Source organism: Mauremys mutica, chromosome 3 (genome assembly GCF_020497125.1).
Source record: "Mauremys mutica isolate MM-2020 ecotype Southern chromosome 3, ASM2049712v1, whole genome shotgun sequence".
NCBI classification, from domain to species: Eukaryota; Metazoa; Chordata; order Testudines; family Geoemydidae; genus Mauremys; species Mauremys mutica.
In genome coordinates, this window is record NC_059074.1 from 167216719 (window position 1) to 167287254 (window position 70536).

Genomic DNA, 70536 nt, shown 5'->3' on the forward strand with positions numbered 1-70536 from the left:
AATGGGGAAGTGTATCCAGGAAAGCAGCGACTCTGAAAAGGATTTAGGGGCCATAGTGGAGAAGCCACTCAACATGAGCTCCCAGTGTGATGCTGCGGTGAACAGGGCTAAAGCCATCTTAGACATAGGAGCAGAGCCATGAGTAGGATAGGGAGATGGCACAGCATCAGTGAGACTGATATTGGAATACGGCATCCGGTTTTGGTGTCCTCATTTGAAAAAGATGTTGAGAAATTGGAGCTGGGGCATCAAAGAGCCACTAAATGTTCTGAGGGCTGGAGAAAAATGCCTTCTAGTGAGCTATTGAAAGAGCTCAACCTGTTTAGCTTATCAAAAGAAGATTGAAAGGTGACTTCATTGAAGTGTTGAAGTGCCTTAATGGAGAGTAAATATTGGGTATTAAAGGGCTCTTTAATCTAGCAGAGAAAGGCATAACAAGACCCAATGGCTGGAAGGTGAAAAGAGACAAATTCATACTAGAAATAAGGCACAAATATCCAACAGCGAGGATGATTCACCACAGGAACAAGCTACCAAGGAAAGTGGTGGATTCTCCATCTCTTGATGTCATTTAATGAAGACTAGATGCCTTTCTGGAATGAGTTTGCCCAAAAAGTAGCTATTGTGGTATACAGGAGGCCTGTGATATGCAGGGGGTCAGCTTAGATTCTCTAATCGTCTCTTCTGGCCATTAGAGATTTCTGAAAAACTGAGTGTAGCATTGGGAGCAGCCTCTGATGTTTTACGGTCTAGCCGGCTTGCTTCCTAGAATGAACACTCATTAAGTGGAGTGATCCACAGGGAGTAGCTCAAACCTCCAAAGTGTCTGGCCAGCAGCAGGACATTAGCACTTCAGGGGAGGGGTCGGTGTGGCAGTGACATCACAAAGTTCTTTTGCAGGACCTCAGCCTATTGGTCAAAGGTGGTGAGGAAGTGGTGACCTCACAGAGAGATGCTGACATCGGCCAGGCAGGACAGGGGAGCAGGGCCAGGGAAACCTCAGAGACTCCTGTGGCTTTGCTTCAGCAAGTCTCCTTCTCGAGGTCTCTCTTTGAGGACTGAGAGAGTATTATGGGTCACGTACGTGAGCACCAGGAGGAACCTCTTTCGAGTTTTCTCCTTTCCTTTGACTGATTTTACTAGAAAACAGATGTGCCTGTTTAGAAGGTAAGAGCCTCAGAGAGGTTTGGAACCTGTTCAATCTGATCCATCTGGTGCAGCTGAATTCTAGGCATGGAAAACACTAGCTTAAGGTGGCAGAATTTTATTTCCCACCAAGGATTTTGTCCCTTAGAATCACTGGGGACATTGGGGTTTGTCCATTTTGTTTTACCTTTTCCTCCATCCCTCCCACCTTTGTCTTCATCTCTTACTTCTTTTGTCCTTTCCCCTGTTTCTCTCCCACCACCACGAGGGAGGGAGGGAGGGTGTGTGTGTGTGTGTGTGTGGCAGGGGGTGCTCTGCAGCTCCCATTGTGGGAGGTCCACCTAAAAATGTGAGGCTGAAATAGTGCTCGGACAGTGATCCCCATTGGTGACCTGGGCCATCCTTTGGGCGGTCTGGTGAAAACCCTCAGCCACCTGCCCCTCAGCCTCTACCCTGATTGGCTGAGCAGGGTGTTATTGACAGGGAGGAGAGTCAGGTCCTTGTTGTTCTCTTTTAAGACCAAGTAAATAAGTCATAACCAGTCATATGTTTGACAAATTTTGCTGCTTCTCTGCATTAATTGTCTCTGAGCAGTTCATGATTGTCTCTAACATTCCAGTTCTCCTAAAATACTTGCTGAATAATTACTATGAACTGTTGTTGGTCTGGAGCTCATTTGAGAGCACTTTACTGAGGTCATTCAATGTATGAAATTCAAGAGCCAATGGTTAGTTTGAAAGTCGGGGCTCTTGGGTTCTATTCCCAACTCTGCCACTGACTGGCTGTGTGACCTAAAACAAGTCAATTCTCCTTTCTCAGCCTTAGCTTCTCCCTCTTTCAAGTAGGAATAACAATCTGCTCCTACCTACCTCACAGTGGGTGGAGGATGGGGATCCATTGGAGAGTGTCACTAAGAGCAGTGCATAATATGAGGTGTCCTGTCACGTTTACTCAGATCAGATTATGACATAATAGAATCGCTGAAATATTCTATTTTATTTGTATTGTATTATTTTGAAATTGTTACGAGCAGCAACTATTTAGCTCAGACTGAAACCTCTTATCTAATTTTCGAGATCTAAGTGTCTCCTCTCTGTGTGCGACGAGACAATTTAACACACTGTGACAAACAGGAGATGCTTTTGTTTTGCAACAAAATATTTTTGCAAATAATGTTCATCCCACTTGTTATGATTTCAAGAAACAAACCGGTTTAAACAAACTGAATGGGATTTTCTGACAGAAACTGTTTCAGTGAAATTTCCCCACCATCTCGATTCCTGGGCTCTATCCCTGCCTCTGGGGAGTTTGTTGTCTCTTAGAACAGGAGTCAGGATTGGTGGCTTCTCTTTCTGGCTCTGCTACCGCTTTGCTGTGTAGGCCCTTGGGTAGGTCACTTCCCTTCTCTGTACCTCAGGTTCCCCATCTGTCCAATGCAGGGCTGCCAGGGGGGGGCAATTTGCCCCAGGACCCGGGCCCTACAGTCCCCCCACGAGAGTTTTTCAGGGCCCCTGGAGTGAGGTCCTTTACTTGCTCCAGGGGCCCCGGAGCTTCTTCCGCTCTGGGTCTTCAGCGGCGATTCGGCGGCGGGGGGGTCCTTCTGCCCCGGGACCTGCCGCTGAAGTGCCCCAAAGACCCGCGGCAGGGGATCCTTCTGCCCCGGGACCTGCCGCCGAAGTGCTGGGTCTTCGGCAGCAATTCGGCGGCGGGGGGTCCTTTCACTCCGGGACCCACCGCCGAAGTGCCCCAAAGACCCACGGCAGGGGATCCTTCTGCCCCGGGACCTGCCGCCGAAGTGCCCCAAAGACCTGCGGCAGGGGATCCTTCTGCCCCGGGACCTGCCGCCAAAGTGCTGGGTCTTCGGCGGCAATTCGGCAACGGGAAGACCCCAGGCCCCCTGAATCCTCTGGGCTGCCCTGGTCCAATGGGAACAGGGACAATTCTTGAGCTCTGGGCAGCCATGAGCCTGGATGAGACAAGGGGCATTAAAGCCCTTTGTGAAGGAGAAAGGGGAGTTTCACGGTGTTTAGCACCAAGGAATTCTAAACTTTGCTAAAATGTCTAGTCTGTGGACACAAGAAATGGTCGGGGCCAAATTTTAATCATTGTCTTTTTTAAAGTCCATTCAGGGGTGTGAGTCCCACTCTTTTGGGTACCTGGGGTTCTTTGCCAGGAGGAGAGAAGAAGTTCCTGCCTCCATTTTTGTGGCAGTGCCCAGTGCCCCAGTTCTCGTCTGAGATCCCTGAAAAAGAACATCTTCCCATCCATTAACAAGACAGTACCTATCTTTAAAAGGGGAACAAAGAGAACCCTGGGACTTCACTTCCATATCTGGAAAGATCCTGGAACACATTATTAAACAATCAATTTGTCAGCACCTACAGGATAATTTGGTTCATAGGACTAGTGAGCATGGATTGGTCAAGAACAAATCATTCCAGACCAATCCTATTTCCTTCTTTGACAGGGTTACGGGCCTAGAGGAGGAGGGTAAACAGTAGATGCGATCTATCTGGGGGTTAATAAGGCTTTTGACACAGTTCCATAGGACATTCTCACAAGCAAATGAGGGAAATGTGGTCTAGATGCAATTAGTATAATGTAGGTGCACAGCTGATTGAAAGCCCACACTTCCAGGAGTCCTTCTCCATGTTTGGCTGTCCAACGGAGAGGGTGTACCTAGTGGGTCCGGCAGGGATAAGCCCAGAGTCCGGTACTATTCATTATTTTCATTAATGATTTGGAAAATGGAGTGGAGAGAATGCTTCTAAAATCTGCAGATGACACCAAGCACTTTGGAGCACAGGATTGGAATTCAAAATGCCCTTTACAAATTGAGAATTGGTCTTCTTGAGCCAAACTCTATGGCTGGGCCCCTCTCTATAGACTGGTCTGAAGTGAAACCCCAGAGCCAAACACTCCTTCTCCTGGGCAATGCACTCCGACCTTTCATGGTCAGATGCCGCTTAGCACTGCCAGAGCAGCTTTTGCTGGGGGATTCTCCCAGCACTTTCCAATAGTGGGAAAGTATGAAATCCTCATTTGCCTGCTGGGGACAGAGCCATAGAGAGGGGAGCAAGTTGCCCAAAGTCCCACAGGTCAATAGGAAAACCAGCAATGGAACCCAGGAGTCCTGACTCCCAATCCCCTGGTCCAGTCACTACAGCAGAGCACACGCAAAGGCAGGGGGACCGGACATGAGGGCCTCGTTGTAATTACCAGCTGTGGGAGGGAGTGTGCAGCAGTGGTTAGTGAAGGGGCCTGGAAATAAGGACTGCTGGGTCCCATCCATGGCTCTGACACTTGGTGTGACCCTGAGCCAGTAGCTTCCCCTCCCCAGGCCTGTTTCTCATCCCTAAAGCCCAGGGGGGTTGGGAGGCTCCAGGAAGGTGTATAAAGTGTCGGGATGTCAGGAGCTGGGAGGTGCTGTCACCCTCACATTAGGGAAGTGTTCTGCACCCCCTGCTGCTGGCTGAGTTTCTCCATCCCTTGACAATAAGACAGACTCTTGTTTTCACAGCTAGTCAATCCTCAGTGTCATCACCCTGCCCGCTGGCTGGGCAGGGTAACTCCTCAGGTCACCACCCTCTCCAGCCTGCCTTGGGCTTGCTGGCGACTCTGAACATCCGCCATCCATCGCTCCATCACCTAGAGCAAGTGAGTGGCATTAGGGTTCCCTGTCCGAATGGGGAGAGGCAGAAAGAGGGAGAGAATCTTTCCCAAAGGAGATTGGATTTGCAACCCACCCCCAGGAGCCCCTGGCTCTCAGACTGGGGAGGGGCTTCTCCAGAGCCATCTCCAGTGTGTTTGGAAAGGTCCCAGCAATGGGGCTCCCAGCCCTTCCCTTGTGGGATACTGTTCCCCAGGCTGAGAGTCTCTGAGCTGGGCCAGACCCCGTGAGCTGCTGAGCACGGAAATCAATGGGAAACAAGGGGGCCCTGGGCTTGCTATGCCTAGGGACTTTGATGTGGGGAATGGTTTCCCAGGAGAAGTCCAAACTCCTGGGTTCTGTTCCTTCTCTAGCCTTGTGGGGAGTGTGGCCTGGGACGGCAGGAGGGAGCTGCTTGTCCAATGTGACCGATGGTCTTTGTGACTGACCCCAGTGCTCGAAAAGGAGGAGACTCCTCAGGTCTTGCAGCACCAGAGGTGACGAGTTCAGATCATGCACTGAACTCCTGCCAGTGTATGGAGATTGCACTCCCTGCACTCCTGTGGGGAGAGGAGGAGCTGCTCTGGCTGGGGCAGGGATGGAGAGGGACCGAAAAGGCTGGTTAGTGAGACGCTGCCTTGACCCCAGACTCATGCCTGTTCCCGCTAGGTTCCAGGATGGGCAGGCTCCTGAGGATGTTCAGGTGGCTCCAGAGCCTGAGGGAAGCAGCTGCCATCTTCCCCAGGAGCAGAGTGGCCCCTCCGTCCCCGTTGGCGGGGAAGGAGCTCCCGACCAGGCTAGGAGGTGGAAGTGCCCAGCCTTCTGGCAGAGGAAACCCACTTCCGGAGCAGGCACCGAGGTGGGAGAGGCACTGGCCAGGCCGAAAAGGAGCTGGCCCAGGATGCGGTGAGGCAGGCAGGATCCAGCCCAGGAGGGAAGCTGGGCAGGGTGGCTCCGGGGCTTGTTGTGTGGGAAGCACCGGCCCCAGGAGCCCAGCACTGATTCCCAGCAGGAGGCATCACCCTGCCCGGTCACTGAGGATCTTCCAGCCTCCCCAGGGCAGGAGGTGGAGGATCCCTGTCCCAGCACCAGCAGCTCATCCCGCTCCCCATGGGACAGCAGCAGCGCCTGGGACTCGGGCAGCAGCGAGGCCGATGGGCGCCGCTGCTTTGTTCCAGGTGAGGAGCCAGGCTGGGCTCAGGGAAGGGTGAGGAGGGGACTGTGAACACCCCAGGCCCAGGCCCTCGACCAGTGCTATGGGGGCGGGTCCCCAGCCCAGGTGTCTGGCCTGAGCCACGGGAACCCCACTGACACTAGAGGCTGCCACTTTGGTCCTTGATCCTCCAGTTGGGGGAGGGGGGGCAGGCATCTCCCAGGGAATCCAGGACACTGTGGGGGTGTGTGTGTGTCTTTTTGCTATGGGCTCCTGAAGGAGTTGGGGGCTGAAGGCATCACTGAGAGCAGGGAGTGTGGGGCCCAATCTGCCCTGGGTCCCGGAGGTGGGAAGGGGGCACATTGCCCCACCATGCCCCTGTCCTTCCCCTGAGTGGCAGCAGGCATCACCCTGTCCCCTTCTCTCCCTGGTGCAGGGAGAGGACGAGGAGGAGGAATGGGTGGACGTGGCCACAGAGGAGGCTGCTTTCAAGAACATCCGAGAGCAGCTCCAGGGCTGAGAAAAGGTACGAACGTTCCTCAGCTTTTCTGGAACTGAGATTGTCCTGCCCCTTCCCAGCACCCTGACCCCCTGCAGAGGGTCTTGTCTCTGATGATCCACCAGCCCTAATGGGGACCTTTCTGCTCCATGATCTGGGACCCCCAAGATGGGGGGTGTTTGTCACACACCAGCTGGGGTCTCCTCGCCCCACAGTCATTGTCCCAGTTCCTGACCCTGCTTGTATAGGAGTCGTGGGTGATTTGGACAACGGTCGGGTCCCCGCTATCCTCCATTCAGGCCTGAGTCCTGCAGCTGGTGTGGGTGGGGCAGGGAGGTCCCTGGCTAACTGACTCTCTCTCCCCTAACCCCATTCCTGGTAGGTGCAGGATGAGGCCCAGCAGCTCATCTTCCTGCACACCATCCACCCCGCGTGTCTCGCTGCACAGCAGAGAGGGCAGGACACATTGGAGCTGCAGTGCTGCAAGGCGGCTGTGGTGGAGAGGATGGTGGTGAGCAAGCCCAGCAGCTGAGGACAGAGACATGGGAGGGGAAGGGGTCTTTCTGGGCCAATGGATGGGGGATGGCTGGTGCTGGAGGGGCAGCTGAGGGCAGGGATTGCTGGGGCTGAAGATTGGGGGAAGAGACGGAAGAAATTCTGAGATTGGTCACTAGTGGGCAGGAATCGGAGGAGCGGGAGGCAGGTGGGGGGATCCTGCCGGCTGTGTGGGGTGCTGGCTTGTAATCTCCTCACGGGGAAGTGTCAGTGAGGCCCCAATCTCACATGCACCTTTGTCTCCTTTGGGTCTCACAGGAGCTCATTGAGGAGCTGCCTGATAACTCTCTACCCGGCACCGTCCTCGCTAACTCCCTGATTGCTGTGGGCAACCTCAGGTACCGAGATACTTCTGCCCAGTTCCCCTAACCCCGGTGCTGCTCAGGCCCAGGGCTGAGAGTCACTGCCCCTCCCACCCCCAGGTCACCTCCCAAGAGTAGATCCTCTGGCAGAGGTGGTGGGAAGGTTCACTCTCTCCTGGCTGGGCTGTTCTTTTCACTCCAGTAACATTGCAATGGCTTTGGGGAGAGGCTCACTCCCAGGATCAGATACAGGAGGGGCAGCAGGGTCCAGGGAACAGTTGTTATTCCTGCCCTGCCACTGTGTGTCTGGGAAACCTTGGCCTTGTCATTCCCTGGCTCGGTGCCTCAGTTTCCATTCTCACCAGCCTGTGCCTATTTCCCTGCAGTTTCACATCCGTGTTGGTGCCAGTCCCACCCCGCACTGCACAGTCTAATACCGGCTCCTCTCTCTTGCCAGCACCATAACACCTGCCCTGGAGCCAGAGCTGGAGACCCACCTCCTTCGAGCTGCCCCGCATGCCATCCGTCTTCACCCTGGGCACGGAGAAGGACACCACCCAAGTCCAGGTAGATCATGCTAAAGTCATGGATTGAAGAGCCAGCTGTCATCCTGCCATGAATCCTTGCTAATTGTGTGCAGTGGGATGTGAATGAGAGAGGCCAGGATATGTGTTTGGGGGTCTCACCAGTGCTTCCCCAAACCCCTCTTCCCATCCTGTGGCAGATGTAGCCCCACTTTCCCTAACTCTGACCCATGGCTCTCCCTTGCTTTGCAGGATCTGCATAGGGTCTTGCCAGACCTCCTGGATGCCATGCTGGGGAACCTGCTGGCAGAGTCCCCAGACACCGACAGGCTCCACTACATCTTGGAGATGAGCTCGATGAGAGGGGTGGGGGAAATTTTACCTTAACTCTTAGATCCATTTTCCAGTCTGTTCTCCTAGCTGGGCCCCCAGTGGGCCGTCCTTGTTCAGGGCACTCAGTGCAATGCACTGTCAGGCCATTCCTCCTTGAAGGACAGAGGAAGGAGCTGGGACTTCAAGCCAGAGCTCTGCCTGGTTCTGTTGAGCACTAACCACAGGGCCCCTGGCTGGCTTGGGGAGTGAGAGTCTGAACCCCTCCTGTGAGATCCAGAAGATGGTCCTCAGAGAAGAGTCACAGGCTCCTTCCTAGAGAAACAGTCCTTCTCTCCGATGGGCTCTGAGATTCCTGGGGAGATTGTGCTCACACTCAATCCCTTCACCCGACCAAGGACTTGAGAGACAGGGAGTGGGGAGGGGTCTGTCTCCTTCCTGGTGAGCTTTTCAGGAATCAGGAGTTCAGGGAGGATGAGACCAGCCCCGACACTGAACATTGTCCCAATCTAGAGAGATAATGACATGTTGTGAGCTGCAGGATACAAGCATTGTCCTGGGGGCAACAATCCCCTTCTAAAGCTCTGCAATCAATGAATCAGATATTCCACCCTGCACACAATGTCATAGCCCCCGGGGGATGGGGAGGGGCTCATTAGCACAACATGTGCACCTGCCCATTGATCCTGAGCTGCCTCCTTTCCCCACAGCACATTAACTACTGGATCGTGTCCAGGGTGTCACGGGAGAGAGCCAGGGCCATTAGGAGCAGCACGGCCCTGCTCAGATCCACAATCACCCTCCCTGAGTTTGACGTAAGTGACCTCTGACCCCAGCTTCCTGACTCCAGGCATAGGTGGGCTGGCTCCAACGGGCTGTAGGATCTGCTGCTGCAGGGGCTGTGGATTAGGAGTGTTCCTCTTGGGGAGGCAGAGTCAGAGCAGAGAATGAGCTTGGCTTGAGTCAAGTTCTTCTTGTCCTGGTTAAGTGGTGACTCTGGGCTTTTAAGGGGACCATGCTCCAGGTTCATCCTGGAGCAGCTGGGGAAGCAAGTCCTCATGGAGGGCCCTGACCACATCCCTGTGCTCCAGGCTCCCTTGGGGGCAGGGAAAATTAAGGGTCCAGCTCTAGGTCCTGTCCTCTAGCATCTCCTGCAGAGGAGCTGAGGGGAAGGAGAGTCCTGGCACAGGGTGGGACTGGGCCTGGCAGGAAAATGCTGATGGAGTCCCCTCTCTCCCTCCCTTCCATTAGAACTCAGCAGAATTCCCCAGGATGGGTCACCGTGTGGCACAGCTGGCTCTGTTCATCGGTGACCCAGACAAGGACCTCAGCCAGCAGACCAGGGAGGGGGTTTACCGGCTCTACCAGCTGCTGCTGCACCAGAGGGGTAAGGAACCCAGCTGGGAAATGGCACCCAATAGAAGAGTGAGACTGGGACCCCAGCCAATTTCTCTCAGACTGACCCCGGCTGGAGGATGAGTCTCTGTGTGTCTCTGTCTCTGTTCTTCACCACGCCCTGTAATTCTGTTTGGCAAGGCACGCAGGGAGGACTCTGCCCACTGTGCAGCCACCAATGGGATTGGAAGGACACAAGCACTGCAACCAGAATGAGAAATGTGTGTGTGTTTCTCTTTCCCAGGGCTGACCATCCATGAGGCGAAGACCTGTGGTGCTGGGACTGGCACCAGGACAGCAGGCTCCTGGGCTACAGGAACACAGGCAGGGTGGGGGAGGTAAGGACACTCTGCCAGGGCATGACACAGCTCAGGGAGTGGAGGTGGCCTAGTGTTCGTGTCACCTGAGCCACCATCCAGAGTTGCTCCCATCACTGGCAGCCTGGGAGGCCAAGGACTGACAGGTGATGGTGACTGACCAGGCAGGGCTGAGGCACATAGGCGGGGGAAGCTTGTCCTGCTGCTGGCAGGGCTGGACCCGCTGTAGAGAGAATGGGAGGATTCAGTCAGCAGGGGCTGCTGATCTGCCCCATTCACCAGGGCTGCCATCCTGCGGCTTCAGCAATAGTGGCTGGGATGACTTGAGGAAAGGTCTCAACCTTCCCCATCCCAATTCACTGCTGCCAGAATCCATCCTGCCCCCCTGCTAGAGCCCCCTCCCTGCCCAACCTGGGTGGGGTTGGGGGTGGGGGTGGAGGGTTCTAAGAACTTGAGCTGTGGATTGGAGGTGAAACAGCTGTCAGGGGCATTGAGGGGGAGGTGGCAGGAGCTCACCCTACAAGGAGGGGGGTTGGCACTGGAGGTCACTAGAAAGGACAACAAGACTCCATTCTGGGGATCAGGAGGGTGAATCCATCCCTCAGAGGTGGGCAGGTGCTGGGTGGAAATGCTGCTGGTTCCAGGTGCCCTTAATCCCCCTGATTCTTCAGGGGCGTCTGAGTCTCTGGCAGGTTCTCATTCCCTTACAGCAGGAGGACGTCACAGCAACATGATGCACCAGCTCCACATCATCCGGCACTTGCGCCAGGTGCCCGAGGCATTGCAGGGGCTGTGCCTCTGAGGCCACCAGCAGCTCCCGCTCCCTGCTGCAGGTACTGCTCTGGCTCACTGTAAATGGGGGGCTCATGGAAGGGAAAATGGAGCCCCCTGGCACTCACAGAAACTCTCTCCCCTCTCTGTGGAGCAGGGTCCTTCCCTCTGCCCCCCAAATTCCTTCATCTGGGGCAGGAGCTCTTTCCCTCACACCCATTCCCCTCCCCCCTTTCCTCGGTCTATCCCCGTTCCATTCCCCCTGCTCCCAGGCAGAGCTCTTCATGCCCCATATGGTGCAGAAGGGCAGTTGTGTCAGGGCCACAGCGGCTAGCCCCACTGAAGCTCGGAAAGCTCCACTTTTGAGGCGGTGAGGGTGGGACAGAGGCTCAGGGCTAGCTTCACCTCCTGCCCTTTATTCTCCCCTTGGCCCTTCTATGGGATGTCTGGCTGTGAAATGAATAGGAGCCTCCTTCCTATCAGGCCCTGGGATCTGGCACAGCCTCCCAGATGGGCGGAGCCTGCAGCTGAGCCACCTCCAGGAGCAGTGGGGACAGGTCACCTCGTCCCATCAAACCAAGCCGTGCTGGGTCTCAAAGAGGCTTAGATGGAAGACCCCACTCCCTCATGGAGGTAAGAGCCATTTACTCCTTGGGGCATGTGGGTCTCTTGGGGGAGAAATGGGATCCCTGATGCATAGCTTGGCTGGGAGCTTCCCCCGTCCCTGGCTCCCAGCTCTGAGATAGAGACGTCTCCATCATCGTACCACCCTGGTTTTGTTCCTAGGAAGGGGCTCCTCAGAGAAGTCCTCGAACCTGGACTCCGGAGAGCATTTCCAGCAGGAGGCTCCTGCCCCTCGGGCATCAGATAGTCTAGCTCACATGACATCTCCGGTCTCCAGCTCCACTTGCCGCAGCAGGGCAAACAAACCCATCAGCTCCCAGAATGCCAACTCTCTGACCTCCTTCCACTCCACAGTGGGGTTTCTCCAGCCCCCTCACCACACCTTTCAGCCTCTGAATGATGAAGGGCCTGAATGTCAGAGTCACCAGAACAAGCAAACTCCAGTTCCAGGCCTGTGTGTACTCAGCCTCTCTGGAAACCAGGTCTGATATGGGGAGCAAGGACCCCAGACCAGTAACAGTAGGAGTGGGCAGAGCAGGCCTGTAATAGGGTGCTTTACCCTGGGCTGCACAATCTGGGGCTTAGTCAAGCTGCTTACAGAATGAGCCCTAACTGAGAGGCACCATGTACCTCCCCCTAAAGAGCCAGACATCAGTGGTGATATAGCCCAGCTGGTGTATCAACAGGAACGAGAACAAGGTAGGAAGTTCAGTGCAGCAAGGAAAGCCTAGAGGGGAACTTGAGAAGAGAGGTAGGAAGTGCCCAGGGAAAAGTGCAGCAAAGAGAAAGGAGCAGACCTAGCTGTTGGGCACAGGACCCTGGGCTGCTACCGATGTCAGGGTGGGACTGGGTTCCCCTACTGGCTCCAAAGAAGGGGGCGTAAATGCTCCTGGAGAGGGTTACCAGGCCCAGCAAGAGAGCTACAGGCTAAGCAAGAGCCCCAGCAATGGCAGAAGGACTTCTTTCTGTGGAAAGACCTCTTTGGACATTTAGTGTGAGACAAGCTGGGCCCCAGAAGGGTGGACTAAAGGTCCTGGCCAGAGGACTGAGTTACCAGGCAGAGAAACTGCCATGGTGCTGGAGTAACCATGATGGGGGACGCTAGCCCAGAGAGAGGGCTGTGATGCCATGCCTGGCCGCCAGGGGGACACGTAACGATGAGTAGATTCGTTTACGATTGGCATAGTCAGGAGGATTGAATTCCCCCTGTGATCGGTGAGGGCTGATGGAAGTCTTGGTGCTGAAGGAAGGTCTGTCCTCCCAAGCGGGTGTACTGAGGGACCAAGCTGGTCACTGGATTTCCCACTTCAGTTTCAGGGACTGGTTAAGCAGCCAAAGCAGGTCTAGCGGTTTCTCCAGTAGCTCCCAGAAAACCAACAGAAGCAGAAGGAAGTGCAGGAGAAGTTACAGACACTGCAGCAGCAGCAATACCTGTGAGAGATCCTGCAAAGGGAAATCAGCCCAGGGTTTGCTATGCCCATGGACAAAAAGAGCAGCCCAGGAGAGCATGCCTGGGCTGTGCTGAGAGTTAGCCCAGGAGAGCAGGGCATGAGAAAGTGTACAAGCATGGCCTAATGGCAAGATGGGGACAAGAGTTCTTTGTTTTGGGTGCAGAGAAGCACAAAAGACACCGCCTGCTTAGGAAATTGCTGAGTGGCAATACGAGGGGCCGGGGCCCCAAGAAGGTAGAAAGAAAGGAGAAGGTGTCCTCTGACACAAACCCACATGAGGCAGGCAACGTGGAGGTGGCAGGGATGGCCGTGGACCTTGCAGTCCCTCCACCAACACACCCTGTTGGGTGCTGCAGGGAGGTGAAGGACAAAATGGTTGGCACAGAGATGAAGCAGACTGAAGTAGGGACAAACACAAGGGTGGAGCAGTCCACGGTGGGTTCTCAGACCCTGACGGAAAAGGTTTTGGCGTATGCAGCGGCAGTAACAGAAAGACTATAGAAGAAGCTAAAGGCTTCAGAACAGGCTCTGCAAGCAGTTGTTAATGAGAATGAGTGGCTGCAGGAAGAGCGAGCTGGCAGTGGAGCTGGAGACACTGTGTGCGTAGGCTGTACAAGTGCACAACCGGTGACAGCGACGAGATGACGAGGGATGAAGCTTGGACAAAAATAGAACTTCCCCCTGTGTGGGCCAGGTTCTAAGGAGGAGAGTATATAACAGGGGGGCTTGGCCTGTGGGCTATAAAGCCTGGAGCTAGGCCAAATGGATTACAGAGTGAGATCCACCTGAGGGGAAAGCCAGGGAAAACCTCAGCAAAGGTACAGGAGCAGGCCTAGCTGTTCGGTACAGGGCTTTGGGGCAGAGCCTAGAATCCAGGGTAGGATTGGTTCTCCCATGGTCTCTAAGAAAGGGGACGTAGAAGGCCATAGAAAGAGTTACCAAGGCCAGCAAGGGCAGGCCGAGCCAAAGTCAGGCTGAGCAAGAGCCCCCAAAGGGACGGAAGACCTTGTTTCTGTTAAAGACATTTTTGGACTTTTCGTTTGGGATGAGCGTGACCCAGGAAGGAGTGGACTAAAAGACAGTCACCTGGCTGAAGGGCTGAGTTCCCAGCCAAAAAGCTGCCAGAATGCCCTAGCGACTATCGGCGGGGGTGCTTGCCCAGCAAAAAAGCTGTGACACCAGGCCTTGCCAGGAAGGGGCACCTGTCGGTGAGTGAACTCTGTTACAAGCCTGCCTCCATTATGGAAACAGCCCGGTATTGGAGAGTGGTGAGGATGGCCTATGGGAGAGGATGGCTGGAGGGGTCATACAGGAAGGGCAGCAGGGTCCAGTGATGAGAGCAGGGAATGGGTTGTACTGCAGCCCTGCCACTGAGTGGTAACATGATCCTGGTCAGGTCACTCTCCCACCTGGTGTCTCACTTTCTCTATCTTTGAAATGGAGATCATCCTGACCCACATTAAAAAAGTGTTCGATCCTCTGTTCTTGCTTCCCAAATCCCTGCCCTCCTTGCCCCACACAGGCCTCTGCCCTCTGTTCTCTTTTTTGACTGCCGCTGCACATTGAGTGAATGCTTTCAGAAAACTATCCACAATGACTCCAAGATCTCTTTCTTGAGTGGTAACAGCTAATTTAGACCCCAGCATTTTATACGTAGAGTTGGTTCCCATGCATGGGCACCAACTTATATGGGCTCCTGGGGCTTTAGCCCCAGGAATATTCACAGACAGGGGCTCTGCTTCAGCAATATTTGGAGCTAGGTTTCTCCCCTGCTTTGCGCTGCCGGCAGCCCAGAGCCCTTTAAATCTCAGCCGCGGCTGGGATTTAAAAGGCTCTGAGCTCCCCGCCGCAGCGGGCAGCCCAGAGCCCTCTGATTCCCGGCCGCGGCTGGGATTTAAAAGGCTCTGAGCTCCCCGCCGCAGCGGGCAGCCCAGAGCCCTCTGATTCCCGGCTGCGGCTGGGATTTAAAAGGCTCTGGGCTCCCCGCCGCAGCGGGCAGCCCAGAGCCCTCTGACTCCCGGCCGGGGCTGGGATTTAAAGGGCTCTGGGATCCCCGCGGCTGCCAGCAGCCCAGATCCCTTTGAATCCCAGCCCCTGGCCGCTGATTGCCCCCTCCCCAGACCCCTGCCCCAACTGCCCCCCAGGACCTCCACCCCCTATCTAAGCACCACTGGTCCTTGTTCCCCGATTACCTCCTCCCGAGACCCCTGCCCCTAACTGCCCCTTGGGACCTCAGCCCCTATCTAAGCCTCCCTTCTCCTTGTCCCCAACTGCCCCCTCCTGAGACCCCACCCAACTTCCCCCCCAGGACCGCACCCCCTACCTGTCCCCTGATAAACCTCCTGGACTCCCATGCCTATCCAATTGCTGCCTGTCCCCTGACTGCCCCTTCGAACCTCTGCCCCATCCAACCCCCCCTGCTCCTTGTCCCTTGACTGCCCCCCGGAATCCCCTACCCCTTCTCCAACCCCCAAACCGCTTACTGTGCCACTCAGACCAGCGTGTCTGGCTCCGTGCAGCTCCAGACAGTTGCTGCCATGCTCCCCCATGGAGCCCACAGCCCTCTCCCACCCGCAGAACCTGCCTGCCAGATTTGAACACCTCAAAATTCAGGAGTGCTCAAGCTCGGTTTGGGCAGCTTTTACTTCATTTCTCCCAAATCAGTTTCCCCTGCAAGGTGCCAACTGAAGGTGTTGGAGAACAGAGAGATCGGGCGGCCTCCTAATGCCTGGAAAAGAGACAAAGGCTGGAGGAGGGAGTGTCAGTGCCTGTGCGGACTTCTGGGAAGTGCACGGTGTGGAAGGGGATGCTGTGATGCTTTGGAACAACTCCATACAAAGCCAGTCAGGACTCTGGGGGAGCCTCCTCTCTCGGAGCATACTGTCTCCAGGGCAAGAAGCTTACACCTTCCTGGGTCTGACCTCGGAGCATTCAGCATGCCCTTCCACGTCATGCACTTTCCAAAGTGAGTCTGCCCAGGCTGGTCCTGGGGCAACCAGAGGGCCCTGCACCCCAACTCCGCAGTCAGATGTGACTCTCAGCCAGACAGTAAAACAGAAGGTTTATTAGATGACAGGAACACAGTTTAAACAGAGCTTGTTGGTACAGAAAACAGAACCCATCTGTCAGGTCCATCTTGGGGGGTGGGGAGCCCAGAACCAAGTTCTGGGTCTCTCCCCATTTCCCCAGCCAGCTCCAAACTGACACTCCCTCCTCTGGCCTCTGTGTCTCTTCCGGACAAGGAGGCCACCTGATCTCTTTGTCCCCAACACCTTCAGTTGGCATCTTGCAGGGGAAACTGAGGCACCCACACAGTGTTCAGAGAAAATATTAAGAACATTCCCACTTCATCACAACAGGTGCAACAAAATATAATACTGTATATTGAAGTAGGCAAGTGCTGCTTATGACTTTCCACTTTTAATTGACCCTTGTAATCTTGTGGCACTGACGCGTTGTAGCTTCATTTTATATCTGCTTACAGGGCGGGAGGGGGGGCACCACCATTTTGGGCCCCACCAAAAATTATACAAACCTGCCGCCTATGTTCCCATGTGCGTTACTTTTGCATTTATCAACACTGAATTTTGAACATTGAACATTGCCATTTTGTTGCCCAGTCACCCAGTTTGCTGAGATCCTTTTGTAGCTCTTGGCAGTCTGCTTGGGACTTAACTATCCTGAGTAGTTTTTTTATCATCTGCAAATTTTGCCACCTCATTGTTTACTCCTTTTTCCAGATCATTTATGAATATGTTGAACAGCACTGGTCTCAGTGCAAACCCCTGGGGATACCACCATTTACCTCTCTCCATTCTGAAAACTGCCCATTTATTCCTACCCTTTGTTTCCTATCTTTTAACCAGTTACCAAACCATGAGAGGACCTTATGATGTACCTGTATGGCACAATAATTCTGCATTGAATCAGTTGATTCAATTGCTTATTCTTTGGGGTTCAGACCCTCTGTTCTCCTCCTGGGATGACAGAACCCTCATTGTCACACCTGTCTTTCAGGCTCCCAAAGTCCAAATTGCCTGCTATTCAAGGGCTGAGGGGTAGTGCTTGTATTGCCACCACCCCAACTGCTTTCCCTATGGGAATCTCCCTAGAGCAGAGGAGAAATCTGCTCCTCTCTTAGGATCAGTCCTAGCAGTAATTCCACCCATCTTGGCCTCAGCTCAGCTACTTTGTTTACCTGGGATCAGGGACCACTTTTGAAGGCCTTAGTGTGTTGGTGGAGGTGGGAGCTAAGGCTGAAGCTCCAGCAGTTTCCACCAAAGAACACCGCCCTGTCTTTCTGTGGTCTGACTAGGGCTCACCATCCATCTTGGAGCTGAACACCAGATGGGAGCTGATAGATTGTCCTTGGTGGGCCATGTTCTTGTGTGTGATGGAGTTGTGTGGCAGAGAGGGCCAGGAGCAGATGCACTGCGCTTGGCCAGGACCAGGCTAAACAGCCTGTAATGCTAGGTGAGTCAAATCATGGCCACATATAGACACTTGGGCATCCATGGGGACTGAATCTGGGTGCTTCGCTGCCAAGAGCACAACTCACTCCAACTTGAGGTCATTACGGTAGTGACCCCTGCCAGCCCCTCTGAGGGAGGTCAGTATTAACTCTGTTAGCTGGTGCACAGGGATGGAAAGCAACTGGCTGCAAAGTCACACACAACGTCATTGACAGAGGCAGGAAGGAAGCATGGTACTGATACCAGTCCAGCTCCAACCACTAGACTCCACCCACTTCCAAAGTCAGAGAACCCAGGAGCCCTGACTCTGACAGCTAGGCCTTAAATGACAAGACCAAACTCCCTCCCACTCAGGAAGCCATAGAAGGGATCATCCGCTGAGCTCCCCTTTGCAATGCCACTGTCAGAGACCATTGCTAGTGGGTGCCAAGTGACTGAGCAGGGAACTCCTTGAGAGACTCCTAGGGACTCGCAGGTGTTTCTCTGTGACCCTCTGGGAGCTGTGGAAAGAGACCTGCATTGAAGAGACTCTCCTGCTCTAACAAAGGGTTTCCGTTCTCCTAGATCAGGGGTCGGCAACCGGTGGCTCGCGGCTCGCCAGGGTGAGCACCCTGGCGGGCCGGCCCGGTTTGTTTATCTGCCGCGTCGGCAAGTTCGGCCGATCGCGGCTCCCACTGGCCGCGGTTCGCGGTCCCAGGCCAATGCGGGAGGCAGGAAGCCGTGGCCAGAACATCCCTCGGCTCGCGCCGCTTCCTGCCTCCCGCATTGGCCTGGGACCGCGAACCGCGGCCAGTGGGAGCCGCGATCGGCCGAACTTGCCGACGTGGCAGATAAACAAACCGGGCTGGCCCGCCAGGGTGCTTACCCTGGCGAGCCGCGAGCCACCGGTTGCCAACCCCTGTCCTAGATAGTTAGCCAGTGAGGCCAGTTTGCAGAATGTGGAATGTAGAGATAACGAGGTTTTTCCAGAGTCTCCTTCCCATGGGTCCAGATGATGAAGATGTCATCGATGTAGCGTAGGTAGAGAAGAAGGTCACCAATGCCAGACGTTTCTTCTGGGCTGAGTGTGTGGTTGGATAGATTGACGATATTGCTGGGTGGGTTAGGGGTACCACGGTTGTGGCCCCATGTGGCAGGTAGGAGTTTAGACAGCTTACAGTCCTTTTTCCTTTGTAGAGAGGTGAAGTGAGTAATGTAGATCTCCTGTCATCCCGGACACACCACAAGATCCATTGTCTACAGCCAAGCACTGAGGTACAATCGTATCTGCTCTAACTACCCCATCCTGGACAATGATCCCACACTTTCACAGGCCTTGGGTGGCAGACCAGTTCTCGCCCACAGACAACCTGCCAACCTGAAGCATATTCTCACCAGCAACTGCACACCGCACCATAGTAACTCTAGCTCAGGAACCAATCCATGCAACAAACCTCGATGCCAACTCTGCCCACATATCTACACCAGCAACACAATCACAGCCAATTACAGAACCAGTTTCTCCTCCCTTGGTTTTCACACCTCAACTGCTAGAACAGGGCCTCATCCACCCTGATTGATCTAACCTCGTTATCTCTAGCTTGCTTCTTGCTTGCTTATATATACCTGCCCCAGGAAATTTCCACCACTTGCATCTGAAGAAGTGGGTATTCACCCACGAAAGCTCATGCTGCAAAACGTCTGTTAGTCTATAAGGTGCCACAGGATTCTTTGCTGCTTCTACAGAACCAGACTAACACGGCTACCCCTCTGATATGTGGCTATTGCATGCTTCTACCAGCTGATCTCAACCCAACAAATCCCTGAGGCGGTAGCAGTAGTGAGCTCTTGTCCTCTTTTTCTGGACTAGAAAAAGGACACTATACATGTGGCCAAGGAAATAGAGAGGCATGGGGGTCACTTGCAGTGTTGCCTGTTAATATGGCTTTTGTGAGGGAGCCTGGCAGGTTACTTTGGACTAGATAGGAGCCACATGTCTCCAAACCAGGGGCGGCTGTAGGCACCAGCACGCCAAGCATGTGCCTGGGGTGGCAAGCCCCAGGGAGCGCTCTGCCGGTCGCTGCGAGGGCGGCAGGCAGGCTGCCTTTGGCGGCATGCCTGCGGAGGGTCCGCTGGTCCCGCTGCTTTGGCGGACCTCCCGCAGGCTGCTGCCGAATCCGCGGGACCGGGGAACTCCCGCAGGCAAGCCGCCGAAGGCAACCTGCCTGATGTGTTTGGGGTGGCAAAATACCTAGAGCTGCCCCTGCTCCAAACCTGCACATCCCGAGGCTCCAGAGACCTCTCTCCAGATCCCAGAGCTTCCTCAGAGTCCTAAGGAGCCAGATGGAATCTGGCTTCTCTCCCCCCACCTCAGCAGTCCAGGAGAAGCTGTTTGTAGACATGTTATGTGTCCTCTCCTGCCACACTCACCTGTTGGTGACTAATGCAGTCACAGAGTCCAGGCTCAGTGTCATGCATTCCTCTGGGCTGTGACAAGCAGGACTTGAGCTGCAATGGATTCTCCTGTGCATAGGCTGAGTGGGCAACCTCTCTACTGCCTTATCTGGGTCCCAGCCCACATGCACTAAGGAGGAGGTGATGGAATTACCCCAAAGGTGGGTGTGGGAAGAAGCAGAGTGAAGGGGTGATCAGAGAACCATCCCATAGCATTCCTCCTAGAGTCACTCCAACAACCACCTGGCTCCTTCCTGCCATAGGCCGCAGCCCCTAGGTTCCATAGGGAATTTCTGAACTAACCCTCTAGAAAGCTGCCTCTGGCTCTCTACAAACTCTCACAGCCCTGTCACGAGAGGTAAGGAATAAGGTCCTGCCTCCCCCAACTGCTCAGGGGAATCCTCTCAGAGAAATCAGTGCAGGGCTTTCTGTATCTCTACAAACAGATCACAGTTTGCGTGGTGTTGTCAAGAACCTGCACACCCCTTGGCAGCTCTTTTTAGAGCAACATTAACTCACACAGGGATTTCTGCTCTAAATGCTCCAGGCCTGAGGGAAGGATTCTGTGGAAAACAGGCCTTTCCCTTGCTCCAATCCAGGCTCTGCTGTTCTGATGCTGCAGAGCTGATAGGGAAGGCTTGAGGGTTCCTGGTGAGCATGCTGCAAGGCCAGCAATATCATGCTGCAACGCCAGCAATCCCATTCTGCCTCAGCCCTGGGGATACATTCTCTTTCTCCCCTGGGACCTTCCAATGGAGGGAAGAAAGGGACACGTGAGATGGAGTCTCTCCCTGGCTTACAGATAACCCGTCCTGCAGTAACACAAGTGTGGATGCAGGGGAATGCTGTGTTGCAGTGTATGTGCCCTGCAAGATATCACTTGTGAAGGGAAGCAACACTGCTCTTAGCACTGTCATCTGGGCAATAACGAAGAGGAGTTTGAAATTCTCCCTGGGGAGCGGACATGGGGAAACCCAGTGGGACAATGTAGCTGGTTACAACCCACTGAGGTAGGAGAGAGAGGGTAAAAAAAGTGGTAAGCAGGGTGGTACTTTACATTAGACCAGTGGTTCTCAAACTGTGGGTCAGGACCCCAAAGTGGGTTGCAACCTCATTTTAATGGGGTCACCAGGACTGACTTAGACTTGCTGGGGCCAGGGACGAAAACTGAAGCCTGAGCCCCACTGCCTGAGGCTGAAGCCAAAGCCTGAGGGCTTCAGCCTTGGGCAGTCAAGCTCAGGTTGCAAGCCCCCTGTCTGGGGCTGAAGCCCTTGGGCTTCGATTTTGGCCTCCCCAGGCAGGGTGGTGGGGCTCAGGCTTTGGCTTTCCCACCCACCACCTGGAGCTGTGGGGCTTGGGAGGGCTCAGCCTTTGGTCCCCATTCCTGGGGTCATGTAGTAATTTTTGTTGTCAGAAGGGGGTCGGAGTGCAATGAAGTTTGAGAACCCCTGCATCAGACACATCATTACCTGTTTTATGTTCTTGGTCATTGAGAACCCCAGGACCTCGAATGGACAGGGATCAATCTGCTAATAACACAGCCCAGCAGGGGAACTGGTGGGGGGCTGGCACAGTTCACTGACTCCAAACCAGCAAGCAGGAAATGTTTCTCCTTTTGCACCTGTCTGTGACTTGTGGGAAGAAATGAGGTTAGCACGGGGGACTTCCTATTGGGAGACAGATGGGGGAGGTCTCATGTAGCCAGGAGTAGATCATCCTTGGAGATTTTGAAAAATTATAGATACTTTTCTAATACAAAGTTTTGTACCCAACTAGGGGGGCTCTATTGTGGGCCTCCTTGTAGTGGATAAAGATGAACTGATCACTGGACTGGATGTTTGTGGTTGCTCTGGGGCCACTGATCATGACTTGACTGTATTCAGTAAGGACCAGTAAGGAGGTTTTGGAACAAATTGATAAATTAAACAGCATTAAGTCACTAGGAGAAGATGGTATTCACCCAAGAGTTCTGAAGAAACTCAAATGTGAAATTGCAGTACTACTAACTAACTGTGGTATGTAACCTATCCTTTAAATCAGCTTCCGTACCAGATGACTGGAGGATAGCTAATATGACACCAATGTTTAAAAATGGCTCCAGAGACGTTCCTGGCAATTACAGGCCACTAAGGCTAACTTCAGTACCAGGCAAATTGGGTGAAATTATAGTAAAGAGCAGAATTATTAGACATAGATAAACACAGTTTGTTGGGGAAGAGTGAACGTGGTTTTTGTAAAGGAAAATCATGCCTCATGAATCTACTAGAATTCTTTGAGGGGGTCAATAAGCATGTAGATAAAGTTAAAAATTACTTAGACAAGTTAGATGGCTTCAAGTCACCAGGGTCTGATGAAATGTGTCCTAGAATACTTAAGGAGCTGACTGAGGAGATATCTGAGCCATTAGCAATTATCTTTGAAAAGTCATGGAAGACGGGAGAGATTGCACAAGACTGTAAAAGGGCAATTATAGTGCCAATCTATAAAAAGGGAAATAAGGACAACCTGGGGAATTACAGACCAGTCAGCTTAACTTGTGTACCCAGAAAGATAAGGGAGCAAATAATTAAGCAATCAGATTGCAAACATCTAGAAGAAAATAAGGTGATAAGTAACAGTCAGCATGGATTTGTCAAGAACAAATAGTGTCAAACCAACCTGATCGCTTTCTTTGACAGAGTAACAAGCCTTATGGATGGGGGGGGGGAAGTGGTAGATGTGGTATATCTTGACTTCAGTAAAGTTTTTGATACTGTCTTGCATGACCTTCTCATAAACCAGGGGTCGGCAACCTTTCAGAAGTGGTGTGCCGAGTCTTCATTTATTCACTCTAATTTAAGGTTTCGCTCGCCGGTAATACATTTTAACGTTTTTAGAAGGTCTCTTTCTATAAGTCTATATTATATAAACTAAACTATTGTATGTAAAGTAAACAAGGTTTTCAAAATGTTTAAGAAGCATCATTTAAAATTAAATTAAAATGTTGATCTTACGCCGCCAGCCTGCTCAGCTCACTGCCAGCCTGGGGTTCTGTTCACCTAGGCTGGCAGCGGGCTGAGCAGAGCCTGCGGCCAGGACCCCGGGACCTGGGGGCGGTTCAGGGATCAGGGCAGAGGGCTGGGGGAGGGGGTTCAGGGCAGAAGGCTGGGGTGGGGATTCAGGGATCAGGGCAGAGGTCTGGGGTGGCAGGGTGTAGGGCAGAAGGCTGGGTGTGTGGGGGGGTTCAGGGCAGAGGGATGGGACTGTGGGGATGCAGGGCAGAAGTCTGTGTGTGTGGGGGGGTTCAAGGGTCAGGGCAGAGGGCTGGAGGGTATAGAGGTGCAGGGCAGAATGCTGAGTGTGGGGGGGGTCAGGGCAGAGGGCTGGGGGGTATGGGGGTGTAGGGCAGAAGGCTGAGTGTGTGTGTGGGGTCAGGGCAGAGGGCTGGGGTGCTCGGCTCGTGGTGGTGCTCCCAGCCCCCTGCCCTGAGTGGCTCATGGCAGGGAGCTGGAAGGGATAGGCCCTGTTCCACCCCCTTCCCCAAGGCCCCGTCCCTACCTCTCTCTGCGTCCTGTACGGAGCTGCCTGCACACTGCCGCTCTTCTCCCTCCCCTTCACAAGGGCCATCAACTGATTGGCTCAGGGAAGGAGAGGGAGCAGGGCAGGAAAGCACCACACTGGGGGAAGAAGCAGGGGATGGGGAAGCTTGGCTGCTGCAGAACCAAGCTTCTGCCTCCTGCCCCCGCAGGGGAGAGCGGTGGGCGGGGGGGTCTGAGTTAGGCTGGGGGCCGGGACCATGGCAGGCAGCTGCGTGCCGCTCAAAATCAGCTTGCGTGCCATGTTTGGCACCCGTGCCGTAGGTTGCCAACCCCTGTAATAAACAAACTAGGGAAATGCAACCTAGATGGAGCTACAATAAGGTGGGTGCAAAACTGATTGGAAAACCATCCCCAGAGAGTAGTTATCACTCCACAGTCATGCTGGAAGGGCATAACAAGTGGGGTCCTGCAGGGATCAGTTCTAGGTCTGGTTCTGTTCAATATTTTTACCAATGATTTAGATAATGGCATAGAGAGCACACTTAAAATGTTTGCAGATGATACCAAGCTGGGAGGGGTTGCAAGTGCTTTGGAGGATAGGATTAAAATTCAAAATGATCTGGACAAAGTGGAGAAATGGTCTGAAGTAAATAGGATGAAATTCAATAAGGACAAATGCTAAGTACTCTACTTAGGAAGGAATAATCAATTTCACACATACAAAATGGGAAATGACTTCCTAGGAAGGAGTAATGCAGAAAGGGATCTGGGGGTCATAGTGGATCACAAGCCACTAAGAGTCAACAGTGTAACTCTGCTACAAAAAAGCAAACGTCATGCTGGGATGTATTAGCAGAAGTGTTGTAAGCAAGACATGAGAGTAATTCTTCTGCTCTATTCCATGCTGATTAGGCCTCAACTGGAGTATTGTGTCCAGTTCTGGGTGCCACATTTCAGGAAAGATGTGGACAAATTAGAGAAGGTCCAGAGAAGAGCAACAAAAATGATTAAAGATCTAGAAATCATGACTGGTGAGGGAGAATTAAAACATGAAAGTACACAAAGGTTGTTATAAGGAGGAGGGAGAAAAACTGTTCTTCTTAACATCTGAGGATAGGACAAGAAGCAAAAGGCTTAAATTGCAGCAAGTGAGATTTATGTTGGACATTAGGAAAAACTTCCTGTCAGGGTAGCAAAACACTGGAGTAAATTGTCTGAGGTGGTGGAATCTCCATCACTGGCGATTTTTAAGAGCAGGTTAGAGAAACACCTGTCAGGGATTGTTCAGATAATACTTGGCCCTGCCCTGAGCGCTGGGGCCAGCACAGGAGCGCCGGGGGCAGACCGCCAGCCGTAGGCATTTGCTACATCAGGTAGCAGTTTTTTACAATAGCAGCGTATCAGTAACTGCTCCAGGTAGCACATTGGTACAGGCAGCAGCTTCCTACGTTGCGGTCAAAGGGAGGGGTCACAGCCGCGAAGCCGCTGGTGGATGGGAAGCGTCCGCCCGCTCCGGAGGGGGGGGGAGTCCCAGGCGGAGCGACGCCAAAAGGGGGTGGAGCTAAGTCTCCTGAGCCTTCCTCGCGCCGCCGTGGTTGCCAAGCGGTGATAACGGCCGTTATGTGGCGTATATTGTTTACAGGACAGTAGCCAATGGGAGGGCGGATGGTGGCGGGTGGGGCTTCGGCGCCGGGCCAATGGGCGGCGGGGGCGGCGCGTTTAAACGACGACGGCGACAGGTAGCTGCGTGGTCGCGGTTCCGTTGGCCGCGCTGCGAGGTGCTGCGGCGCCATGCCGAGCCGGCCCGAGGACTACGAGGTGCTGCTCACCATCGGCGCCGGCTCCTACGGCAAGTGCCAGAAGGTGCGGCGCCGGGCGGACGGCAAGGTGAGCGCGGCGGGGTGGGGCCCGTGCGTGTCCCGGCGCCTCTCTGCTGCCCCGGGGGGGAGCGGGTGTTCTCGCCTCGTCAGCGGCTCCGGCTGGTCGCGGTGCGACGGCGCGTCAGTCCCCTCCCGCCGCTCGCCCCCGGGCGGGCTGGGCTGCGCTGCGCTCCCCGAGCTCGGCCCCTGCGGGTTCGGTGTCTCGCTGGAGCCGCGGCGCCTCCAGGGTGAGGCGGATCTGCTGGGGCGGGGACGCGCAGCGCCCCGCGGGCCGGCTCGTGGCAGGTGAGTGGAGGCGGCTGCTCGGCAACGCGTAAAGCTGCACGTGGCTCGGCCGGGCTCCGGGCGCTCTCCGCCGGCGCCTCCAGCCCAGCCAGCTCGTGACTTGGCTTTCCAAGCGGCTCCCAACGGGAGCGTTCGTGTTTGTCCGCTAGCCACGGGGGGGAAACTGTCTTCCAGGTCTTGGTTTGGAAAGAGCTCGACTATGGCTCCATGACAGAAGCCGAGAAACAAATGCTTGTTTCGGAAGTGAATTTACTCCGGGAGCTGAGACACCCCAACATCGTCCGGTATTATGATCGCATCATTGACAGAACCAACACAACCCTGTACATCGTGATGGAGTATTGTGAAGGCGGTGACCTGGCTAGTCTCATTGCAAGATGTACAAAGGAAAGGCACGTGAAATCCGTTCATGGGGGGGTGTGTCTCCTGCTCTCCCGCTCTCCCATCTAAACCTGAGCACTTACCAGAATTAAGCTAAATCAAAATGCATCTCTTTGTAATCCATTAGAAACTTGGGTTGAGACATTTAATCACCTCAGACTTCTAAATTCTCTCAAGTCTCTCCTTAAGGTATAGAAAGGTTGTTTGGGTTTTTTTTTAAAGGTATATTTTAGTGGCAGTTGTGTTAAACTGACTTCTATTGATAAGAAAAACTGAAGTACCTGACACACACACACACACTCGCTATTGCATTCCCTTGTGTGAGGCGAAAGCCTGTGAGCTCTGGTCTAGATACCCTGCTATGACCACTAGAGACCCAACTATCAGGACTTGTGGGTTCTATTTACTCCACTACTGACTTGCAGTGTGATCTTATTAAATCTTTGAACCTGTGTGTTTTAGGTTGCCCATCTGTAAAATGAATATTACTTAACCTTTCAGGAGTATCATCATTCAATTCTTTTTGAGTGAAGAATGTTATAAATGTTATATGGATCAAAGCTATATTGGAAAAGCAACCCTTGTACAAAATGTTTACATTCAAAGCTATTGCAAGGATTTAAAGTAAAACTAAAAAGAAATTTGGTAAATGGTCTCAGTTAAAAGCAAGTTCAAATATTAAACCTGCCTCAGTCTCTTTCCTGTCATGTGAGTTTTAGAATTGTGCTAAAGTTTTCTTCTTTTTTTTCCCCTCTTGAGTTCACTTGCCCCTAGATGTGAAAACTATCTACATGAGAAATGGTGAAACTGTACTACCAGAGCTCACTGCTTCAGCTCAAACAGAGTTCTAATAGAATTTTGTCTGGCATGGCTCTAACCATATAAATCTCAGTGCACTTTAGGGTGGGTGATCTTGACAGCTCCTCCATGCTGTCTGTTGTATGTCCCAGAATGCAAAACTAAAATCACAAGTTGAGACTGAATTGAGATAAATCACTTGAATTATTCTGCATAACAATGCTCTGGGCCCATTATCTTCTAGGTTTTACTGTCTGATACTTACAAAAGGGGGAGAAAGGAATGGACTTCCTGAAACAAAAATGGGATGGCTGTGGGGCACACTTCCATAGGGGATTAGGTGAACCCAGCATCTGACCCTCTATGGGAAATGCTGCCCAACTCTCATCATTGAAAAGGCCTTTCCACCATAAGAATAGCTATCAACACTGATTCTCTTATATCTAGTATACACCACCACAAAAGGAAATGAATGCCTTAAAACAAAAACCCCTGTACACTGCGTGGCATTTTTAATTTCAGAAAGGTGCCAAAACTCCAAGTCCACTAGGTGCTCTGAGTATAATCCCCAAGGCCAATATTTTGGTGCTACTGAAGCCTTCAAAACCCCTATTTGGCTGCTGCCTAAAGCCCTGAGACGTCTAAGTATTTCTGCCAGGGAGCATGCTCACAGTTGTATTGTTCTAAGGAATAAGACAGGTGTATAAGTGCCAAGCCCTGAGGCATTGCCATGCATATCTTGTCTGCAGCACCTAATTGATAAGGGTGCTCTGAGGTTGCTTGAACTCCCACATAATAGTTGAGAGGTGGCCTCCCTTATCCCAAGGATGAGATCTGGGTTCAATTTCCCCTCTGCCTGATGTGGAGAAGGGATTTGAACTTGGGTTTCCAACCTCTTGCGGGGGGGGGGGGGGCGGCGCGGCGCGGCGGAGTGCCCTCACTGCTGAACTAGTCATTCTCTCTGACCCAATGAATATTTAATTGTTTATACACTGTGGACTGCTTCAGTAGGAGAGAGAGAGAGACCCACACCAGCATAGTCCAGGGGTTTGGACACTCACCTGAGAAGTGGGAGTTTTTAAATTTCCTCTTCACATAATGCAAGGTCTCCCACATCCCAGGTGAATACTCTAACCAGTGGGCTAAATACTATAAGGGAAGTTCTCTTGCATTCCCCTGCCCCCCCCTCCAAAAAAAACCCCCACAACTTGGGCACCCAACTCCAGGAGAGAGCTCACTGCTAAGAATCCCAAGCAGAGAAGTCAATTTCCCTCTAGGCTGGAGTTAAGCCACTCCCCTCAAAGGGATTTAGGTGTCTAAGACCCAACCTCAGCATTACCTGTTGGAACTGCATACGCTATCCCTGCCTACTGTGCTGGCTTTTTTTGTAGATCCTATTCTTAGGTATCTAACTCTCTCTCCGTGCAGTGGGAGACTAGGTGCCTAAGTTGTGGATTCCACTGGATGGGAATGTACCTAAAAGTTAGCACTGTCGCAACACTCCCATTGCTTTGTGGCTCTAGCCCTCTGTTACTGCTATTTACTTTTCATGGTAGATATTTGGATACTATAGCCATGTGTGGTAGTACAAAACCCTAAGATGGGAACAAATAATTGGAGGGTGATTTATATACTTACTGTGTTTACAAGATCTATATTACACTGTTAAATAACTTATTATTCTTTCATAGACACTATTTAGAGGAAGACTTTGTTCTCCGCATGTTGACTCAGTTGACCCTGGCCTTGAAGGAATGTCACAGACGGAGTGATGGTGGCCACACTGTGTTGCACCGTGACCTAAAACCAGCAAATATCTTTCTAGATAGCAAGCACAATGTGAAACTTGGAGACTTTGGATTGGCTAGAATATTGCACCATGATACCAGTTTTGCTAAAACATTTGTTGGCACTCCATATTACATGTCTCCAGTAAGTGTTCCAAGATCCTGGTTTCTTCTGCAACACCTTGCTTTTTAACAAAATTCCTCAACATCTTTAAGTTTTAGTTAATGAAACCTATAACTAAAACTTGGTTCCTGTAGCCAACTCCTTTTTAACAAGGGACAGACCTTTAAAACTTGTGTTTGCAGGGGGGAAGCTTGCTTGCAACAATTTTGCATCATATATCAAATGGTCTTGTTAAGATAGTTAAGACCAAAGCAGACTGAAGAACTTCAAAAAGAGCTCACAAAACTAAGTGATTGGGCAACAAAATGGCAAATGAAATTTCATGTGGATAAATGTAAAGTAATGCACATTGGGGGGGAAAAATAACCCCAACTATACATCCGATATGATGGGGGCTAATTTAGCTACAATGAGTCAGGAAAAAGATCTTGGAGTCGTCATGGACAGTTCTCTGAAGATGTCCATGCAGTGTGCAGAGGTGGTCAAAAAAGTAAACAGGACGTTAGGAATCATTAAAAAGGGGATGGAGAATAAGACTGAGAATATATTATTGCCCTTATATAAATCCATGGTACGCCCACATCTCGAATACTGTGTACAGATGTGGTCTCCTCACCTCAAAAAAGATATTCTAGCACTAGAAAAGGTTCAGAAAAGGGCAACTAAAATGATTAGGTGTTTGGAGAGGGTCCCATATGAAGAAAGATTAAAGTGGCTAGGACTATTCAGCTTGGAAAAGAGGAGACTAAGGGGCGATATGATAGAGGTATATAAAATCATGAGTGGTGTGGAGAAAGTGGATAAGGAAAAGTTACTTACTTATTCCCATAATACAAGAACTAGAGGTCATCAAATTAAATTAATAGGCAGCAGGTTTAAAACAAATAAAAGGAAGAAGTTCTTCACGCAGCACACAGTCAACTTGTGGAACTCCTTACCTGAGGAGGTTGTGAAGGCTAGGACTATAACAGTTTAAAAGAGAACTGGATAAATTCATGGTGGCCAAGTCCATAAATGGCTATTAGCCAGGATGGGTAAGGAATGGTGTCCCTAGCCTCTGTTTGTCAGAGGATGGAGATGGATGGCAGGAGAGAGAGCACTTGATCATTTCCTGTTAGGTTCACTCCCTCTGGGGCAAGATGGACCTTTGGTCTGACCCGGTATGGCCGTTCTTATGTCTTGTATATGACTCTCTTTAAAGGCTTAAGTCATATCAAACTTGAAAGTTTTTTGGACTGTAAATTTTCATAAACTAGTACTGTGCTGTACTGTTTCTGGTGTTAATTAGCTATAGCATGGGCCCTCAACCTGGGGTTGTGGACTCTTTTTTTTTTTTTCTCCTCTCCTCCTCCCTCCCCCGCCCCCCCCCATCCACTTGCCATCTCAACTGGGTTGCAAATATGCTCAGGGGTTTGATCCCCCTCATTCCTTATGGTGAGATGTGTAGGGAGGATAGTGATGGGGAGTTCCAAAACTTTTCTTTTTCTTTTACATGGAGTCACAGTATAGAACAAGTTGAGGACCACTGCCATCAGACTATTGTGCATACTTAATAAATCCACACCTTTTCTCAAATCCATGTCTTCAAAGAACATCTGTAGAATTCTGATTCCTATTTCTTGATCTCTGCTTCTGAATGAGGCTGGAATAGCTCCCTTGGCTCTTGATATTTTACTTCTGAAGGCTGCTGTTGATGAGCACAGCACAAATTAGAACTGTGCACTGGTCATCGCTCATCATCCTAAGTAGATCCTTTCTAAGGCAGCATTCTTAGCTCTTGACTACAGTTGATGATGTGAAGCTCCCTCAAGGACCTCCATCATGACTACTGCTCTAGCTCTTCTCTCTGGAAGAACAGACTTCTTATGAGGTATCCTTTGTTAGTACCATCCTTGTCATCTTGTGTAGGTCTACTCCCTGCAAGTCACATTTCTGAAGTATCTTCCTTGGTATCTTGGCACTGACTTTCATGTGATTCTTGTCTTGTCACATCTGCACAGTAGTGTCAGTGCTGCTGCAGTGATGGAGTGGGGTATTCTACCTTCTTCAAATAATTGATCTACATGGGTTCTTGTCCTCCAGAGCATAGACTTTGGGACTGAAAATCCTGCAAGGTCATGTCAAAGCTCACTCATTCTGAAGTAAGGCAGATATAAGGAAAAGTACTTTTCCTTTGCTTCTGTGCTCTATGTGCAGACTCTAATGAAGTTTTGTTTTCCCTATATAATACATGTCTTGCATTTGTACTGATCAAAAAAACTGATGCAGTTTGAACAAAGCTTTACTCCAGCTCAGTTATTGTTGCTGTAATATCTTCTATACTCTGAATTATACTAGGTTGAAGTAGCTATTGTGAATTAAACTGCAAACTCATCAGTGATAATTTAGTAGGTTGCACAAATATTAGCTGATCCTTCATGGAGAACTTGGTTCAGCTGCATTACTGTAAATGAATTGCTGTACACTGTCCTGATAACACATTTTAAATAAAGGCTTCTCTCTCTTAGGAACAAATGAACCGCATGTCGTATAATGAAAAATCAGACATCTGGTCTCTAGGATGTTTGCTGTATGAGCTATGTGCACTCTCGTAAGTATAAAGATAAATGCTGAGAGACTACGTACACTTTTTATAGTATGATGTGACTAAAGTATAAACAAGTCAAGACCAAAGTTTGTGTCTAAACTAAATCTTAATCCAACAAACGGTTGTCTTGTTTTCAAAATATTTTAAAAGTTAAAGCCAAGCTCTCTTCTAGACACTAGAAGAACCTTGACTGAAGTGGTAAACGTAGATTTTCCTCAAACACAATGAAAACCCTTTAACGCTTTTCCAGTTAAACAGTGAAAAGAGCCTTTAAGAAAATAAACACTCTTCTTCAGGCCTCCGTTTACAGCTTATAACCAAAAGGAGTTGGCAGAGAAGATAAAGGAAGGGAAGTTCAGACGAATACCATATCGATATTCAGATCAGTTGAATGAACTTCTTAAAAAGATGCTGAATTTAAAGGTAGGAATTGATTGCTGTTTTCACTAATACTTCAATCTGATACTTACAGCATTTCAGACCTTTAATTTTTAAAGTAGGATGGAACTTGTACAGATTTGCCTCCATTAAGGTGGGAATTGGTGTTCTAAATTTGTCACACTTTCCCTGGCTTGTTTCTTTTAAGGACTACTGTCGACCCTCTGTTGAAGAAATTCTACAGAACCCCTTGATAGCTGACTTGGTGGTAGAAGAGCAAAGAAACAACTCTGAGAGGAGAGGACGAAGATCAACAGAGCCAGAAAGGCTGCAGCATTCAGGCACTGCAGTAAATGAGCTGAAACTGAAAGAACAACAGTTGCAGGAGAGAGAACGAGCCATAAAAGAGAGAGAGCAACAACTGGAACGTATGAAATTCCATTCCGGGAGTGGGGAAGTCCGAATTAGACTCTGCTCTGAAAGAGCCTGTGAGGGGGTAGTCCAGATTGCAGATGCAGCCTGTCAAATTTTTTAAAACTACTTTCTCTCTTTAATTAAATAAAAAAAAAAAACTTTACCTGGTAGTCTAATCCAGGAGTAGAAACCTGGATTGGGATTGTGGGGGATGGAGAAGGCTGTTCATAATAAGCAAAGGTTAACAAAACCTATAGGATGTGGGGCCTGAATCTGTCATCCTGCACAATGTGTAGCCATATAGGGTAAAGTATGTGGAATGCTACCAAATCAGAATGGTAGCATTTTACTCGCTCTGCACTAGGGCAACTGCCTATTCACAGTACAGGGCAACAGATTTGGGTCCTTACTCTATGCAAAATTAGTGCGTTAGCTACAATCTATGAAAATTATTGGAGGCTGTGACATGGCACAATTTAAAAAGGGGAGTGTGGGCTGCTACTTTGGAGACTGTCCATTGGTGTAAGATCCAAAACTGTTACAAAAAAGCAATTGTCAATAGAGCTCATTAGCAGTGAAGCTATATGCCCAGTTCTTTAACTAATTAATTGGGGTTATGTAATGGATAACTTAACTTAACTGCATGCAACTGAAGATGGCAAGTACAACTTATCTTGTGCCACGATTGGAATATCTATTTTGAAAATCAGGCCCTGCATGTGGCACAGCTAAATAAAGTGTATGTGCAAAATGGCAGGACTGAACACTAGTATAGCTTCAGCCAACCATGCATGATAGATTAGAAAACAAGACTCTCTCAGGGCATGATTGGTATTTTAAAGCAGTATGAGGATTCCATGATGGAAGAATGGTATGCACCCCTTCATGTCCAGTCACTGCCATATCCCAGGAAGTGCATGGGCTGAGAGAACCTGACTCTCGACACAGCAAATGAACTACTTTGCTACCTAAAGCACCAAAGCAGAAATTTAGGGCTTGACACTTCAGTGACTATCTGCTTTTCTGCAGGAAAATATCTTGGGACTAAGCCTCTCCTGTTTGGAAAACACCAGAAATCTAATGTTAATAACTTTCTTCATATGCTTACTTCCAGAGAGGGAGCGGGAGCTATGTGTTCGCGAGAGACTGGCAGAAGATAAACTTGCTAGGTATTACCGTGTAACCTAGGTTAAACTTAGTTTAAGATTTTGTTTGCTGTAGAAATAATTTATCTCATTTCATAACAGGGCTGAAAACTTGATGAAAAACTACAACCTATTCAAGGAACAGAGGATATTAGCAGGTGCAAAAAGCCCAGGTATGAGAATAAACAGGAAGCCACTTGAACTAGTAAACACAGATTGGCAGAGCCATGAGGATGCCCTTGACATTCTGCATGCCATGAAAAGTCCCATCTTACCAAACAAACTACAGAAACTTTTATAATGGCTTTGACAGAAAGTTGACCCATTTTTTTGTCACATGGAATGAAGAAAAACGGCTCTAGAAGGGGATCACGTTTGCTGCTGTCAATATTTATTCGGCCTCAACATCAAAAATGATGTTGAGAAGGGGAGGGTGTCAATATGAATTGCTGGAAAGTTATGAATTTACTTTCTCTAGCTAGTTCTAGGTTTCAGAACATAAATCAGTCAGTTTTGGAACAGATTGTGAAGTCAGATCTATGTAATATGATCTAGTTTTAAAATGTTAGTTTTCAATAAAACATAAGGCATGTCTCATGACCACTCAGCCTTCATCTCATGGATGGCTTTAAAAGAAAAGGCAGATTTATACTTTTTTTTTTTCCTTTCCTTTCATTGACCTTAAGGGTTATTCATATCTCAGATATTCTAACAGTCTGAACTTGCAACTAAAGGAGTCAAACTATACAAGGTAGAAACCTCAGGTGATTTAGAGTAAGGAGCAGCAATTTTTAAAATCCAAAGGTGGGAGATTTGGGGTGGGGCAAAATACAATCTAAAAACCAGACATGGTACAATACCTTGCATAACAATTTAGACCTAGATGCTGGAATTTAGGCACCTAAATCAATTTCTGAATCAGGCACTATTGTGGCCTGCACGCACACGCCCCACACATGCCAATCTCCCTCTTCATTCTGTAGGCACCTAAATTTTTGCAGTAAAAGTTCCCTAGGTGCCTATGTTCTGTCTCTGGGCATGTGCTCTGCAGCAGCATGCCAGGTATCTGGATGCTTCAGCTCCAGTGTGGTACACAAACCAGGAAAAGATAGGCAGGCATTCTTCCACCTAAGTCACCTGTGCAGGGTCTGAGCAGCTAAGCACAGTTCATTTGCTCTCTAGATCGGGTCCCCATAAGCAAGCTTACAGAAAATAGCTGGTGGGGGGGGGGGGAGGCATGTGAGGAAGGGGCAGGAGGAGGATCACCTTTCTCTCAAACTCCTAGTCAACTTGTTAAGAGTATTCATGTGGGATTTAGGAAACACTGATCCAATGCCCACACCACTACCATTCCAAGTGGCATAGTCTTCTACAAGCCTGGTTCTAGCTGTCATATGCTGCTTCTGCTTAATCACTCAAAATAGCATTGTTTCAATGTCTAATTGTCAGCCTACTAATCCCCTGCCTCTTGCAATATTACTGCTTTCTGATGTTCTTCCTTCCCTAGCATAACTGTGGAAGTGGTCTGCAAGAGGGGTCCTGCATTTTTTTCCTCAAGCTTCTATCCTCATCTTTGTAATATTCAGGCTTACTTAGTTATGCTATAACCTGACAAAATCATAATTTACTATCCCCTGCATCTTTCATGATTTTTAACTTCCTCTTATATGAAGAGTTTTTGCTTACTGTACAACAGACCTAGCTCGAAGTTAGCACCCAGGTCTCTACCATCCCCATCTCACTAAGCTCACTCTTATTAATCTTTTTTTTTTTAAAAGGGCCTGGGTTTACTGTGATTTTCTGTGATTGATGTAACACTGAAATGCTGTTCCAGTTACTTCACACTACCAGATAAATCAATTTTATTTTTTTTGGTCCTCCCCTCGTGTACCTTAAAGTTAAAAGCCATACAAGTTAATAGTTAAGAAAAACACTTAACTAGGAGTTTTTTCCCCCTGTTAAGCCCCCTAGTATTTTCTTTCAGGACTATGTTCAATTGTTGCTACTACCAATAGGTTTCTGCAGTGGCAGAGGCTCCCTTCAGAATCATCATGTTTAGGCAGGTTGCTTACTAAGAGCTTCTCAGCCCCTGTGGTTTGAGAATCAAACAAGTTTTCTGCAAAACAGCACAGAGAGCTGGGACTTAATAAAATTTTATTATGGCAGCAGGGCTGAGCAAAATGAAAGTGAGTTCTTGAATCACTGCGTTAAAACGAAACTGCTGCTAGTGTAAAATGGTCAAGTGTGAACCCTGTGCCCTTGTTCTCAGTAGGGCTGCAAGCTATGCTATTGCTGAAAGACAAAAAATGTGTACAGGTACACATGGCTTACCTGCACCTAGACCAGGGAAAAAACATCCCTTGTTTTTTCAGAAGCTACTGATTAAACTCCTCAGTGATTTTTCTGAAATTGCATGTGTCACTTGTCCTGGCATGAACTGTAGTTAGTGTTCTCCGTACATTGATGTTGAATTGGGACTAGTCAATTGCATTGTCTGTACATACCGTTGTTTAACAGAACAGGCCTCTGCGTTCTGTAACTGTTTCTCCTATACTTCACTGCAGCACTTCAAGCCCAGCAAGAGTTGCTATAGTTGAGTGCTGTACTTGGTGACTAAACATATTTCACTATCCAGCAGTCTGCACCTTTATTTTGACTCAATGTATCACTGCTATCTATCCTTGCTCTTCTACAAAATAAAGGTAGTCTCCTCTTCCTGTGTGCTCTCTGACAAAAGATGACTAAAACAAACTTTATTTAATAAACAAAACCAAGTCTCTACAGCCCTTTCTACCTTAAGTCTTCTGAAAGTAAAATTACTATAAGCTCCAGTAACCTATAGCACTGGCATGTTAAACAGGGCTTTGGTATCCTATATAACTGTCCTCTAAATGAGCAAGATTGGGGGGAGAGGAAGGAGGGCATTAGTTGGAAACTGTAACGGGTGAATTACATATGAACAGCATTTGTATGACTCTATTGATTCAAATAAAGCTGTTGTCCCTGTTGGAGGTTATTCTGTTGAATACTCATGTTAGCTTAGATCCAGATTAGTTTCCCCTCTGCAAAGGAGTGACTGGCACTGATGTGAATGAATAAACTAATATTGAGGAACACTCACTCATTCAATAAAACTCAAAAGCCCTTTTCTTCACTGTTTCTGTCTTTAAGATGAAGTGCTACTCCCCTCTTCAACAAGAAAGAAGAAGGTTCACTTTGGTGCAAGTAAAGAGAATGCTATATCCAATGATAATTTGGAGAATTATCCTCTCTCAAAAGAGAAATCTTCTGAGCTGAAGAAACGCCTTTATGCTGCTAACCTGCGGGCTCAAGCACTGTGTGAACTAGAAAAAAATTATCAACTAAAAAGCAGGCAAATTCTGGGCATGCGCTGAAACTATGTATAGTATTTAACATTTTAATGTCACTTAAAAATTTATTGGTACAACTATTGTGCTCCTTCTGTCTTGATTTTTTTTTTACCATCATTTGAATCCTGTTTTGTTTTTAGCAGAGATGCTACCATTTTAACTTAATGTTTTACATAACTTTTTATGTATATGTTTCCGTTTTCTATTAATTTTCCATCATACTGTCCATGCTTGAAAGGACACTTCAGTGGAACAGAAGGATAGCTTTGATAAATAGTCAAACATGAAAAGGCTTGTTTGATTTAGAGAGAGAGTGGCTATCTTTTTCCTCAAATCTATGTGCTAAATTGAGAGAATGAAGGATTATCTATAAATTAAGAATTAACATTTGTTAATTCTGAAAAACTACATAAGTGATGTAGGTAGCTTTTTTAATTTAAAGAAGTGTCTTGATGTGAGAAATAGATGTATTTTTCTTTCAGTTGAAAAGTCCTATGAAAACCTTTTAAAAAAATTAGTGTGTAAATTTACCTGTTGTACAATTATTTTAGATCAAAGAAATCTTGTATCCTTTTGTTGCCACCTTATACTTTTATTTTAAAAGTGGTGTTTTCTGCAATATTGTAAACATACAAGTGGTTGTAGCTATTCTTGTTTCATGACAGCAAGAGCAAAAATGTGAAAAGGTTGCTATTCCACCCCCTTTCACCAATTAACTGACCTACCCATAACTGAAGGTGGACATAATGTACTAAAATAAAAGTCTATTTTCCAGCATCTATTTGCAGGTTTCTAATAATGGAGCTGTGTGTTCTCTCTTGTGTGGCTGAATCATCTCAAATCTGTTGGGGTGGGCAAGAAGGGGTAGTAGGTAGATATCCATATATTTACCAAAGATCCACAATTCCAAACTACAGATTTAAAGCTGTGCAGGTGTAACAGCTATTTATAACTTGACAGTGGTGAGGTATAAGGAAAGGCCTAATAGTTTGAGTTAAATATAATTAAATTCCACTTATTTTTAATTAATACTATAGGTGTGATTTTTTTCGGGAGGGGAGTAGATTCTAAGCCTAAAATAGGTTAGGCCCACAATCTGACCTCCCTTAACATTGTTGATAACTAAGGAAGTACCTCTTATCAGGATGGATAAAAATCAGTGAAATTAGATTTTTTTGATAAAATGCTTTTTGAGGGAAAAACCTATATAAAGATAACTCATCATGGAATAGGGATTATTAATTTATAGTATGAGACAATATATTCATGTAATGTTTAAGAAAAGTTTTGAAATAAGTTTCCAATAGTTCATGGATGAGGGACCCAATCTTATAGTGTTCCAGGGGCTTCTGTATAGATTATTTAGGTTAATCTTTCTATCTACCCACTGGGACTCAGTCCTCGGTCTAAAAGATACCATCAGAGATGCTTAGTTTTGCAGTTCTCAAACTGGATTTGTGTGTCTAGAGGTAACATGCTTGTTAACAGCAAATATGTTTTAAATAAATAATATATAGAGGTGAGAAATAACAGACCTCAACTCTTTTGTCTCTCTTCAAATTTGTGACAGAGTCAATCCCTTACCTCTCTCTAAAAGTGCAAAGTTTCAAAAAACTAATTGAATAGAAGATTGTTGGGGGTGGAAGAGATCTGGACAAGAAGTCGAGATAAATGTGAGAAGGGAGGGACAGGCAGTAGAAAAACAAGTGGAACTTTGAGCAGCATATTCCAGAAGTCTTGAGGTCTTTCTGAGTGTAGCCTTCATTGATTTGAGATCTACCATACCATTTTCTCACTAGAAGGGAAAACCTATAATGACAGGCATGCATGCAAACAATGCAACAAAGAAATGCAAGGCCTGGTTGCCTGAATGAAACCATCATGAGAAGCGTTCCTTCTCAGGAGGCAGCTGCATTGAAGATGATGAAAGAAACATGTCTGAATATACAGGAACTTCAGGTTGGTAAACTTTGATTTCATATTTCTTTCTTAAGGACTGCCTGTCTTCCTTCTGGACTATTCTTAAATTCTGTTTGACATCCTCTGCTCATTGGTTCCTGCCAGGGTGGCCCTACCTGTTCATGAAGGGGTTTCCAAAATTACTAATGCCCTGTGGCAGACCCCTTCTTCCCTGGCCCCTATCTCTAAGAGGGCTGAATGCAAGTGTAAGCAAGGGAATGGTCCCTGTCATAAACAGATAGTTAAGGGTTAAGGTCTGTTTTACCTGTAAAGGGTTAACATGTAGTACCTGGTGACCACCTGACCAGAGGACCAATCAGAGATAAGATTTTTTCAAATCTCTGTGGAGGGAAGCCTTTGTCTGTGTGAGAACTCTTTTGAATCTAGAAGAGACCAGTCATGTCTCCAAGTTCTCCTGGAGTAGTTTCTACTAATTAATAGTGAGTATTAATTAGAAAGGCGAATTAGTCTTATGATTTGATTTCTATATTTGCAATTGTGTGTTTGCTAAAGGAAATGCTTTATTCCTGTTTGCTGATATTGCTTTTACTGAGAAAAGGGGGAGAGGGGATTCTCTCCAGAGATTGATAAGGTTATACCCTATGAGTGTCCAGCTTGGGCTCATAGAGATTCTGTATTTTCTTTTTGTTCTCTTAATAAATTCTTTTCTTTTCTTTGGACTTGGTTAATTCCTTCTTCTGTGGAAATTCAGGGGAAGGTGAGGGGGGAAGAGACAGTTCCTCCTGGGTTTAATTCAAGCAGTTTGAATCAGGTATCTCTCTCCTAGGAAAAGGGAGGGGGGAGGAAGCAGGGGGAATGGTTTGTTTCTCCTGGGTGTAAGAACTCCATGGATTTGGGGCTCTTGGAATCCCCTAGGATTTTGGGGAAGGACTGTGTCTCAATTCACATTTCCTAATTGAGTGGTGGCAGCTTACTAGATCTAAACTAGAATTTTAGTTTAGAGGGAAACCAAGTCAGGTCCCCACATTGGAACCCAACAGTTCCAAGTGGGGGTGAGACCTTTGACATGGTGGCATGCGGGTCCTCACCTTGAAACCCCCCAGTTTCAAGTGAGGGTAGACCCATGACAGTCCCACTATTGTGGGGAACTTTCCTGGCTTCTGCACTACCCCGGTGAAGTGGGCTAGCGAAAGGATCTGAGTCCTCGCTCCCACTTCCTTTACCCAGAGGCCTCCCTGCCCTTGAGGACTCCCCTTCCACTCCTGTCTGGCAGAGTTCTTGTAACCCTGACAGGGCTGGGCCCAGGATTCCTGGGGGGCTCGACCCCCAACCCTGCTGTGGTCACTCAGGACAGGGGCTGGGGTGTCCCCACTCCAGGGTACTCTCTCTGCACTGGGCACCTTCCTGACCCATTGATCATTTCATACAATTTAAAGCAAATACAAGTTGTTTAACAATTAAAAAAAAATAAGGAAAAATGGGAAAGGTTAAAGGAAAAAACATCACGCTGCTCTGTGGCAGGGAACATCACAAACATTGTCTCTGGACATCAGGGCAGTTCACAGTCTGTTCCTTGTAGGTCCCAGCCTCCTTCTCAGGCCCTGGTTGTGCTGTAGAGAAGCTGCGGGTCAGATACTTGCTCTGGCGGTAGCCCCACACTGTCAGGCTCTAGGTGGCAGGACCCTTCTTCCCAGCATCGCTCCTGCCCTATCAGGGTTACGATCCCCCCGAAGTCTGGCCTGCAGAGCCTCTTGGCTGAGGCGTCTCCCTGCGCTGGGCCCACTGCCCAGGGTCCCCCCTCGCACTCTCCGGCTGCTCACTGCACCCTGCTCCAGCCCCATCTCCAGCTCCACACTGCCTCAGCACAGCTGCTGCTGCTGCTCTGCCTTCAGCTCCCTGGGCTGCTTCTCCAGCCCCTCTGGCTCTGGTTGCTACAGCTCTGCTCCCAGGACAGGTCTGCTCTGCAGGCTGCTTCTGTGACTCTGCTCCCAGCTCTGACCTGCTTCCTGGGCTGCTTGTCTGATCCCTCTGGCTCTGGTTGCTGCAGCTCTCCTCCCAGGGCAGGTCTGCTCTGTCTGGGCTGTGCTCTGCTTCCAGCCGCTTAGCTTGGGCCCCTGCTCTCTCCTTAGCTCGGCCCCACTCTGTCTGACTCAGGCAATTCCAGCTCACAAGGAGGACGGGACCCTCCTGACTCCCCGATTAGCCTGCCTGCTCTGTTAATCAAGCTGATCTGGAGCATTGGCCTCTCCCCAATGTTCCTGGGGACTGTCAGTCTCAGGCTTCTGATTTCCCATCGACCCTTCCCCTTTTAGTGCTGGGAGCTTGCCAACCAAAACACCCCCACTGAATGTTAGTAAGAGGGCAACAGTTCCCTTACACAAGTTCTGTTTGCCAACCAAGGGGCCATGCGTACTTATACTCCCATTCCCTTGTAGTCGAGGTGGTTAAGCACAAGGAGAGGCAAGGGCAACCCAGGGCCACCCCCAAAAAATAAAGACTTGAGGAGCCTGGATCTCTTTGGACATAAGATTTATTTGTCTTCCAGCCTTCAGCTGAGAGTGGCAACCACTAATCCCTTCTTGGCTGGCATGACTTCAATATGTGGCAAGCCATGGCCAAGTTTGAAGGGTTGCTCCCCGAGTAAAAGTCACAGACGGGTCATGGGCAAAAAAGAAAAATTCCCAGCAGCTGTGACCTGTCTGACTTTTACTAAAAATATCTGTGACAAAATGGGGATCTGTGGGTTATTTTAAGATGAGGAAAGAAATTCTTTAAGGAGTCTGCTGAGCTCCATCTCAAGCCGGGGATGGTTGAGAAGGAACTGAGGGAACTGGCCGCGCATGCTCACTAGAGGTATACTCAGAGCGGGGGGCAGGCTCTGAGCATGCGTGGCCGGGTACTGCTGCAGAAATCTCCGATCAAAGGCGCCGGGACGCACTGTCACCTAGAGTGGAGCACCCACAGGGACGCTCATCTCGAAGAACGTCAGTTACTGCACAAGGTGAGTAACCTCCTCTTCCCCACGCCAGCGGAAACAGGGCAGCTCTGCAGGGGCTAGGAGCTGCCTGCAGCAGCTGGGGGCTGTGGGGGTACTCCTGGTGCCTGCAGCTCTAGGGGTCCCCTGCTGTCCGTGGGGGCCAAGAGCTGTGGGCTGCCCCCACCTCCTGTGTCAGCTGGGAGCTGCAGGGTACTACTGCAGACAGAAGACATGGAGGTTGCTGGAACTCATAGATTTCATGACTTCAGTGACCTCCATGACATAAATGTAGCTTTAAGTATAGAATATACAAAACATTCCACAATTCTGAAAAGACCCACAGGATGTGAATGAAAAGGGAGAATTTTGCCAGATACCACCAATGCAGACTCTGAGCACTAATTAATCAAAGGAAGAAATCAGGAAATTACAAATAAAAAAAAAAAATTAGAAATCAGAAGAACCCACCAAGAACTGTACTGAAAAGGGACAGTTGTTTATAAATGTGTGTTTTAACCAAGGCCAAAATAAGAACACAGACGGACAATCAGTTTTCTCTTGGAATACAGAGATAAAAACAAATCTCTCTTTGCAGTCAAAGATAAAATGTCATTGGTTTGTAGTCCAAATCAAATTTTTACCCATTTATTTAATTCTCTGATGGCCTCAAGATGGTGCTGCTGTTCTTTGAGTGCTGTTAATTCTCTCGGTATTGCTATTTGCTAATAAATACAAAGTTCAAGAGTTGGTTAAACTGTATCTTTTCTTTCTCATGTATCCGTTTAGAAAAGCATAAACACATATTGTTGCAACTTGCTAGTTTTATTTTTCTAGGATACAGATCCCATAGAAATCAATGTGAGTTTTGCAATTGATTTCAGTGGGCACAAACACAGGTTTCTGGTTTGAGGCCTGTGATTTGTGTTGTCAGGCATCTGGTTCTTGACTGGAACACCCAGTCGAAAAGGGATCCTGGCAGCTCCGGTCAGCACCACTGACCAGGCCATTAAAAGTCCAGTCGGCAGTGTAGCAGGGCTAAGGCAAGGTTCCCTGCCTGCCCTGGCTCTGTGCAGCTCCTGGAAGTGGCCAGCATGTCCCTCTGGCTCCTAGGTGGAGCCACTGCCATGGGGGGCTTCATGTGCTGCCCCTGCCCTGAGCGCCAGTTCTGCAGCTCCAATTGGCTGCAGTTCCCAGCCAATGGGTGCTGCAAGGTCGGTGCCTGAGGATGAGGGCAGTGCGCAGAGCCGCCTGGCTGCACCTCCACCTAGGAGCTGAAGTGAAATGCTTCTGGGAGCCACCTTAGGTAAGCGCTACCTGGAGCCTGCATCCCAACCCCCTGCCCCAGCCCTGAGCCCCCTCTTGCACCCAAATGCCCTCCCACAGCCTGCACCGTCTCCCACACTCTGAACCCCTCAGTCCCAGCCCAGAGCCCGCACCTCCCCAGCCAGAGCCCACCTCAACCCCCAGTCTGGAGCCCCCACACCTCCTGAACCCCTCATTTCTGGCCCCACTCCATTCTGCACCTCCAGCCCAGAGCCTGTGCCCCCTCCCATGCCCTATCCTCCTGCCCCAGCCTGTAACCCCCCTCCCACACTCCAAACTCAGGGCTGTCCTTAGGATTATGGGGCCCTACACAGTATTATTAAACTGGGGCCCTGATGCCTGATGGCAGTCCAGGCTCGCATGTGTGTTTTAGATAAGGGTGGCCTTTTGAAGGATTTATTTAAAAAACTATATGTCTGAAGATCCAAGCATTTAAGGCTAAAGATGAATACTCAGATTGGGCATCTAAAAATCTATGCAAGGATTTTTTTAGAGATGTGATTTTTATAATCTTCAGCAACACCCTAATGAAATATTTTTAAAGCAACGTTTAAACTAAAGTCCTGTAGACTAACATGCTCTGAGTAAAAGGCGAAAGATTTATACGAACTGAAAGTAATGCACAACTGTTTTTGTCAGTAAATTCAGAAACTGACAGTATATACCTGGGGGGTTGGCAAATGCCTGTTAGAGAGCCATTCAAGTGGTAATGAACACATTTAACAGGTTCAATGTTGTGCTAATAGGTCTGACAGGCTAGATGCTTTTTCATTTTTAAGTACTAGATCTCCTCCAGAGGCAGACTCACCAGGCTGCAGCAGCCAGGTGTGGTGGGAGCCTGCAGGAAGGGTCAGAACAGCCAGGGATAGGAAGAGGTGGGAGGGTGACCACTAAGACCCAGGGGTGCCCCAAATTTTCAGGTGCCCTATGCAGCTGCATATGCCTAAGGATGGCCCTGTCCAACCCTCTCATTTGTGGCCCCAGGCCAGAGCTTGCATCCCCAGCCAGAGCCCTCCCCCCTTCCTGCACCCCAACACCCTGCCCAGCCCCGTGAAAATGAGTAAGTGAGCAAGGGTCGGGGAGAGCAAGTAACAGAGGGACGGGGGATGGAGTGAGCAGGTGGCACACAGCACTGCAGATAACATTCAGGTCCTCGCTTTCAAATACTTTTGGCAAATGAGACCGAGCATTCATAGAAAATAGTAACAGTTTACAAAGTGTTTGTAGCATAACATCATCATACTGGGATACTGATGCATGTATGGGAGAGTGTATACATACACACATCTGCCCAAGCAAGTGGTGGAGGAGTGCCTTCCTCACATACTGCCTTTATAAAAGTTAGTGGTCAGCCCACAGAAGGGAAGGTTGGTTTTGAGGCTAACCTCATTAGCCTGTGAGTCAGTTTACAAGATTCTAGTTTTGTCATTTATTTACTGTGTAATCCTGAGCTGAGTCACTTATTCTCTGATGCCTCCGTTTTCTGCATCTGTAAAATGGGGATAATAATAGTGACAAACCTTATAACTAGCAGTGAGGATAATTCACTAATGTTTATAAAATGGCTTGAGAGTCCTGGGTACTAGGCACTTTAATTATCTATATCTATATAATCTCCCACTGGACGTCATGGAACTTGCACATACTTATAGCAGAATTAGGCTTGAAGACAGAAGATCCTTGCATGTCTCTTTATTTTGTTGGCAATAAGATCCCTCTGCTGCCCTTATTTATACAGGGCTGAAGGTCATCCTCTTTGCACAAAGCCCGATTAGCTGAGAGGAAGGATGGTCCAGTGTTTAGGTTACTTCTGAAGGAATTAGAAGACCTAGGTTCACGTCCCTATGTCATCACAGACCTTGGACACTTATCTTCTTGGTGTCTCAGGCCTGGTCTACACTAGGACTTTAATTCGAATTTAGCAGCGTTAATTCGAAATAACCGTGCACCCGTCCACACCAGGAAGCCATTTAGTTTGACCTAGAGGGCTCTTTAGTTCGAATTCGGTACTCCACCCCGACGAGGGGAGTAGCGCTAAATTCGACATGGCTATGTCGAATTAGGCTAGGTGTGGATGCAAATCGAACTTAGTAGCTCCGGGAGCTATCCCACACTGCACCACTCTGTTGACGCTCTGGACAGCAGTCAGAGCTCGGATGCTCTGACCAGCCACACAGGAAAAGTCCCGGGAAAATTTGAATTCCTTTTCCTGTCTGGACAGTTAGAATCTCATTTCGTGGTTGGACATCGGGGCGAGCTCAGCAGCACCGGCAGCGATGCAGAGCTCTCCAGCAGAGGAGTTCATGTAATCTCTGAATAGAAAGAGGGACCCAGCATAGACTGACCGGGAACTCTTGGATCTGATCGGAGTGAGGGGCGAGGAGTCTCTGCTTTCAGAGCTGCGCTCCAAAAAATGGAATGCAAAGACCTACGAGAAGGTCTCCAAAGCCATGAGAGACAGAGGATACAGCCGGGATGCCACGCAGCGCCGCGTGAAAATCAAGGACCCCAGACAAGGCTACCAAAAAAACAAAGCGGCAAACGGACGCTACGGAGCCTGCCACCACTGCCCCACCAGTGACCATGGACTCTGACGATGGGACAGTGTCGACGGACAGTTCCTCGGCGATGTTCGCGGACGGGGAAGATGAAGAAGAGTTTCTGGAGGATGAGGCAGGCGACAGCGCTTACAACGCTGGTTTCCCCGACAGCCAGGATCTCTTCATTACCGTCACGGAGATCCCCTACCAACCCTCCCCGGCCATTAACCCGGATCCTGAATCAGGGGAAGGAGCAGTCGGTAAGTGCTTTAACCATGTAAACTTTTATTCTTAATATAACAGGAATCTGAAGTATGTGAAAAGGAGGTCTCTCTATATATGGGGATAGAACAGAAATCCTCCTGGGAGATCTCCACGAACCTCTCCTGGAGGTAATCGAAAAGCCTCCGCAGGAGGTTCCCGGGGAGAGCTGCCTTATTGGGTGCTCCGTGGTAGCACACTTTTCCGCGCCAGGCTTTCATGAGGTACTTGGAGCATTGCCTCCCCGAGCACGGCTGCGTAGGGCCCTGGTTTGTGCTGGCTTTCACGCAGCATGCGCTCTCTATCTCCTTCAGTGACCGTCCTCAGGGTGATCTCGCTCGGAGACTCCTGCATCTAATTAGGGGAATTACTGTAATGTTACGCCTGGTCCAAAGTATTTTTAAAAAATCTCCGGACAGACGGCATAGCAGAGACTCAGCACGCTGCTGCGTGATGAGCGTAACGGAAAGCCAAAGAATCAAATGGACGCTCATGGAGGGAGGGGGGACTGAGGACGCAAGGTATCCCACAGTTCCTGCTGTCTCCGAAAAGGATTTGCATTCTTGGCTGAGCTCCAAATGTTTCTAGGGTCAAACACAGTGTCCGCGGTGGGTCAGGGCATAGCTCGGCAATTTACGCAGCCCCCCAACCACCCCCAGAAGTGAAAGGGAAAACAATCCTCTCTTGACTCTTTTACATGTCACCCTATCTTTACTGAATGCTGCAGATAGACGCGATGGTGCAGCACTCAACACCAACATCCTTGCTCCCCCCACGCTATGGATGGCTGATGGTACAATACGACTGGTATCCGTCGTCGTCATCATCAGCCTATTGGCACATGGGGTAGTGCAAAAGGACTGGTAACCATGCAGACTACCATCCGTTAGGTCAATCAAGGGCGCTTGGCCCTAATTTTTCCTGGTAGATGGTACAATATGGCTGATAACCATTGTCATCATCGCCACAGGGGGCTGAGCTTCATCAGCCCCCAATCCTTCATGTGTAAAGAAAAGATTCAATTGCCCCTGGACTAGCAGCAGGATGCTGGGCTCCTCTCCTCCACACTCCTTAATGTCCTATCTGGACTATCATAGCAGCTGGAGGCTGCCTTCCACTCATTTCTCACTAACAAGTCACTGTGTCTTATTCCTGCATTCTTTATTACTTCATCACACAAGTGGGGGGACAATGCTATGGTAGCCCAGGAAGGCTGGGGAAGAATGGAATGAACAGGTGGGGTTGTTGCAGGAGCACCCCCTGTGAATAGCATACAGCTCATAATTTCTGCAGGATCTGACACAGAGCAGCTGTGCTCTCTGGTTCTCTGATACAGTGGTTCTCTAGTACACTTGCCCATATTCTAGGCAGGACTGATTCTATTTTTAGATACCAAAAAGGAGGGATTGACTCAGGGAGTCATTCCCAATTTTGGCTTTTGCGCCCCTGGCTAAGAGCAGCCAGGGGCACTTATGACAGCAGCAAATGGTGCAGTGCAAAAGGACTGCTAACCATGCCCATCTTATTACCAATTTATGGTATGGTAGATGGTACAATATGGCTGGTAACCATCTCTGCTGTCATGCAAAAGCATGCTGCTGTGTAGCGCTGCTGAACCGCCTCTGTCAGCGGCATCTAGTACACATATGGTGACAGACACAAAAGGCAAAACAGGCTCCATGGTTTCCACGCTGTGGCGTCTGCCAGGGCAATCCAGGGAAAACGGGCTTGAAATGATTGCTTTCCCGGAGGAAGGGATGACTGACGACATTTACCCAGAACCACCCGCGAAAATGGTTTTTGCCCCATCAGGCACTGGGATCTCAACCCAGAATTCACAGAGACAGATTAGACTGTGTTCATTCTTCGCAAAAATTTATCTTGGCAAGGAATTCACTCCCTTTTTCCCATCACACAGCTTGGACTGTCTCCAGACCCGCCACAGCATCCCCCTCACAGAGGCTGGCAAAGATTAGGCGGCGAAATAAAAAGACACGGGACGAGATGTTCGCTGAACTTATGGGGTGCTCCCGAGACGACGCAGACCAGCAGAGCCAGTGGAGGGAGACCCTCTCTCTGTACCAGCGCTCACTCAGCGAACGGGAGGAGAGGTGGCGTGAGGAAGACAAGCAGGCGACTCAAACGCTGCTTGGACTAATGAGAGAGCAAACGGACATGCTCCTGCGCCTTGTGCATGTTCTGCAGGACCTCCGGCAGGAGGACAGAGCCCCCCTGCAGTGTATCTGCAACCGCCCTCCCCCGCCACAAAGTCCCATACCCCCCTCACCCAAAATAACCAGAAGGAGGGGCGCCAGAGGCCGTGTAAACTGTCACTGCACCCCAGCAGAGTGCTCAAGTACCCAAAAGCTCTCATACCCTACATTTTGAAAAGTCCTTTCCTTCCCGCCTCACCCAAGCCCCCATCCCAGTTTCATCCCCTAACTGTCTAGTTGATAATAAAAAATACTTTTCTGTTAATTACTGTTTCCGTCATGTTCTTTTAGAGGAGACTGTGTTTGAAGGGGGGGAAGGGGGTTGGTAATTTGACAGGACAATCACCTTTACCAGGGTACAGACATGGGGGTAGGATCAGCAGCAGGTCACACACACACTGCAGTCAGTAGGCACACTGGTCGGTATGGGAGGTGGTTTGCAGGTTCTGTGTGGGTGGGGGGGTACGTGACTTTGTAGCGGGGGAGGGGGGTTACAGATCTCATGCAACGGTCCCTGTCCTGGACCACAGAGCCACGCAGCAGAGGAATCTGTATCCGTCCTCCCCACCCCAAAAGGCCACATAGCCCCCGCACACAGAGTCCCAAAAAGGAGGGATGGCAGGCTCCGTTGAAACATCCAGTCCGGCACTGCAGACCGCTCTGGGAGCAGGAGCCTGTCATTCCTCGAGTTTACAGGCGGTCTTTACATCACTGCACACCCTACCCAGCACAGTCCCTGTCCCAGTTTCAACCCTGTAACGCAAAGTCATCAATAAAGAAACCTTTGTAAAGTTACAGTGGAATATGTATTTTATTTTTAAACGTGTGTTGGAAGTTGGGGAAGCGGGGTGGGCGGGGTATGTAACTGCAGATGCTAGTCAACAGTCACTTGGTAAAGAAACAGGAGCAGGTTCAGCTTCTCTGTAAAGAAACTGAACAGTCACAGGTCACACTGCTCACTGCTCGCTGGTACTTTAAGAGTTCCTTGTCGCTGTGCAAGGCGCCTGCACAGAGCTTCACGAGCCAGGGCATTAGCGAGTAGGCTGGGTCCCCGACGATCACTATAGGCATCTGCACATCCCCAAGACTTATTTTGTGGTCCGGGAAGAAACTACCTTCCTGCAGGCGTCTAAACAGACCAGAGTTCCTGAAAACAAGCACGTCATGAACTTTGCCTGGCCACCCAACGTTGATGTTGGTAAAACGTCCCCCATGGTCCACCAGTGCTCGCAGCACCATTGAAAAGTAGCCCTATTTCTCAGCAGCTGACTGTGGAAGAGGTGGACGATAAGGTGCGAGGAGTTGACAACGGCCATAACTGCAGCGGGATCCGTGCTCAAAGTGCTGTGGCGCCCGCGCTGTCACTGAGCAGAAAAGTGCATGAACAGATTGCCCGCAGGCGCTTTCAGGGAGGGAGGGAGGGAGGGCGTGACTGACGGTTCAATGATGACTGTTACCCAAAACCACCCTCGACACATTTTTTCCCCCAGCAGGCATTGGGGGCTCTACCCAGCATTCCAATGGGCAGCAGGGAGTGCGGGAACTGTGGGATAGCTTCCCACAGTGCACCGCTTCCAAAGTCGACGCTGGCCCCGTTACTGTGGACTCAGACAGTCGAATTAGTGTATTTAGTGTGGATACACAAATTCGACTTCATAAGGTCGATTCCACAAATTCGAATTAAGTAGATTCGAAATAGTCTTGTAGTGTAGACGTACCCTCAGTTGCTATTTGTAAAACAGGGACCATAGTACTTTCTTACCTCACAGGGTGTTGGGAAGATAAATACATTAAAAACTGTGAAGTGCTCAGATACAGTAGTAATGGGGACCTTAGAGAGGCTACTCGGGCTTTGGGTGGAGGACTGTGCAGAGACCGGGGGCTATGGAATTCACTCCCAGCCTATGGGCGGGTTGTAGGCAGGGCCGTCCTTAGGATTTCTGGTGCCCTAGGCGAGATTATTAAACTGGTGCCCCTGTGCCTGATCTGCTCTTAGCAACACAAATATAAGCATACAGTATTGGAAAACTTGCCACATTCACATTAAAACCAGTTTAACTTAATTAAGCACACTGTAATGCTGATGCACTAGCACTAAAGAAGTAGCACTATAGAAAAAATTCTGATTTGACAGAATGATGCAAATAATATAATTTTTTTAATTTGTCAAAATTTTATTGGAAATTTATATGAAGAGGTATTGAAACAAAAGATTTGCTTTTTAATTAAAAGCAATCTTTCTGGCTTTTTTGGCTACAAAATCAGTTTAATAAGCTGGGTTTCCAAACAGTGGGAAAATATAACCCTAGTTTTACTGCTAGGTAAAGCACAAAGTGACCAAAATGAAGTCAGCACAGAATCATCTCATCTAGATTAAGGTAGCACAGAAATGTTATAGAAGTCCTATTTCAGAGGGATAGCCGTGTTAGTCTGGTTCTGTAAAAGCAGCAAAGAATCCTGTGGCACCTTATAGACTAACAGACGTTTTGCAGCATGAGCGTCTGCCAAAGTGTGGTGGCGTTTTTCTGAATTGTTCGCACAAACGGCAACGCCACTCTCACGGGAGCCTCGGACCCGACGACGTTAGTTATGGGGGTCCTCGTCCTCCTGGACCTCCGCTACCGGAAGAGCCATAGCCATCGCCACGCGGCAAAGAAGGTCTTGGTGGGCCTTCAGATCTATAGGCGGAGGCTCCTTGGCAGAAGCTCTGGCCACCGCCTCGTCCGGTGAGGACGACGAAGACAACCCCTGGACAGCGGCCTCTGTCGAAGGATCTGCAGACTGCTTGCTGGCTGGGTCGGGCTGTGTGGACTCCTCGTGGTCCGGCTCACGTGCAGGAGAAGGGGGCGGTCGGCTAACCGTCGCCTCTGGTACCCTGCGCTCGGAAGCAGGAGCTCTCGGGGGCAATGGCACCCCCTGAGTCTCGTACTGGGCCCACGGCACCCAGAAGCCCCACTGCTGTGCCCCCTGAGGATGACCTTGTGGGGTAGGCCGAAGGTGGACAGCGCCGTCCACTGCGGAGGTGACCGATGCAGAGCGGGACGGCCATGGCGGTGCCAAGGCGCTGATGGAGTGCGCCGCTGACCGAGGCAGATCGGGCCCGGACGGTGCCGAGGATCGGTGCAGGCTCTCACGGTGCCGGGACGGTGACCGAGACCAACGGGAGCCGCGGTGCCGGGAGCTCGACCGGTGCCGGGAGCTCGACCGGGAGCCGGACCTGCGGTGCCGGGAGTGGCTGCGTGGGGAATGGTGCCGGGAACGGTGCCGGGACGGAGACCCTCGTCGGTGCCGACGCGACGGCGATCGGGACCTGGTACGACGTCGGGAGTGCGATCGGTACCGCGATGACGAGCGGTACTGGGACTGCGACCGACGTCGAGACGGCGATCGGTACCGCGATGGGGAGCGGTACCGAGATCGCGATCGACGGGATGGTGACCTGCGGCGGGACCGGGAACGTGACCGGGACCGGGAGCGCCGTCCGTGCCGTCTGTCCGGAGAGGGCGGCCGAAGCATCCTGGCCGGTTTCCCTGCCGATACGACAGCCCGCGCCGGCGGTGCCGGGGGCCGGAGGCTCGGTGCCTCTATGAGCCGTATTAGCTCACGTGCCGAGGAGAAAGTCTCCGGCGTTGATGGCAGCCGGGGCTCAACCACGGTCGGTGCCGGGGAGCGTGGCGATGCCGGACTCGATGGCCCTTGCGGCGCCGGAGTCAAAGGCCCGGTGCACGGCTTGTGCACGGCCACTGCGGGGCCCGCAGGTGGCGCAACAGTCTTCGCTGAGTCCTCAGCGCGGGCCTTAGCAAGTGCCTTCGCCAGCTTGTGTTTCCTTGAAGGCGAGAGCGAGCGGTGCTGGGTCTTCGAAGCCGCTGGCTTAGGCTGTGGTGCCGCGGTGCCTGAGCGGCTTGGTGCCGCCGGTGCGCTCTGCACCGAGGAAGCTCGCGGTGCCGGCGCGGACGGTGCCGGGGGTTGGAGCGACGCCTCCATTAGGAGTTGTTTCAAGCGAATATCTCGCTCCTTGCGAGTTCGCGGCTTGAAGGCGGAACAGAAAGAGCACTTATCTGTTCTATGTCCTTCGCCCAGGCAACGGAGGCAGGCGTCGTGCGGATCCCCAATTGGCATAGGCCGCTGGCACGACGCGCAGGGCTTAAAGCCCGGTGCCTTGGGCATGAGCCCGCACCGGGGGAGGAAAGGGAGGGGATACCCCCCTTAACCTTATCCTAAACCTAACTAATTAACTATGAAAAACTATCTACACTAAGTACTAAACGAACTATATACACGAGAAAGTAGCGAGAGCTAGGGTTGTGGAGGACAGAGAGCACTCCACAGTTCCAACTGGCCGTCACGGGCGGTAAGAAGGAACTGAGGAGCAGACGGGCCGGCTGGGGTATATAACAGGCGCCATGGCGGCGCCACTCCAGGGGGCGCCAGCCGGCCCGCCGGAGTTGCTAGGGTAAAAAAGTTCCGAGATGCCGTGCACGCGCGGCGCGCACACCTGACTGGAATGGATAGGAGCAACACATCTCGAAGAACAACAGTTACTACGGTGAGTAACCGTCTTTTTTGCAGCATGAGCTTTCGTGGGTGAATACCCACTTCTTCGGATGCAAGTAGTGGAAATTTCCAGGAGCAGGTATATATAAGCAAGCAAGAAGCAAGCTAGAGATAATTTGACACCATCAGCTCAGGGTTAAACAAAGACTGTGAATGGCTTGCCAATTACAGAACCAGTTTCTCCTCCCTTGGTTTTCACACCTCAATTACTAGAACAGGGCCTCATCCTCCCTGATTGATCTAACCTCATTATCTCTAGCTTGCTTCTTGCTTGCATATATATACCTGCCCCATGAAATTTCCACTACTTGCATCCGAAGAAGTGGGTATTCACCCACGAAAGCTCATGCTGCAAAACGTCTGTTAGTCTATAAGGTGCCACAGGATTCGTTGCTGCTTTTACAGATGTCCTATTGTGCCTTATTTTTGTTTGGAAAGACATTAGCAATAGCAGCACATTCACATGATAAAATACATGATAAATCATTGCCTCTAAAGTTCCATCAAAAACTGACATTTTCACAGCTCTAGCATGATCTGCTGTACAGATTCTTCACAAGGAAGTGTCCCTGGCCTTTTTAACTCATATTAACTATGTATTTACTTTATGAAAGTTGAAGAAAACATTGTGAAAATGTAAAACATTGGCTGCCCAACTTCTGGGCTGGCAAAAGCTATACTGACTCACAGGAAAAAAAAAAAGCAGGAGAATCTTAGTACAACATATGGTCAGTCTATAGCAGGGGTCGGCAACCTTTCAGAAGTGGTGTGCCAAGGTCACTGTAATTTAAGGTTTCTCGTGCCAGTAATACATTTTAACGTTTGTAGAAGGTCTCTCTCTCTATGTCTATATTATATAAATAAACTATTGTTATTATCTGAGGTCCTGGCCACCTGTCCTGCTCAGGCCACTGCCAGCTGAGTAAATGAAACCCCAGACCGGCAGCGGGCTGAGCGGGACTGGTGGCTGGAACCCTAGACAAGGATCCCAGGCCCTGCTCAGCCCGCTGCTGGTCTGGGGTTCTGACCACCAACTCCTACCGGCCAGGATCCTGGCCGCCAACCCCCCTCAGCCCACTACCAGCCTGGGGTTCTGCTCACTCAGGCTGGCAGGAGGCAGAGTGGGGCCGGCGGCTGGGCTCCTGACTGGCAAGGGGCCGGCAGCCGGAACCCCGGAGTAGCAGTCGGCTGAGTGCTGCCGGCACCCCAGACTGGCAGCAGACTGAGTCACTCAACCCTCCACCGGCCCTGCTCAGCCCACTCAGCCCGCTGCCAGCTGAATGAATGGAACCCCAGGCTGACAGCAGGTTGAGTGGTTCAGCCGCCTGCTCAGCCCGCTGCCAGCCTGGGGTTCCTTGGGGGTCCCCAGGCCAGCAGCAGGTGCTGAGTGGGGCTGGCGGCCGGTATCCCAGCTGGCAATAGGGCAGCAGCCGGAACCCCAGAGCAGTGATGGGCTGAGCCGCTCAGCCTGCCGCTGCGTACCATCAAAAATCAGCTCACCTGCCACCTCTGGCACGTGTGCCGTAGGTTGCCGACCCCTGCTTTATACACTAGTAAGGAAATGAGCATATTACAGTTGTTGGAGGGCTCTTTTCAGGAGTAAGAGGCTATAGGAAAGTCAGTCAACGTTTTTTGTTTCTCTGATGAAAACTGGCCCACTCCCTGCCTCAAACCAAACCTGTCACTAATAATTGTCAACAACTTACTTTTCTGTTTTTGGCTAAGATATTGATTTTTTTAAAAAAAATATTGAAATTGGATTCAGGATTGTTAGCAAGAATTTTTGGCAAACAAAGTTGTTAAATGACAATCTAAATGGCAACACAGTACTGCTTTCATGATTGGCTCACCCCCCCAGCCTGCTGGTCCAACAGCTGCAGTAGACCCCAAAATCCACCTCTTGGGGTGCACAGTGGCAACAGCAGCAGCAAACCCTCAGGTCCAATCACACGCCAGTGGGCACCACCACCAGCCTTACGGATCATGGTGAAGTTAGCACAGCATCTGATCTCAGGGACGGGTCACCCATGGAGCCACAGCATCTCAGCCTGCCCTGTGCAGCTCCCCCCGGATGAGGTGAATCGCTGCCAGCCTGGGAGAGAGACGCGCTCCCCAGCTAGGGTGACCAGATCCAGAAGTCCTGATTTTATAGGGCCAGTCCCGATATTTGGGGCTTTGTCTTATATAGGCACCAATTACCCCCACCTAGAGTGACCAGACAGCAAGTGTGAAAAATCAGGACGGGGGGGGGAGGGTAAAAGGAGCCTATATAAGAAAAAGACCCCAAAATTGGGACTGGCCCTATAAAATAGGGACATCTGGTCACCGTACCCAGGGCCGGCTCTAGACCCCAGCGCGCCAAGCAGGCGCGTGGGGCGGCCCTTTCGTACCCCAACCCCCTGTCCTGATTTTTCACACATCTGGCTAACCCCAGCCCAGCCCTGTGTGACATTCCAATCCTGGCCGAGGAAGTGAGTTACTTTCACTTTCATTCCTCAGCAGGCAGGCAGCCAGCCTCCTCCCCACACCTACCCCCCAGCACCTCACCCAACCCAGCCCTGACGGAGGGGAGGGAGGAGACAAGTGCAGAGTCCTGCACTTAGGACGGAAGAATCCCATGCACTGCTACAGACTAGGGACCGAATGGCTGGGCAGCAGTTCTGCAGAAAAGGACCTAGGGGTTACGGTTGACGAAAAGCTGAATATGAGTCAACAGAGTGCCCTTGTTGCCAAGAAGGCTAATGGCATTTTGGGTTGTATAAGTAGGGGCATTTCCAGCAGATCAAGGGATGTGATCATTCCCCTCTACTCAACACTGGTGAGGCCTCATCTGGAGTACTGTGTCCAGTTTTGGGCCCCACACTACAAGAAGGATGTGGATAAATTGGAGAGAGTCCAGCGGAGGGCAACAAAAATGATTAGGGGGCTGGAGCACATGACTTATGAGGAGAGGCTGAGGGAACTGGGATTGTTTAGTCTGCAGAAGAGAAGAATGAGGGGGGATTTGATAGCTGCTTTCAACTACCTGAAAGGGGGTTCCAAAGAGGATGGACCTAGACTGTTCTCAGTGGTAGAAGATGACAGAACAAGGAGTAATGGTCTCAAGTTGCAGAGGGGGAGGTTTAGGTTGGATATTAGGAAAAACTTTTTCACTAGTAGGGTGGTGAAGAACTGGAATGGGTTACCTAGGGAGGTAGTGGAATCTCCTTCCTTAGAGGTTTTTAAGGTCAGGCTTGACAAAGCCCTGGCTGGGATGATTTAGTAGGGTTTGGTCCTGCTTTGAGCAGGGGTTTGGACTAGATGACCTCCTGAGGTCCCTTCCAACCCTGAGATTCTATGATTCTATGAGAGAGAGAGGGATGCTCCTGGGGAGGAGGGAGAAAGGAGGGGGTCCTCCATGGGGCAGGGGAGGAGAAGAATGGATATTATGGGGGACAACAAAGGATACTGGTTCCAGAGCCGCAGAGCCTGCCTCACCTCACCTCAGCTGGGGGAAAGAGTCACACTCACAGGTGAGCTCCTTCCCCAACCCCTCCTCCCTCCCCTTCCCAGAGACCCCAGCAGCCAGTCCCCTCCCTCAGACTGTGCTGCATTGGGCTCTCTCTAGGACCCAGCAGCCTGCTCTTACATGCTCCACTGCTTCCCATCTGTCTGGGCTCCCAGCAGAGTGGTGCCCCCAGACCTTGTGGTGCCCTAGGCGGCTGCCTGTTCTGCCTATGCCTAAGGACGGCCCTGGTTGTAGGGATATTTAGGGCCTACTTGTGACCAGTATGGACAACCCCTCTGCAGCCATGTTGGAGAGGCCATTCCATCTGACCACAGGGTTTATATGAAGTGGAGGACATTGTCACAGTTCAGGAAAGCTGCACCTGTGTTTCCCCTCAGCAGGCCAGCAAAGGCTTCCTCCCTCTCTTCTGATGGGAGTATTTCCAGGCTGAACAGTTCCCTGCCTTCCCAGTGTTATTCACAGCACAGGCAGGCTGCTTATTTCCTCTTCAGAGATGGTTAACAGTGTGAATGTCCTCATTTACAGGTAGCACACAGCTCTTTTTATGTTAGCTTATTTTATTGTAAAGGTAAAAGCACCACAGAGAAAACATTAAAACAATCAGAGAACCTACACACTTGCTAATAAGCTTATCAGACATCACCCCAGCGCTAACATGGGCTCTGGCAGGAGCAGTCCTTCAAAACTCCACAAAGGGGGTTCTCTTTTATGGTCACAAGTTCAAAACAGCCTCAGCTCAGAGCTTGCACCCAGTCTCATGGGCCTCAGTAGGCCAAGTCCTTCCCTAAGGATTGGGGCCCACTGTGACCCAAGGGTCCTGTTCATTTGCCAGATCAGGAGGAAGGCCCTGAGACAGTTTTAAACTAGGCTACTTACCCAAAAATCCTTTGTTTGTCTGTTGGAACCTGGAGGATCCGGTTTTGAAGTAGTATATGGGGACTTCTCTAGCCGGGAGGCTTCAAAGGGCTGGTAATAGAGAAATTATGTTAGCATCCCCCTCCCATTATAGAAGGCACATACAATACAATAACACACACACAATTGCATTTTTAATACAACAGACCCCAAATGTATTAAACCTAATTCAATAAGGTTTAACTTAATTCAATAAAGTTTATTTTAATTCCATAAGGTTTATCCAGGATATTGTCAGTCTCTTCACAGGCCTTATGCAGGCATTTTGTATCTGGATGAATTTGACCTATAAAGGAATCTAAATTGTAGCCAATGATTTTAGTTTATTATTTATTTATTGTGTGATGTCATGATTAATCAATATGATATATTACATATATTCATTGTATGTTAATTAGAGTTAATCTGTAGGATTATAAAAGTATAAGACTGATCAGTATTTAGAGGAACCAAGTATTAGATAGACATGAGTAAGACAAGCTGAAGTGCAAGAACCTGTAGGCTGAGGCCTGCAAGACTTTAGCTTAGCTGTTTTAGGTCTTGGAGACAAAAAATGATGCCATAAGTGACCAGAAAATAACCCTATGCCCAAAGATTATGGGAAAAGAGGTACCAAGGGGTAATATTGTGCAAAATTACCCAGGAGATTAATATTAGCTCATAAAAATACTGTAAAGGTGCATCTGTCTCCGACCTGTGTCTTAACCACAGGATACAGGTTGTGTGTCAGTGCTAATGAGAATAAAGGGAACTTACACAACCTATGTAAAATTGGGGTCCCTTAAGTTTCCAGGGGACACAGACCAATAAGAGAAAAGAGGGTTGACACTTTTATGGACTTGCGCAGAATGTAGGTATAGACAGAATCACATTATAAAAAGGGGATGCCCAGAATAGGAAAACTGAGCCTCCTATGGGAGACTCCAGCAGGAACACCCCTCTACTGATGAGCAAGCCATGAGAGACCCATCAGACCCTAACTCTGTTGTTAAGTATGTGAGTATAACTAGATTTGTAACTTGTGCATAGGTCTGTATGGTATTTCTATATGCTTGGGTAATCATAACTTTAATAAAACTTGTAAAACAGTCTAGACCTTGTACTTGTGAATGTTTGTGTGGTCACTACCTTTGTTCTTTATGTGTCCCTAGAGACTCTAACTCTGAAGCAAGTAGCAGAGGTGACTTTCACTCTGCTAAGCTTGAACCCGTAGCCGCCAGAGCCAAATCTGCGGTGGTGAACATTACTAAATTCACTTTAAATAAAACAAAAGGCTACAAAATACTGAGCTAAAAAATGCAGAGCCATTAATTCCCTTTCTAAACATAAAGCCTGCCAGACTAGAAAAGACCTATGGGCTACTTCATCTGAATCCCATCCCTGACTGTAACCAGTACTGGAGTAAAATCCTTATAGGATAGCTAATCATCCAATTCTCTACCATGGTGAAATACACAGCCCTGTCTAGACCTTGGCAAGTAAGCGAGGAAATAATTTTCAAAGAGGTGCCAAATTCTGGCAGATGCTGTACATGGGGGCCCACCAGAAAAATACCCAGCAGGTACAAAAGGCAGTGCAAAGCAGAGCAGATGCTTCCTGCCACCATTTTGGCTGCCCTAAACCATGAATGGAGGCTGTTCCTTCCATAAGGCCCTCTGCAGAAAGAGCAATGGAATTCAGGGCCTAAGCACAGCCTGCAGGTTTGTCTGTTTCCTGATGCACCAGTGGGAAGGAACTAGGACCCAATCCATGCAGGTTACTCTCCTAGAACTCGTAAATTAGTGGGAGGTAGGGCCTATCCAGCCAGAATAAAAAGGGACTTAATGATTCTGCATTTACAGTGTGGGCCTGATTCTCCATTCTGGTATGCTGCTATTATCCCATGTAAGTCCTCTGAAGCCAGTGGAGGTCTAGCAGCAGAAAACTGGTGTAATGGAGTGAAAAATCAGACTCCATATGGGACCTATTGGCAGGCATGTCTGCAGAGAGGAATAATTTGGCCTTAAATATGCACTGGCTAAGTTTACATACACTATAATCCTCATTTGGGGTTGGAAATAGTTATTTATTTATTTAGGTACTTTAAAAGGTCTTTTTGGCCACCTTAAAAACCTAGGTAAAAATTAATCTTTACAACTAATCAGCCTGCCAGGCTTTGGAATCTTACTAATATGTATTGTTACACTGCTTTTCCAATTAATCTTCCTTTTAGTCAGATCAGCAGTGGTAAAAGGTAAAGATGCCTTTATCTAATATTATATTACACTGAAGGCAAAGTGCACCCATGGGAATTAGTGCATCACAGGAAGGTAATATTTTTTCAGAAGAAAACTTTGCAGTCTTTAGAAATGAGCTCATGCCACTAAATTTGGATCTAGATTTCAAACACCTCAAATGTCAGATAATTCAGATCTGGGATTTTAGTTTGGCCTGTTGTGAAGATAAGGGGACATTGAGCAGATATTTTGTAAATATTTTCAAAATGAAAGTGAGTGACTCACTCTGCTCTCTGATATGGAATGTAGATGATCATATAGTTTCATGATAGAACCATAAGAGAAACACCGCAGAAATTCCTAGAGGAATTGGCAGAGCCATTGGTGGTGAATAACACTAGTTCTGAATTCAATCTCTTTCTTGGTTAAAGAATCATTCATAAACAGATCCTGATTTTCTTCAGAGGTGTTTGTCACTTGTAAATATTCACTGAATAGTTTGAATAATTAATTTTCAGCCTGTAGGTGGTTCTCAAACTGTTCACTTCAACTCTGGAGCACTTGTGAGGATTGTGTAGGGAGGTTGATGAATGCTGAATGTTGCTGATTTATTTGGTTTGAGCTAAGGTAATTGACAAGTCTGTCTGTTTATTAGCATATTCTCCTTTTATTTTAAAGTAATTAAAATCTAAATAAATGAATAAAATAAACTAATCACTATAAATATTGGTTGGTTACTTAAGTGACATGCTATTGTTTCTGTTCCTGAGTGGAAAACTTTGAAGGGGAGATGACGAATAGTGAATAATGCAGTTTCCAGCATGAACTGTCACACATGCATTTTGTCGTACAACTCATGACATTTTTGGTACTTTTGCACATTTCATAAATATTCAGCAGTTGTCTGAATACTTAGGAACAACTAATAATATGATTCCATGATTTGCAGTGACCGTAACTCAATATTTTTACTTGCAAAATTATCTGCTAATCAGGCTTTTTTTTTTTTTCTTCACACTATTTCACCTTCTCTTCTAGCAGGTAACTAAGGTCCGGATCCTATAAAGGCAATGGAATTGCTCTCATGTGGAAACTGTTCCACTGTTTATAAATAAGACTGCGATTCTGTCACGGTGGTTATGGAAGTTATGGATTCTGTGACCTCTGTGATTTCTGCAGTGGCTGATGCGGCTGACCTCAGGGCTGCCTGGGAGCAGCAGTGGGGCCGTGGGCCACCCTCCCCTCCGGAGAAGCAGTGTGACTCCTGGCCACCCTATCCCCTTGGGCTGCCCACCTCTGGAGTCTGCCCCCTCCCAGCAGGAACAACAGTGCCCGGGGCCCCTGGAGCACCTCAGATTTAGTCACGGGTATTTATAGGAAAAGTCATGGACAGGTCAAGGCTGTGAATTTTTGTTTATTGCCCATGACCTGTCCATGACTTTTACTAAAAATACCCATGACTAAATTGTAGCCTTATGTATATCTTATTAGTGACTCACTGGTCTAGAGACAGAGAGAGGGAGAGTGAATAGTCCAGTGTTTAGGGCATCCATATCGGAGAAACAGGGTCCAGTCCCCCTTCTCCAGTGACTCTTTATTTATCCTGAATGGATTAGCTTCAACAGGGAAGACTGAGGGAACCCCACATCGGAATATCCCATAGCTGAGTGGATAGAGCAGCCTCCTGAGAGGTGGGAGATGCCTGTTCAAATTCTTTCTCTGATTCTGGCAGAGAGGCGGGTAATTGAATGTGGGTCTCCCACATTCCAAGTAAGTGCTCTAACTACTGGGATAAAAGTAACTAGGTGGGCAGGACCACTCCTGATTTTGAATGTGACCCATCTTCTGATTGGCTACTGCTAAGCACGCAAGATAGTCAGACAAATGCCTATCTTCCCCTGGTTTGTGGGTCACTCTGGGGCCTAGGTGGGGAATAGGTGAGGCAGCAATGCACATGCCCATAAGAAAATAAGAACAGCCATACTGGGTCAGACCAAAGGTCCATCTAGCCCAGTATCCTGTCTTCCAACAGTGGTCAATGCCAGGTGCTTCAGAGGGAATGAACAGAACAGGTAATCATCAAGTGATCAATCCTCAGTTGCCCATTCCCAGCTTCTGGAAAACAGAGGCTAGGGACACTATTCCTGCCCATCCTGGCTAATAGCCATTGATGGAGCTATCCTCCATGAACTTATCTAGTTCTTTTTTAAACCCTGTTATAGTCTTGGCCTTCACAACATCCTCTGGCAAGGAGTTCCACAGGTTGACTGTGCGTTGTGTGAAAAAATGCTTCCTTTTGTTTGTTTTAAACTTGCTGCCTATTGATTTCATTTGATGACCCCTAGTTCTTGTGTTATGAGGAGGAGTAAACACCACTTCCTTATTTACTTTCTCCACACCAGTCATGATTTTATAGACCTCTAATATATCCCCCAATAGTTGTCTCTTTTCCAAGCTGAAAAGTCCCAGTTTTATTAATCTCTCCTCATATGGAAGCCCTTCCATACCCTTAATGATTTTTGTTGCCCTTTTCTGAACTTTTTCCAATTCCAATATATCTTTTTTGAGATGGCAACCACATCTGCACGCAGTATTCAAGGTGTGGGCTTATATAGAGGCAATATGATATTTTCTGTCTTATTATCTCTCTCTTTCTTAATGATTCCCAACATTCTGTTTGCTTTTTTGACTGCCACTGCACATGAATTGGAGGTTTTCAGAGAACTATCCACAATTACTCCAAGATCTCTTTTTTTGAGTGATAACTAATTTAGACCCCATCATTTTATATGTATAGTTGGGATTATGTTTTCCAATGTGCATTACTTTCCATTTATCAACACTGAATTTCATCTGCCATTTTGTTGCCCAGTCACCCAGTTTTGTTAGATCCTTTTGTAGCTCTTCACAGTCTGCCTGGGATTTAACTATCTTGAGTAGTTTTGTATCATCTGCAAATTTTGCCACCTCACTGTTTACCCCTTTTTCCAGATCATTTATGAATATGTTGCACAGCACTGGTCTCAGTACAGACCCCTGGGGGGACACCACTATTTACCTCTCTCCGTTATGAAAACTGACCATTTATTCCTAGCCTTTGTTTCCTATATTTTAACCAGTTACCAATCAATAAGAGGACCTTCCCTCTTATCCCATAACAGCTTACTTTGCTTAAGAGCCTTTGGTGAGGGACCTTGTTAAAGGCTTTCTGAAAATCTAAGTACACTATATCCACTAGATTCCCCCTTGTCCACATGCTTGTTGACCCCCCTTCAAGAATTCTAGTAGATTGGTGAGGCATGATTTCCCTTTACAAAATCCATGTTGATTCATTCCCAAATTATGTTCATCTATGTGTCTGACAATTTTGTTCCTTACTATAGTTCCAACCAGTTTGCCTAGTACTGAAGTCAGGCATACTGGCCTGTAATTGCCGGGATCAGCTCTGAAGCCCTTTTTAAAAATTGTCATCACATTAGTTATCCTGCAGTCATTTGGTACAGAAGCTGATTTAAATAATTGGTTACAAACTACAGTTAGTAGTTCTGCAATTTCACATTTGAGTTCCTTCAGAACTCTTGGGTGAATACCATCTGGTCCTGATGACTTATTGATGTTAAAAAGTATCTGTTTGTTCTAAAACTTCTTCTATTGACACCTCAATCTGAACAGTTCCTCAGATTTGTCACCTAAAAAGAATGGCTCAGGTTTGTGAAACATGTGGCAGAAACATAGATGCCTAGGAATTTTTTTAACCTGAAAACGTAGGCACTGAGTTTAGGTGCTTAAGGCTCTGGTGGGAGTTTTGTGGATCACAGTGGAGCCTAAAACAGGGAATTAGGTACCTAAACGCCAGCTTAGTCACCTAAATCTGGGGTTTAGGCACCTAAATACTTTTGCGGTTTGGGGGTCTCAGTTCATCTGTGAAGTCTGGCAAATCCTGACACAGATACACAAGTATCAGAGTCACTGGCCTACTTGTGTGCTAATTGCTATTGAAAATCTTGTCTGACCAGTCTTACTCAATATTTAGACGCCATTAGGGAAAGATGATATAGGCTTTCTGAGGCTCGGACAGTAATATAAACAAGTCCATCAAGATGGTAGATCATTACAGATAATGATTTCCTGAGGGCTGAAATGAAGACATCATATGGCAGTGACCTGGGTAATTAGCTAGACCTCAGACATAAGTACTTTGTTGTTAAAACTAGAAGAGGAAGGAGGACATGTTGAGGTGTCTCTGAAGGAAAATGGCATTATCAAGGCAGGGTGCAGCTTAATTAAAGATCAGTCTATATTTAGGAGGGTTATTACATACCTGCCCCCAAATAAGAGAAAAATGTTTTTCCTTATAGGAACTGAAAGGTTTAAAATATGTTGTCACCATCATTAGAGACAGGTGTGGTTAGAAAGATGGCTCTAATGCTGTTTGAGGCTCTGAGCATATCAGCCATGCTCTGAGACAGGTAACAGTGCCTCATTCTATTTGTGCTTATGATAGTTTTACATCAATTTTAATTCAATTGCCTTCAATGATGTTACTCTTTTAAGTGGATTAGAATCATGACCAGAATCCCTGTTCTGTAACCAAGAATTTGTACAATGTTACTGAATTTCCCTAAGTAATGAGTCAAATCTCTCATTCCCTATTGTATTACATTGTATAATATTACTTGGAAGCCATATCTAGGTGTTTTGTGAAAACGTGTCTGTCTTAATTTGGTGTTTGGGGCCCACGCTTGCAACTGATGTCTGTAGGTGGACACTCACACCTGTACAGCAGCCCGACTGTATCTATTAATTACAGGAGCCAGGCCTTGGAGGGTATGTCTAAACTGTATTGTAAACCTGGGATTAGACTCATGTTTGAGCCCAAGCCTTCCACACACAAATCTTTCTGGCACAAGTCAGCAAGCTCTCAGGACCCAGACTAGGAACACTCCAGGGGTGTATGTGTCTGAGTCCAGGTCCAAACCCTATCAATTGCAGTGTGGATGCAGCTCAAGCCTGGGTCCCAATGTCTGGAGAGTTTGCCAACACTATCCAAAAATCCCCTGGGCCTGTGTTTCTTGACCCTGGAACCCCCAGACCTCCCACTCAATTCCCAGGAACTAGAAACAATCCCACTTGTCTGACTACAGCTGCTCAGCATTTAACTCTTCCTTTCCATGCTGACTGCTCACCTGGAAACACATGTGACAGTCTCCAATGACTGCTATGGCCACCAGTGGGAAGAAGCCCTACCCCCAGCATGTTGCCTAGCTGGCTAGAGGAACAAAGCTAGATTCTGGTTAATCTCTGGTGTGAGGCAAGCAAGTAACTCAGCTTTGGTAAGAGTGCAAGGAATGATCATGTCAACAAAGAAATGGAGAGGAAGCTTGGCGCATTGGGGTGCCACCAGATCACCTATTAGTGCAAAGATTGACCAACTACCCGAAGATCAGGGAGAGTAATGACACCTCTGAGAACTCGCTGTCTATCTGCCACTTCTATGAGCAATTTGACCAGGTGCTGGGGCTTCAGCGAGCACTGAACCCACAGTGGTGCATGAAAATCTGCTGAGCAGGGATGGCACCCTTATAACCCTGAGTCACAGGCACCACCAGAGGAGTCCCAGCATGGATGAAAGTGGGGAAGTGACCATGGTTCTCATACCAGTCACTGAGGAGGTGATGCCCCGGAGCTACAACAGCACATCCTAAGTCCAAAGTCGGAGGAGCTGTCTGGGAGGGAGTAGCCTGCACTGGAACTGGTGGGAGAAGCAGAAGTAGCAGTGGAGTCAGAGCTGGAGCCAGGTATTCTTCTGCCTCCACATGTTTGGTTATTAATATGCAAATGGGAGGGATTTCTGGCTTATAACCCAATGAAATTATTATTACAAGTAGGGGGTTGTAGCCATTAATAGTGGTGCACACGCCAGTGCCATGGCATTACCCTTCCCCACCACACACACACACACAGAATTCAAAATGGATACCAGGAAGTGAAAACAAAAGTTAAACAAGCAGTTATTATGGAACTTTATGCACCCCTTGCTACAAAGATGGGTTGGGGTTGTATGCCACACCGTACAATTCAATCACACTAGACTGTCTCAAGCCATTTGTCTGATTACTCCAAACTGTGACATGTGTGTGTGTAAAATCCATGGGGGCCCGTCCAAAATATATCAGGAATGGGAGGTGCCTTGTAATTCTTTTATCCAGACGTATCAGCCCCAGATGTCCCGGGGTGGGGGGTATGTAGTACATGGATGCTTTATTATGAGTCCAAAGTATCCAGGGGGGTTGTATGTAGTCCATGGAGCCTGTATTGTAAACCTGTGCTGTATTGGCTATTGGAAGCTATTGGAAGAGTGCTTTCAAGGAGCGTGTAACACATCTCCCAGCTATGGCAGCATCCTGCTGATTTTCCCCATGAATTTTCACCCAGTCCGAGCTGCTGATGCTTGTGAACTTCTCATGGAGTGCAAACTCCAGATGGATGGTGACATTTCGGGGCAGGGCTCAGTCCGTAGCTCATGAGTCCTCACCATTTGTAGTTGTGCTGGGCAGTGACCAGTAGCCTAAAAAGCTCTTTGGCATACATGGACAGTATGCCTTTGGGCTTGGTCCCTCTGCCTCTCAGGCACCATCTGGACAATTCTGTAGTTGGGTGGTCCACATGCAAGGGTGAATGAATAGGAGACGGAATGGCCAAATATACCCTGTTTGCTCCTCCATCCCAGTGCAACCGTGGCCCATGTGTGCAAACTGCATTAGAATGGCCAAAGAAAACAGAGGGATGCCCAGGATTAGTGAAAGAGAGCTGGAGTGTTTTGCATGTACTGTTCACTGTCTTTGCACTGATTCTGTGAATACTATTTACTGTTTGGTTTTTTGCACTGCATTTGTTTATTGTGTTGTGAGTTTTGATAGCAGCTGGCCTAGTTATCAATTTTTTAACACTGTCAGCTTTTATTAAATGCATGTTTACAAATCAAGTGTTTTGTTTGCACACAGGTGTCAAGAGCAATGTTTATAACATTTATTAAAGTTGAACTACATCACAGCACTCCATAAGCGGTGGGTTGAAGTATGCCAAGAAATATATATCTAATATGCCATCCCCCTACAAATAGTATTCCCTATTCACATTACTGCATACATATATTCATACATATAATACTTCCCCTCATCCATGGGGCCATGTAAACACACTGTGTGAGTGCATGCTGGATCCCTGATTTCTGTTGCACATGTGGATCCTGTCCCAGTAATGACAGATGATCTTTCTGTCTCTCTCTAATGGTCCAGCAAACCAACAGTATCTTAAGTCCACTTGTGGTGAAATGGCTCATCTTTGTCCTCGCAGACATTGGGAAGAGGACAGCAGGCCACAACAATGAGACGGGCATCCAAACAGTTTTAAACACTGCACCAGTGGGATTTCAATCTGCCAAATGCACATTCCACCACCATCTAAAACTACTGTGTAGTTGAACCTTCTTTTGCCAGCTCCTCTGAAATCAGGGTAGTGTTTCATAAGCCATGGCAATAGGAAATAAGGCGGGGAGGGTTCCCTAGAATAACTTTGGGGACAAAGAGTCCATTTCTAACAATGTCATTTGATGGAATAATGTCACATCTTGTCCATGAAGGTAAAGTCCTGATCTCAGGAAAACCTTTGCATCATGCATCCTGCATTCTGCCAGTGCATCCCACATCCGTGTCCATGAATCTGGCTCCATGGTTGACCAGGACCTGCATAACAAAGGAGTACTATTCTTTGTGGTTTATGTTCTCAAGGGCAAAGGGAAAAGTATGGGCACACGAGTCCCATCAATGGCCCTGGCGCAGTTCAGAAAGCCCATTCTCTCAAAGCCAGCAATTATTTCAGGAACATTTTTAATGCCCACCTCTTTTGGGTAAATCACAGTCCTGATTGCCTCACAAACCTCCATCACTGCAATCCCATAGCTGACTTACCAACACCAAATTGGTTAGCCACAGACTTGTAGCAGTCGGAGGTAGCCAGCTTCCAGATGGCTGTAATGACCTGCTTCTAGAGTGGCATGGACTCTCTCATGCGTATGGCCTGATGCTGGAGGGTTAGAGCAAGCTGATCTCAAAGCTCCAGGAACGTCTGCTTCTTCATGCAAAAGTGCTGGAGCTACTGCCGGTCATCCCAGGTCCATATGACAATGTGCCGACCAGTCTGGGCTTGTGGCCTTGCTCCAGACGTGCTGGTCTACATGGGGGGAATTTGTGACTATGGCAAGAGCCATAAGCAGCATCAGCCAGGTGGTGTCTGCCATGTCTACTGAGAGATGCCTTTGGTAGGTTAAAAAAATGCCGCTGAAATGTCCACCAGCATCTCCTGGATGTTCTGTCTGTGTCCCAGAACAGGAGTGAAAGTGCAAGCTGGGCCAGTTCTTCCACCGGTGCTTGACCCATGTTGCTGCCTCCAGTTACTGAGAGTGTGTAGATCCACAGATGGCTCACCTGGATGTGTTCCTAGGCTAAGACAACTTCTGGTCACGTATCACAGGGTGGACAGGTAAGTTTTCCCACAATACCTCATGAACCAAGGCCTAGCGTGACTACTTCTGGCAATGGCACTGGGAACACTGGGATACATTGGGACATGCCCCCAGAAGCAGAAAGTCTGATGGGCCTGTGGAGTGCAGTATGAGTGCATCAGCACGGTTGTGAGACTGGGTCCTGCAACTGTAAACCTGGGCTTACAATGCAGTGAAGACACAGCTGGAGAGGACAGGCTGACTCTCCCTGACAGAGTGCTACTTCTGTTCCCTTCCTCCCTCCACACACAGGCAGGCAAAGAAGCATGATACTTACGCACCCTATTTACTGACTGTAAGTAAGGAGTTGGGGACTGAAGGCCTGATCCCTGTGCCATTGAAGTCAAGGAGGATTTTCCAGGATGGAGTTCAGAGAGCCCACTTGCAGTGGCTCCAAATGCCAGTTTGCTATGGCAATCTGAGTACATTGGGTAAAAGAGCATAGCGTCTATTTGTCTGAGTTTTAATCTCTGTCCCTCCTTTCCCAGCTCTCTTCCTTTGTCTATCCTTATGTCCTATGCTTCTCTAATTTAGATGGTAAACTCTTTGGGACAGATGCCATAGCTTTTAAAATCGCTGTAAAATGCGATGCCAAATTTTAGCACTATGTTAAAAATAACAGGGTCTGTGTCTGCAGGGGCTTTTTGCTCCTGACAGGTTCAACCATGCTGGATTGGTCTGTGGGGGAGGGGCCAGACAAAACAGGCACCCTGGTCCTCCAGGTTGCGGGTTAGGCACAGGGCTAACAAGCTGGTCCCGTAAAAAACAAAATATGTTACAGAAACAGCGGCAACGAAATCGACCATTGCTGTGTGTGATGGCCTTCAGGAGTCAATGACTTGTATGACTGCCAGGAGTGAAAGCCGAAAGGAAGCCACTGGCATGAAGACTGAAATGCTCAACACCACGACAAAAACCAAGCTTGGTTTTTGGAATGTACGGACAATGTACGAAGCAGGGAAGCACAGCAGAGATGAGACGTTACAGCTTACACATCCTGGGTGTCAGTGAGAGCAGATGGACGGAATCAGAAAGATTAACAACAGCTTTGGGAGAAACTTTGCTGTATTCTGGATGGGATGATGGACAGCACCATAAGGGTGTTGCCATCCTTTTGAAGAGGGGAGTGGAGCATTTCCTGCTTGCGTGGAAGTCCATCAGCAGCAGATTTAGGAGAGCCAGACTGAAAGGGAAACACAATAATATCACCCTGATTCAGTGTGATGCTCCAACAAATGACAGTGATGAAGAAGCATAGAACAAATTCTACCTTACATTACAGGCAGAGTTAGAGAGAGTACCACGCCATCACTTAACTATCGTCATGGGAGACCTGAATGCCAAGGTCAGTAAGGACTACATAAACAACGACAGAGCAATGAGAAGATGTGTGTGGCACCACGAAAGACATGCCAAGTGGCATTAAATGGACACCCTTCTCATCCCTTGAAGACCTGGAATTCGCAGATGATCTCACACTCCTATCACATACCCAACACGATATACAAGAAAAACAACTCGGCTCAACACATTAAGCCAGCAAATTGGACTGAAAATCAACCGCAGTAAGACAGGTATCATGATCTATTGCCTCACCATCACGAGTGTGGTTAGAGGATCATGTTCTCACCAATGTAGAAACATTCACATACTTGGGCAGCACCATCAGCGAGGACATCCGGAACAGAATCAGTAAAGCCAGGAACACCTTCAGGAGCTTAAATACAGTCTGGAAATCATCAAAATACAACACCAAAAACCAAACTCAAGATTTATCAGAGCTGCATACTTTCAATACTACTTTATAGTGCAGAATGCTGGGGAATGAGAAAGTATGACATGTCCAAACTGTCTTCATTCCATACAACCTGCCTCAGAAAACTCCTCCGTATCCTTTGGCCCAGAACAATCTCAAACCAAGATCCATCGACACAGTGTATCCAAGAAGATATGAGCACCATCATTGCCAGGAGGCATTGGAGATGGATTGGCCATGCACTTCGGATGGAAACTGATTCCATCACCAGAATAGCAATAAGATGGACACCTGAACCTAAGTGAAAATGAGGCCACCCAAAAACAACCTGGCAAAGAGCTGTGGAAGCTGAGCTGAAAAACCTGGGGCACAGCTGGGTAACCATTGAAAGACTTGCCAGAAACAGACAGGAATGAAGGAGTTTTATCGCTGCCCTAAACGCCAGAGGCATAATGGGAACATGATGATGATGTTTAAAAATAATAGAATAATAGCCAAAAGGCCTGATCTATTGTTTTAAAAGGCCACACCTAATCACAGATCCGTGTATGGGTATCTTCAAAAAACGTGCTTATTTTAAATTATTAAAAGAAAGTGCAATGAGAGGGGCTGCCATGAACCCCGCTGCTTAGCATTCTTTCTCCTCCTTTGGATAACACATGATTACATAGGCTCAGTTTTACAAGATGCTGAGTACCTCCAATACCCATAGATAGCTAGGAGTTGAGGGTGCTTACAAGAGGTGCACAGCAGTTCACAGGGCCGAGATCTCTTGTTATATAAATTAAGATAATGGTGATCTCGTCTCATGCTCCAGGGCAGGAGAGGATGATTGCCCATGCATGGCCAGAAGGAATATTCCCCGCTCCTACCTAAAAGTGCTCTGCAGCATTGTACAACTTGTTCTTTTCAGTAGGGTTCCCCCTTTCCTCTGAAACTTTGGATACTGGCCATTGCTGGAGACAGGAAGCTGAATTAGGTGAACCAACTGTCTAATTTGGTATGGACAATACTATGCTGCTTTGCAAATTCTTTTTATTGTTGCACACAAAGCAGAATGCAGTTCCTCAGAAAAACCTCACCGATAGCTGAATCAGCAGCTACCAAGGTACAAACTAGAGGGAGGCTAGCGTGCAGGGATTCTAATAATTAACCCCATAAAATAGGGATTAAAGAATCAGGGCCAGATTTTCAAAGAGGTTAATCTTGCAGTTGTGTACCTAATGTGTATGTGCAGTTACCATAACCGCAAGTGTAAATCAGATCGTTAGGCATGCAAATCAGTAGAATAGTTGTTGCAGTAATAAAATCTTTGCAAACCTAGCCCATAATGTGAGCTGTGCTATGAAGGGTTAAAGATCAAATTAAACTACACAACCTGACCAAGGAATTCAGCCTTAGATCTCTGCAATACATGGAGGGGCAGTTTTATTTTCTATTCTAGTTCTGCAGAAGCTTGTTTTAACAAAACTTGGGCCACGCTTGCCCTGACAATGGCCCT

General features: G+C 48.7%; 2 protein-coding genes across 5 annotated transcripts; both read left to right on the forward strand.

The window, feature by feature from the left end:
* Positions 1-1109: 1109 nt before the first annotated feature.
* Positions 1110-14444, forward strand: LOC123365900 (maestro heat-like repeat family member 5). Of its 4 annotated transcripts, XM_045008918.1 has the most exons (14): positions 1110-1167; positions 4667-4803; positions 5465-5973; positions 6385-6474; positions 6830-6958; positions 7261-7340; positions 7762-7871; positions 8081-8194; positions 8869-8973; positions 9410-9545; positions 9798-9891; positions 10581-10703; positions 11125-11274; positions 11428-14444. In XM_045008918.1, exons 7-13 carry the CDS (start codon positions 7821-7823, stop codon positions 11246-11248), a joined length of 747 nt encoding a protein of 248 aa, XP_044864853.1. In that variant the 5' UTR covers positions 1110-1167; positions 4667-4803; positions 5465-5973; positions 6385-6474; positions 6830-6958; positions 7261-7340; positions 7762-7820; the 3' UTR covers positions 11249-11274; positions 11428-14444. The 4 variants fall into 4 exon arrangements, with proteins under 4 accessions (XP_044864853.1, XP_044864854.1, XP_044864855.1 ...); XM_045008919.1 differs by lacking the exons at positions 1110-1167; positions 7261-7340 and having other exon boundaries at positions 4417-4803; XM_045008920.1 differs by lacking the exons at positions 1110-1167; positions 5465-5973 and having other exon boundaries at positions 4417-4803.
* A 10400-nt stretch (positions 14445-24844) lies between these two features.
* NEK2 (NIMA related kinase 2) lies at positions 24845-37066 on the forward strand. Its single transcript, XM_045011932.1, has 9 exons — positions 24845-25026; positions 25479-25696; positions 28175-28415; positions 30902-30984; positions 31278-31404; positions 31568-31787; positions 32888-32942; positions 33021-33091; positions 36090-37066. Exons 1-9 carry the CDS (start codon positions 24931-24933, stop codon positions 36311-36313), a joined length of 1335 nt encoding a protein of 444 aa, XP_044867867.1. The 5' UTR covers positions 24845-24930; the 3' UTR covers positions 36314-37066.
* The last annotated feature ends 33470 nt before the right edge of the window (positions 37067-70536 follow it).

What these genes read in the sequence shown, in the direction of transcription:
- LOC123365900 (XM_045008918.1), top strand. Translation starts at nt 7,821, where the DNA reads ATGCCATCCGTCTTCACCCTGGGCACGGAGAAGGACACCACCCAAGTC. An exon ending in AGGACACCACCCAAGTCCAG is followed by an intron (nt 7,872 to 8,080) that starts GTAGATCATGCT and finishes CTTGCTTTGCAG; the next exon opens with GATCTGCATAGGGTCTTGCC. An exon ending in GCTCCCGCTCCCTGCTGCAG is followed by an intron (nt 10,704 to 11,124) that starts GTACTGCTCTGG and finishes CCTTCCTATCAG; the next exon opens with GCCCTGGGATCTGGCACAGC.
- NEK2 (XM_045011932.1), top strand. Translation starts at nt 24,931, where the DNA reads ATGCCGAGCCGGCCCGAGGACTACGAGGTGCTGCTCACCATCGGCGCC. An exon ending in GCAAGATGTACAAAGGAAAG is followed by an intron (nt 25,697 to 28,174) that starts GCACGTGAAATC and finishes ATTCTTTCATAG; the next exon opens with ACACTATTTAGAGGAAGACT. An exon ending in GAGAGAGCAACAACTGGAAC is followed by an intron (nt 31,788 to 32,887) that starts GTATGAAATTCC and finishes GCTTACTTCCAG; the next exon opens with AGAGGGAGCGGGAGCTATGT.